Source organism: Camellia sinensis, unplaced genomic scaffold (assembly GCF_055761805.1).
Source record: "Camellia sinensis isolate YWXY unplaced genomic scaffold, ASM5576180v1 Unanchor4, whole genome shotgun sequence".
NCBI lineage: Eukaryota > Viridiplantae > Streptophyta > Magnoliopsida > Ericales > Theaceae > Camellia > Camellia sinensis.
The window spans coordinates 3724521-3796609 of record NW_028129277.1 but is presented as its reverse complement, the minus strand read 5'-3'; the positions used below and the strand labels follow the sequence as shown (position 1 = coordinate 3796609).

General features: G+C 37.0%; 3 protein-coding genes, 1 long non-coding RNA gene and 1 other non-coding gene across 5 annotated transcripts; 3 read left to right on the top strand and 2 right to left on the bottom strand.

Annotated features, from left to right (window-relative positions):
* Positions 1-16188: 16188 nt before the first annotated feature.
* Positions 16189-16767, bottom strand: LOC145816741 (uncharacterized). The gene has a single exon (XM_082912689.1). It carries the CDS (start codon positions 16765-16767, stop codon positions 16189-16191), a length of 579 nt encoding a protein of 192 aa, XP_082768815.1.
* A 2975-nt stretch (positions 16768-19742) lies between these two features.
* LOC114292520 (uncharacterized) lies at positions 19743-23475 on the bottom strand. The gene is made up of 4 exons (XR_014358809.1): positions 23265-23475; positions 22627-23160; positions 20390-20455; positions 19743-20294 (listed from the first exon to the last, which is right to left on the bottom strand). It is a non-coding gene; the product is annotated as an uncharacterized LOC114292520 (transcript).
* A 6735-nt stretch (positions 23476-30210) lies between these two features.
* On the top strand, positions 30211-30519 carry LOC145816740 (uncharacterized). Its single transcript, XM_082912688.1, has one exon. It carries the CDS (start codon positions 30211-30213, stop codon positions 30517-30519), a length of 309 nt encoding a protein of 102 aa, XP_082768814.1.
* Positions 30520-41209: 10690 nt separating this feature from the next.
* Positions 41210-57119, top strand: LOC114320732 (zinc finger CCCH domain-containing protein 31-like). Its single transcript, XM_082912566.1, has 3 exons — positions 41210-41530; positions 45365-45425; positions 56198-57119. The coding sequence occupies exons 1-3, from the start codon at positions 41458-41460 to the stop codon at positions 56943-56945; spliced, it is 882 nt and encodes a 293-aa protein (XP_082768692.1). The 5' UTR covers positions 41210-41457; the 3' UTR covers positions 56946-57119.
* LOC145816671 (uncharacterized) lies at positions 45435-55517 on the top strand. The gene is made up of 2 exons (XR_014358745.1): positions 45435-51407; positions 52543-55517. It is a non-coding gene; the product is annotated as an uncharacterized LOC145816671 (long non-coding RNA).
* Positions 57120-72089: the final 14970 nt, after the last annotated feature.

Genomic DNA, 72089 nt, shown 5'->3' with positions numbered 1-72089 from the left:
GGACTCTTTGCGATGGTTTGATTGGTGAGATAAGGTTGGGTTCAAATGGGACATTCAGGAGGATAAAAATTTTTTGGAAGGATAAAGTTGGATTTAGGGTGATAAAACCTTTTTCTTTTCGCCGTCCCTTTTGAGGCCCTGCGGTTGGTGCTACGTGATATATAACTATTGGTAGGCATCCAAGGTAAGTTCTGCAACAAAGCAGCAAAAAGGGAGTTCCGAATAGTCTGGTGTCCAATTCTTGCGATTGTCAGGATGAAATCTCTTTGGGGTGTTTCTAGAATACTAACATCTAACCTTGTAATCTTTGTTATTGACTTGAATATCATGCTTCATTACTTGCTTGTTATAAATATGATGGTGTATTGGATTGGGAAAAAGGAAAAGGGTGTGTGTGTGTTTACTGGGCATTCAAAGCTTATGGCGTTTCATGCCAGGTATTGAAGACTATTAGATCGGTCGAAGGCAAAGCTAAAGCATTAAGGACGTACGGCTACCCTAAGAGGATTAGAAACTAGTTTGTAAATGCGTTTTGAGATTGTAAGTGATAGATCTCATGTTGTATTTAAGACATGATTTTGTAATTATTATATATCTATACATATCTTTTATATTACATATTCCTTACTGTCTCATCGACTCATGTAGACCTTGTGTTAATATCTTGTTAAAATCTGTTAAAGGCAAAGATGAAGCATTGAGGACGTACGGCTACCCTAGAAGGATTAGAAACTAGTTTGTAAATGTGTTTTGAGATTGTAAGTGATAGATCCCATGTTGTATTTAAGACATGATTTTGTAATTATTATATATCTATGCATATCTTTTATATTACATATTCTTTACTTTCTCATCGACTCATGTAGACCTTGTGTTAATATCTTATTAAGATCTGTCAAAAGGGTAGTTTTGCTATCTAAGGTAAGGTGGTTAGTGTAGACACCCCATTTTTGACCGACCTTAAGACTCAGACGTTATCGATTGAGCGTTCGGTGATAACGCATGTTATGCTCGTTCTGAGGTTACAGAGTCTCGGCTGAGAGCCTTGCCTCCGGACCTCAGGACTCTTTTGTGCTTTGCCTCGGTTTGCAAACTAGGTTCTGTTTTCTCTTCCCGAAGGGAGAGAGAGGTCTTGTAGACCATCTCTCAGTGGCCGTAGGCTACTTTTCGTGGTTGTAGACCACTGTTCCCGTTTGGAGACCAGTTTCCGATTTTCGGAGCCGTCAGTCGTGCGCCTCAGTTCGGGACCGCTTAACTTTCTCCGTTTGGCACGATTTTTGGAGAGCTTGAACATTTTGAACCTTCGTTTTAGCTTCTTGAGGAAGCTTGAACCTTTTGAACCCTTGTTTTAGCTTCTTGAGGAAGCTTAAACATTTTGAACCTTCGTTTTAGCTTCTTAAGGAAGCTTGAACCTTTTGAACCCTTGTTTTAGCTTCTTGAGGAAGCTTGAACCTTTTGAACCTTCATTTTAGCTTCTTAAGAAAGCTTGAACCTTTTGAACCCTTGTTTTAGCTTCTTGAGGAAGCTTGAACCTTTTGAACCCTTGTTTTAGCTTCTTGAGGAAGCTTGAACCTTTTGAACCCTTGTTTTAGCTTCTTGAGGAAGTTTGAACCTCTTGAACCTTTGCTCTAGCTTCTCCAAGAAGCTTGAACCCTCTTGTTTCTCTATAAGAGAGGGCCTCCCTCTCCTTTAGAGAGGTTGAAAAAAAATTTGTCTAAGGAAAAGCACATATATTTCTCTATATCTCTGCATTCTAGGCTTGGAAATGGTGTTTGTTCTTGGCCTTTAACACCACACCTCATAGCCACACACCTCCACCATTGATCTAAGGTTCTTGGAGGGTCTTGAGAGGTCTCAAAGAGCTGGTTTTTGGTCCAAGAAGCTGCTGGTTTTGCTGAAGCTACAATGGTAACACATAATTCCCTCTTTTAAGCTTTATTTTGCTCCATCCTTTAGCCATACTTGCAGGCATATTTGAGCTTTGGTATAAACTGAAAAAAGTCTTATTTTGAGGCCCTTAACATGTTTGTTTAAGATTATTTTTCCATTGGGGGTCATCTACCCCCTTGTATGCTTCATTTTACCTTGTTTTGAGCCATGCCTTAGAGCATTTGTGTTGGCCTTTGTTTGGCCTTTTAGCCAATGAAATCCAGTAGATTTTTAGTGGCTAGCATGCTATTTTGAGTGCCAAAATCAGAGAGGGGTGACCCTCTCTCTCCTTGTTTTGTAATCTAACATTTTTGGCCTTACAAAGGAGCCCTTATTTGCATGCTTCCAAGCCATGTTTCAGGCCATTTTTGATGAGTTTTAGGACCTACATAGGCTCTGTCCAAAGCTTGTTTTTCCATATTGGATGTCCATCTTGCATGTGTAGAATAACCCGCTTCATAGCATATCAAAGGAGCATCTCATTTTTGCATGCATTAACCATGTTTCAGTGGGTTTTGGGGCTTTATTTGGCATTTCATACCTCTGAATTTTGCTGGTTTAGTGGCCTCTTGATTGCCTCACATGCTTGTAGTGCAAATCCTCTTTACTAGCTTACATTGCATGCTATTTTAGCCTTTGATTCTAGCACTTTTTGGCCATGCCTTAAACTGATTTTGTGCATGTTTTGGACTGCCTTAGCTCTATTTTTGGGCCTCATGGTCGAATGATGTTTGCTATGCATGGTTGTAGTTCAATACCCTTGCCTAGCTTTGAGTTTTGAAGCCTATTGCATGCGTATTTTGAGATGTTTCCATGTTTTGGCATCATTGTGAATCATATTTCAGAGCTTATATGTATGCCATATTCCCATGTTTTCCACTCTTTAAATGTGTTTGAGAGTTATGCATGAATACCTCATTTTTAGACCATTGCATGAACTTCATTTCCATGCTTTGCGAGCCATCATTTTAGTCTATATTTGCTACTGTTTTGGCCTGCATAGGGACTGTTTGGGGCTGGTTTGGCCATTTGAGTATTGCCTTGCATGCCTATAGTGTAATCCACTTCACTAGTTTCGGTATTTGGGCCATCTAGCATGCATTGTGTGAGGTGTTTGTATGATTCGGGACCATCTTGCATGTCATTTCAGAGCTGGAAAATATGTGATTGTATGCCATATTTCATGCTTACCATGCTTTGGTGGAGTTGCACTCTGTGCCTTAGGTTTGGTCCCTTGCCTTTGTGCATGTTTGCATGTGTGTTGTTGCTTCATTTTCATCATGTATGGCCACTGATTTGAGTGTGGCTGAGGCCCATTCATTTTAGTTTAAATCCATCTTGCATTATGTATGCCATATCCATGTTGTCGCATGCTTGATCGTCGCATTGTGTATGCCTTGTTCATGTTTTCGTGCATGTCCATCTTCATATGTGCATTGCGTATGCCATATAGTTCACGTGCATTGAGTATGCCATTCTTAGTTCATAGCATTGTATATGTTAGTTGCATGTTTGCATATCATCCCTCGCATGCTAGCATGATTAGGTTGCATAGCGTTTAGGGTTGCATGCTAGTCGTATTGTGTATGCCATGTATATTGCATTGTGTTTGGAATAGGGTTTAGTCCAAACATGAGAAACGAGGGACGTTTCGTACTCCAAGTGACGAAACATGCCTCGATTCTCAGTCGCCGACACTCCGGATTACCCATGATGGAGTTTAGGCCTTGTTGTGTTTATATGTGCATTCATTTTACATCGAGTCGTGCAATCTGACTCCTCGGCCATCATGCATTGAGATGCGTGATTGGTGGCACGAGGATCAAGGACTACACTCCCTGGAGCTTGTGCAATGATGGAGAGAGTGGTCATGCACACATATGTTGAAAATACTTTGCCATGCCCCTTTCTCGTTCTCTATTGTAGCAAACCGGAAACCAGCAGCAAAAACTGGTCAGCAGCCTTCTAGAACTTTGTACAGTGTTCTAGGACCAGTTGCAAACAAAGGCAAATCGGGGCATCGCGATGGATTTCCCGACAAGGCGACTTGAGCATGCATGCATCCCTATCATTCGGAACAGAGCTGAGGCAGTCCATTTTGTTTAATTTACATGCTAGTTTCCTTCCTTACTTTGTTAATTCGTTAATTAATTAATGTTGTGTAATAATTAGTTTAATTAGCTTAGATTAGCTAGTTTATTCTGTACTATTCATTTGGACCATCCGCGAGAGGACGAACTTTGTAATAAGTGTGCGTGTGTGTGATGCATGTCTTCCAACCCCACGTCTTTCTCCCTTTTATTTACCAACTTATGATGGTTAGTTTTAGGGCATGTTTCAATTAGCATTTATATGTTCGCATGTTTGCATTCATTCATCTGTATTGCATGCACCGGGCTCGGCGCATCATGCTAACTTCATTGTATTTCAATTCCAAGTTGAATACATGTATCGATTGTTGCATCTCATATGCCATCTTAGAATAGCCGAGCCTATCTTAGTTGTATTCTTGCATGTGTTGCATTAGGCATCTCAGCATAGTTAGGATTCATGCATGTTTTCTAATTAGCTTCTTTCTTTGGCTCAGAGTACTCGGTAAGTGTTTATGCTTTAACATCCTTGCATGCCTGTAAGTGACTGCCATGATAGCATGCTTACCATGAGGCTATGTGCTTATGTGATATAACTACCTGAATGCCTGTGGGTGAAGGTTGGGTTGCTCGAATTGGAATAATTCGTCGAAACCCGTGTTTTAACCTACTTGCGAGTAGCAAACTTCAATCCATTTTCAAAACAAACGAATATGCGATGCTTTGTTCCAACTCAGGAGATCTAGTCTATACTTGTATGTTGTGCGCATCACATAGTAATTCTAGGCTAATAAACCGGAATAAGAGCACATGTGTTTTCAAAAAAAATCGATATCATGCTTAGTAGTGGCCGATCTTCGATCGGGCGAGCGGGGGTGCTCATGAAATGACCTTCCCCAATCGTACCCAAGTTCCTGAGCCAAGGCAACTTTGGTGATGATGGACACGTGGCCTTAGGCACGAGTCAGGGTTTCCTAAATTCCCCCAAAGCAAAATATTTAGGTGGCAACTTTGTATCTGGCAAAGCAATCCATGTTTGGCACTTCTTTCTAAAAATTTGTTTTTCAAAACGATTTGCCGGATTTGGACTCTTTGATGATTCATCGGTCTTGCATTGCACTCTGCAAGATTAGATACAGGACCGTGACATTGAGTCCTGAACTGTAGTAAGCCCAAATGAACAAAACTGGATTTCTCCGGGGACGTCTACAGTTGGATTTTGAAGGGAGGCTATATTGATTCCTCCGACCTTCCTAGGATCTTACTTGATTATTAACCAAATGACTCATTAGTGATGTTTCCTATTTTGTAATCTTAGATAAACTCTGTATTTATTTGTTAATATATTCTCTGATGTTCCCAATTTTTGGGGCGCCACATAAATCGTCTGGTTAAGGCTTGGACCAACCAGTACTTCAGAAGATGTGCTAGGCTTGGTCGTTGGTTGTATAACTGCAAAAGAAACTTGGGATGCACTCTTGAATGCTTTTGCCCAGGATTCTCAAGCTAGAGAATATGATTTGATTCAACAACTCCAATATTTGAACAAAGACAACCGCTCATTGTCTGAGTATCTCTGAGTATTCAAAGGCATTTGTGATGAGCTAAGTGCTATTGGTAAGCCACTTTTAGACAACAATAAGGTCTTCAAACTTATTCATGGTCTTGGTAGGTATTCAAACTTATTCATGGTCTTGGTCACAAGTATGACAATTTCACCACTGCTATGTTAAAACCACCAATACCATGTTTCAGTGAAATTGTGTCATTATTGCAAAGCTATGAGCTTCGCAATAAGGACATCTCTAATTCAAATGTGTCTCAAATATGGCTTTTGTGGGAGAAAGAACACATGGTAGTAACTGAAAGTTCAACAAGAAAGGGAATCAAAATAATGGTTCAAGCTAAAAAAATTTCTCCAAAGGGAAAAGATTTGCTCCCACTAGTTCACAACGTTACAACAAAAACTATATCAATAATAGCGAGACTTGCAACCAATCTAATAGTTATTGTTTAACTTAGCAAGATCGTGGAACCCAAGGTTCGCGAACTAATAGTGGTGGAGTTCTTGTTTGCCAACTTTGCAAGAAAGAAAATCATGATGCTCTTCATTGTTATAATCACTTTAATCATTCATATCAGTCTAGCAATGCCCCTCAAGCCCTTGCTGGCGTGACTATTACAGATCCACAAGAAAATGAGTGGCTTCTTGATACTGGTGCTACAACCCATATGACTAGACATAAAGGAAAAATTCAAAATCTTGTTCGGTATGATGGTGATGACATTGTTATGGTAGGGAATGGTGAAAATTGCCCATTACTCATTGTGGTGATATTGTCTTATTTACTAAAGACTCAAACTTGAAATTGAATAATGTCATCTTTGTGCCTGAAATGACAGAGAGTTTGCTTTCTGTATCACAACACACATCAGACTTTTCATGTGTTTTTGAATTCTCATCCACCGGTTTTGTCATCAAGGATTAGAAGACAAGCAAGATCCTCGCACAAGGAATTAAAAAAGGTGGTCTATATGCGTTGGATGGGGCAACAGAGCAAGCCTTGTTTTCTATTCACTTCTGGAAGGCTTCTGAAGATATTTGGCATCAAAGGATTAGTCATTCTCAAATTCAGGCGTTGAATTTTCTTCATAAAAACAATGTGATTGATGTTAGTGACTTGAACAAAAGGTCTTTTGTTTTCTCTAATTGTGAAATGAGAAAAAGCACTAAGTTGCTTTTTCTTGCTTCTGATTCTGTATCCGTAAAATCGTTAAATAAAATCCATTATGACCTATGGGTTCCTGCACCTACTCGATCTGTGCAACATTTTAAGTATATTGTTCTTTTTGTGGATGATTATTCACTGTATACACGGATTTACCCGTTGAGATGTAAATCAGATTTCTTCCATTGCTTCAAAAATTTTCACAAGATGGTTGAACTTCAATTGTCCCATAATGTCAAAATTTTCCAATCTGAAGAAGGTGGAGAATTTTCCGAAAAGAAATTTTTAGACTATTTGAATGCTCATGGAATTGTTCATCAATCATCTTGTCCGGGTACTCTGGAGCAAAATGGTGTTGTGGAACATAAGCATAGAGAGCATGGTCTAGCTTTACTTTTTCATGCCAGTTTGCCAAAGAAATTTTGGGTGGATGCTTTTGCCACCTCTATCTTTCTTATCAATCAATCTTCATCTTAGAAATTGCATATGAAAAGTCCTTTTAGCTTGCTTTATGGTATTACACAAGCTTACGGGTTTTTGGAAGAAGATGTTTTCCATGTCTCTGTTAGTATGTAGCAAACAAATTTGAGAGTCGATCTTTACTATGCTTTTTCTTGGGTTACAAGTGAAAAATACAAAGGCTACCAATGTCTTTACCCACCAACAGGTCGTGTGTTCATCTCTCGACATGTAGTCTTTCATGAAAGTTTGCTTCCATTTAAGAAGCCTGCAGATTTATTTGTTAAGCAAAATGATGGTGAAATGACAACTTTCAATACCTTTGGGGAGAATTTCAATCCTAATGTTGTTGCTACTAATCAAATTTCTAGCCACGTAGATGTTGGTCCCTGTCAAGACTTTTGTCCAAATTCTACTCACTCCCATGTAAAATCTGTTCAAGACTCTATAACCCATGACACTAATGGTGGATCACCCTTAGTACAGATTGTGGATCGTAGTCTCATGGACAATAGAATGCCTTTTGTCCATGAACCTGTCTTTCCATCTCATATGCAACCTGTTCCTTCCGTTCCATCTCATATTCCACATGCTCCTTCTCAATCCACTTCTCTTGGTGATGTCAATTCTTCCACTGAATTAATTTCCAATTCTCATCCCATGGTCACTCACTCTAAGAGTGGTATTGTCAAACCAAATTCAAAATATGTTATTCTCATTCTTATTAGATTTATAGATCATAACAGAGCAAAACAACCTTGGATCCAGTACATCATATCCATACACAAAACGACCTCAAGTCCAACTTATATACAAAACGACCTCAGGTCCATTATATGCAAAACGACCTTGGGTCCATCTATACAAAAAGACTTCGGGTCCAATACTCATTCGTAGACCGACCTCAGGTCTAATGGATCCATGCGCAAATGACCATCTGGTCCTTCAAAACACATGTACAAAATGACCTCAAGTCCATCATTTTCAAATTCATATTCGAGCGCACGTTTATAGTCATGATCATGTTCACATTCGTATTTATACTCAAACAACCTTTGGTCCAATCAATTCAGTTGTCATTTGGATAATCATAATCATGTTCACATTCGTATTCATATTCAAAATGACATTTGGTCCAATCAATTCCTTATTCAAAATGACCTTTGGACCATTTATCAAACATACAAAACGACCTTCAGTCTAATTCAAATATAAGATGACCACAGGTCTATCTTGTCAAACATTCTAAACGGCCTTAGGCCCATTCCGTGTCCTTGTCAAATATACCAAACGGCCTTGGGCCCATTTCATATTCTCATCAAACATACCAAACAACCTTGGGCCCATTTTATATTCTCATTAAACATACTGTGTCCTTGTCAAATATATCAAATGACCTTGGGGCCATTTCATATTCTCATCAAACATACCAAACGACGTTAGGCCCATTTTATATTCTCATTAAACATACCATGTCCTTGTCAAATATACCAAATGGCCTTGGGCCCATTTCATATTCTTATCAAATATACCAAACGACCTTAGGCCCATTTTATATTCGTACTTATCAATCACTTTATAGATTCTTAACAAATCAGACAAGTAGAATACTCATCCATATTACAAATTCATGGGTTCAAAAAACTTACCACATAGGCAGTATTTAGAAAATAACATACATAAAAATATATTTACTAAGATATTACTCACAGTGTTCAGTTGGCTGATTTGTCTTCAGAGTTGACCTTACACAATTCATAACACATACTGAAATTGGGTCACAATACAATTCAATCGATTCTTTAATTCGTTTATCTTTCTAACTCTTTCGTTCATTTGGAATGCTCAATGTATGCCTAAGAATGCTCAGAAATGAAATAAAATGGAAGTTGAAACATAGAACAACTTTTCAAAGTTTCCTGAAACAGGGCACTTTGCCCGAGCGCAACATTGGTCGCTTGAGCGTAGCCCCTTGGTCTGCAAAAGTACTGGATGCATGGAAAGTGCGCTTGAGCGATAGATTGTTCGCTCAAGCGGTGAGGTAGAGTTCTAGAATTACGAGAACAGAGTTAAACTTCAAACACATTTTCAAATCATGAACTTACATGGCTTATCCACAACTTCAAAGTATACTAAGAAATTCTTTCAAAAACATGGATTACAAGGTTCATGCTCAAAGGATGAAACTCAATGTTCGAACCGAATGAATCTTTCCTCTCTTTCCTAATCATTTACTTATGTTGTTTCTTAGCTTATTAATCCTTAATAGGTCATAATTCACGCTTAAGAATGCCCAGAAAGAGATGTAAATGAAGATATGAATTCAAAATGCCGTTTGAAAACATGTTGAAATTAGCTGTTGGTTACGGCCATCTTTTGGTCGCTAAAGCCATCTTCGCTCGAGCCACCATTTGGTCGCTTGAGCCAACTTTTGCAAAGTGAAAAATAATGGGAGCTCGCAATGTTGGCTCGAGCCATCACTTGGTCGCTCGAGCCATCTGTGAAATTATGGGTTTTTAAAACAGAAAGTTTGAGCTCCAAACACAAATTCAAAGCCTTGGGTCATGCATGTCTCATTCAAAAACACAAAATTACGTTAGAAAACATATATACATGACCCAAAAAAATCATTTTCTTAATCTCGTCAATTTGGCAAAATTGAGCTTAAAACTCTCATATATGCAAGATTTTCAAACTCTTTTCTCAAAACTCAACTCCAAAGTGTATAGGCTTGCATGTTTGAACCAAACTCTTGAAATTACATGGTGTAGACACCCCATTTTTGACCGACCTTAAGACTTAGACGTCATCGATTGAGCGCTCGGTGATTGCGCATGTTGTGCTCGTTCGGAGGTTTCGGAGTTTCGGTTGAAGGCCTTACCCCCGGACCTCAGGACCCTTTTGTGTTTTGCCTCGGTTTACGAACCAGGTTCTATTTTCTCTTCCTGAAGGGAGGGAAAGGTCTAGTAGATCATCTCTCAGTGGATGTAGGCTACGTTTCGTGGTCGTAGGCCGTTGTTCCCGTTTGGAGACCAGTTTCTGGTTTTCGGAGCCGTCGGACGTGCGCCTCGATTCGGGACCGCTTAACTTTCTCTGTTTGCTCTGGTTTTTGGCACACACCTTGTTTCCTCTCCCTAGAGGGACATTGTGGCCCAAGAGACCACCTTTTTGGTCACATGCCACCTTTGATGCTTAACAGTCAGTTTTCGGGGCACCCGGCTGTGCGTTTTGGCCCCCAAACCCTCGTTTTGCATCCGTCTTGGTTCATTTTTGGCATAGACCCTAGTTTCATTGTTAGGAAGGTGGTAGTAGGATGGGAGACTACCTTTTCTTCTTGGAGACCACCTTTCCCCGGTCGGGCGGTTTTTCTTGACAAGTAAGTGGTCTCCCTCACTTTTGAGCCACAATTTCTGGTCACCCATACCACTATTGAGTTGCATTCACCTGGGAGACCACCAATATGGGTAGGTCGACCACCTTTTCAACTTGAACCTTTTGACCCCTGGCCGGCTAACCAGGGGGAGTGGTCAGCCGACCACCTGAACTGGTCGGCCAGCTCTCTCCTTTTTTGTCTTACTGAATGCAATCCAGCTGTGCCAGCTGGGAGGCATTTGCTCCATCCTCTGAGGTTTGACCCTCTTGTTTTGGCTTCTTAAAGAAGCTTGGTCCTTTACTCTTAGCTTCTAAGAGAAGCTTGACCTTTTGTTTAGCTTCTTGAGGAAGCTTGACCCCTTTGGTCTAGCTTCCTCAAAAAGCTTGACCGTTTTGGTTTAGCTTCCTTTAGAAGCTTGGCCTCTTTGCTCCAAGCTTCTTAGAGAAGCTATGGACCTCTTCTTCTATAAGAGGGAGCCTCTCCCTCTTGAGCCAAGGTTGAGATTTTTGTATCTAAAGCTTATACAACTCTCTCCCTATATCTCTACACCTGAGCTCCAAACTCCATAGCTCTTGCACCATTGCCCTACACCTCCAAGCACAACACCTCCACTATCACTCTAAGCACCTTAGAGCTGTTTTTCAGAGGTTGAAAGCTTGCTACATTGGTCCAGAAGCTGCTGGCCTTCTTCTCTACAAGGGTAAGTCTCTATTTCCCTCTTTGTAGCCTTATTTTGCTTCATAGTTTAGCTCTATTTGCAAGCATATTTAGGATTTTTCATAAACTGAAAAAAGTCTTGTTTTGAGCTTCTAAACATGTTTGTTTAAGGCCATTTTTATGTTGGGGGTCATCTACCCCCTTGCATGCTTCATTTCCTCTTGTTTCGAGCTATGCATTAGAGCATTTGTGCTGGCCTTGGTTTGGCCTTTTCAGTGGCTAACATGTGTTTTTGAGCCTCAAAATCAGAGAGGGGTGACCCTCTCACCCCTTGTTTTGTTCACTAGCTTTGTTGGCCTTACAAAGGAGCCCCTATTTGCACGTTTCAAAGCCATGTTTTAGGCCACTTTTTATGAGTTTTGTGACCTGAATAGGCTCTGTCCAGAGCCCTTTTTGCCATGTTGAATGTCTATTATGCATGTGTAGAGTAATCCTCTTCAAGCCCTTCCAAAGGGGCCTTTACTTGCATGCTTGCTAGACTCATTTCAAGCCCTTTTTAGTAAGTTTTAGGGCCCTCATAACCTCTGTCCACAGGTAGTTTTGCTATTTTGTGTGTCCATCATACATGTGTAGAACAACCCTCTCATTGGCCTTTCAAAGGAACACTTCATTCTAACATGTGTTGACTGAGTTTCAGTGGGTTTTTGGTCATATTTTGGCATGCCATGTTTCTGTTTTTAGGTGGTTTGGTGGTCCCTCATGTGCTTCATATACATATAGTGTAAACCATGCTTACTAGCCTATGTTGCATGTTGTTTTGGCCCTTCATGTTAGCACTTTTTGGCCATGCCTTAAACTGATTTTGTGCATATTTTGGACTGCCTTAGCTCTGTTTTTGGGTCTCATGGTCGAATGATGCTTATTTTGCATGCTTGTAGTTCAATATCCATGTTTAGCTTTGAGTTTCGAGGTCTATTACATGCATATGCTGAGGCGTTTTCATGTTTTGAGGCCATTGCACATCATATTTCAGAGCTTACATGCATGCCATATTGTCATGATTTTCACTCTTTAAATGCGTTTGAGAGTTGTGCATAAATGCCTCGTTTTCGGACCATTGAATGAGCTTCATTTCCATGCACTTTGAGCCATCATTTTAGGCCATTTTTCCACTGTCTTGGACCTACCTAGGGTCTGTTTGAGGGTGGTTTTGTCATTTGTGCATTGCTTTGTGTACCTCTAGTGTAATGCACTTCACTAGTTTCGGTATTCGGGCTATTTAGCATGCATCGTGTGAAGTGTTTGCATGATTCGGGACCATTGTGTATCATATTCCAGAGCTGGATCATGTGCCATTCTATGCCATATTTCATCATTTTCCATGCTTTGTTAGAGTTGCATGTTGTGCCTTAGGATCAGTCCTTTGCATCCGTGCATGTTTGCATGTATTTCGGTTGTCTCATTTTCATCATATGGCCACTGATTTGGGTGTGGCTGAGGTCCACTCATGTTGGTTTAAGTCCATCTTGCATTGTGTATGCCATTTAGTTCACGTTGTTGCATGATTTGATCATTGCATTGTGTATGCCTTGTTCGTTTCATTGTATTTGTTAGTCTTCATATGCATTGCGTATGCCATATAGAATCATCTTGCATTGAGTATGCCATTGATTATTTGATAGCATTGTGTATGCTAGTAGCATGTTTGCATGTCATCCCTTGCATGTTTGCGTCATTTAGTGGCATTGCATCTAGGATGCATGTTAGAGTTGCATTCATGCATGTCATGCATATTGCATCGTGTTTGGAATAGGGTTTAGTCCAAACACGGGAAACGAGGGACGTTTCGTACTCCAAGTGACGAATCATGCCTCGATTCTCGATCGCCGACACTCTTGACTATCCATGATAGAGTCGTTGGCTTTAGTTGTTTATATGTGCATTCATGTCCCACTGAGTCGTGCAATTCGACTCCTAGGCCATTATGCATGATTGATGGCACGAGGATCGAGGATTACACTCCCTAGAGCTTGTGCAATGATAGGGAGAGTGGTCATGCACACATTTGTTGAAAATACATTGCCTTTTCTCTCTCTTGCCTTTGTTGCAGAAAAACCAGAAACCAGAGGTGGAAATTGGTCGGCCGACCAGATTTTCTGGCAGACCGACCACCCTCTTTGGTCTCCACCACAAAGGGTGGTCGGCGGGTGGTCTTCCATGCTAATAACTGGTCGGTGGCCTTCCCAAGGTGGAGTTTCAGCCTTCTGGAGCTTTGTGCAAGTTTCTGAGATCAATTGCAAACAAGGGTGAGGCGAGGCATCGCGATGGAATTTACCGACAAGGCGACTCGAGCATGCATACACCTTTCATTATTCGGAACAGAGCTGAGGCAGTCCATTTAGCTTGCATGCTAATTTATTTGCTTTTCTAGCTAATTTGTTGATTAATTAGGGTTTTGTAATATTTAATTAGCTAAAGTAGTTAATTATTTATTCGAACTGTATTATTTATTCAGACCCTCCGAGCGAGGGCACAATTGTAATAAGTGTGCGTGTGTGTGATGTATGTCTTCCAACCCCACGTCTTTCTCCCTTTTATTTACCAACTTATGATGGTTAGATTAGGGCATGTTTCAATTAGCATACTCATGCTTGCATGTTTGCATCATTCATCTGTACTGCATGCACCAGGCTCGGCGCATCATACTAACTGCATTGTATTCCAATTCCAAATTGAATACGTGTTAGCTTTAGCATCTCATATGCCATTCTTAGGATAGCCGAGCCTATTTCTACTTGCATTTTGCTTGTGTTGCATCAGCCATCTTAATATGAACTAGGATCATGCATTGATTACTAACTAGTTTCTATTTTGGCTTGGAGTACTCGGTAAGTGTTTATGCTTTAGCATCCTTGCATGTGTGTGAGTGACTGCCATGATAGCATGCTTACCATGAGGCTATGTGCTTATGTGATATGCCTGCCTGAATGCCTGTGAGTGAAGGTTGGGTTGCTTGAGTTGGAATAATTCGTCGAAACCCATGTTTTAGCCTACTTGCGAGTAGCAAACTTCAATCCATTTTCAAAACAAACGGATGTGCGATGCTTTGTTCCAACTTAGGCAATCCAGTCTATACTTATATGCTGTGCGCATCACATAGTAAATCTAGGCTAATAACCGGAATAAGAGCACATAATGTTTTCAAAACTCGATATCATGGTTAGTAGAGACCAATCTTTGATCGGGCGAGCGGGGGTGCTCACGAAGTGACCTTCCCCAATCGTACCCAAGTTCCCGAGCCGAGGCAACTTTGGTGATGACAGACATGTGGCCTTCGGCACGAGTCAGGGTTTCCTAAATTTCCCCAAAATAAAATATTTAGGTGGCGACTCTGTATCTGGCAAAGTAATCCATGTTTGGCACTTCTTTCTAAAAATCTATTTTCCAAAACGATTTGCCAGATTTGGACTCTTTGATGATTCATCGGTCTTGCATTGCACTCTGCGAGATTAGATACAGGACCGTGACTTTTGAGTCTGAACTGTAGTGAGCCCCAAATGAACAAAACGGGATTCCCTCTCGGGACGTTCGGGGACGTCTACATATGGAAATACATATGCATGAGCTCAACTTGAAACCATGAGCTCAAAAGTGTTATGATTTTCCAAAACTGAGATCAAAACTTCTATACATGCATCAATTCAACTTCAATTCCCTTCCAAGACTTTCAAAACATGGAATTAGTGTTCATAACTTTATGATTCATGAATGCATGTAAGTGACAACTCCCAATTCAACATGGATTACAAAGTTCATGCCAGAAACAAATTCATGCATGCATGTATGATTTAGTACCAATTTCCTCATTCCAAGCTCAATTCTTGCATTTTGGTTCATTATCTTCTTGAATACACATTATTATTGACTTGAGCTCATAAATTAAGCAATTCTTGAGTTAATCTTCACTATCTTTCAATATACTAAGCAATCCTCCAAGTTGAGTTCCTTTGTCTCTCTAAATTGACTCAATCTCTTTGTAGAATGAATCTCAGCAAATTTTTGAGCTTCTAAAGATGAGTTAAGCTCATCACTCTTCATATTTATATAAGGTAATTAGCTTAGACTAAGCAAACAGGCTTTAAGGTTAATTAATTACACTTAGTTTAATCAATATAATCTAATTAATTTGATCCGAATTAGTTTTCAATTAAATTTCACCATAGGCTCTAAAAATTATACTAATCACAATGACCTATTCAATTTCGGTTTCTGATGCCTCTACGACCCTCAATTTTAGATTATAATGGAATTCAGAACAGATATTTCTACAATCAACAGATATGCATCCAAAAATCACATAGAACACATAATTAGCATTTAGATTCATATTAGGTATACAAACACATACATAATTAATGAATGAAAAGCTTAATACAAAATAGGGTTGTCACATGATATAGTGTTGTCTTCGTCTCATCTAGGGCATACATTGCTATCTGGCAGTATCCCTTGTATACATCTAGAAAGCTCATTCTTCCATGTCCCAATATGGTAACAACAAGGTGATCAATCTTGGGCAGGAGAAAACAGTCCTTCGGCATGCTTTGTTCAGACTAGTGAAGTCTACACAGACCCTCCACTTGTCATTCTTCTTCTTTACCACCATCGTATTAGACAACCAGGTGGGGTAGTTCACTTCTCAAATTGCTTGTACCTCTAGTAGCTTTTCCACTTCCTCTTCTACTGCCTGCACATGGATCAAAGTTGGTCTTCTTGCTCTTTGAATCACAACCTTGGCCAACCTGTCCACGTTAAGTCAATGACAGGTGATCTCGGAACTGATCCCCGACATCTTATTGGGTGTCCAAGCAAACACCTCTATGTTTTCTCTAAAAAAAGTCTCGAGTTTTCTTTCTTGATCCTTGGCTAAGCCAGAGTCAATGAGGAATAATCACTCTTCATCGCCTTCCTGTACAAGAACCTTTTTCAAGGGTTCTTCACTATTGTCGACTGGTTCTTTGTCGACATCATCCAAGACCTCCCAATCTTCACTTTCAATCTCTGATGTCTTTACTTCCCTCACATTGCAAGTATACCTTATTACTACCATGGAGCAATTTTTCTCATGTACTTGGTCTCCCCTTATTTCTTTAATCCCTTGCTCAGCTGGGAATCGCAATAGTTGGTGTAGCGTTGAAGGAATATCCCTCATTGCGTGCAGCCAAGGTCTTCCCAGAATGTTGTTGTATAGAAAGGGGGTATTTATTATAGTAAATTCTATAGTTACCTTCTTGGTCCCTGCTTGCACCTCTAGCCTTGTGGTCTCTAGCAGCCATGTCAGTGTGCCATTGAATCCGACCATAGGGCTATCAGATTGCTTTAGATCATCTTTATGGAGGCCGAGCTCCTTGTAACATCTAACGTACATGATGTCACAAGAGTTTCCTTGATCAATTAAGATATGCCTCGCTTGGCAATCTCTAACTTTCAATGTCACCACCAGAACATCGTTAGGTGGATGGTGTACCATATCTAGGTCCTCTTTAATGAAAGATATTATTGGCCCCCGACATCCTTCTGTCCTAGGCTTCTTCTGCTGAACCTGGTAGACATGTTGTAGATGCCTTACCCTTTGAATCTCTCCTCAAACTTCATTCTCATTGACCTTCGAATGAATCACGTTGATTATCCGTGGTCCTTTTGCCTGCGGTGGTGGCGGTGGCGGTGGCAGTAGCGATGGTGCTACTGGCGCCTGGGCCAGCTTCACATGCTCTTATCTTGTTTTTGTTTAGTCAATTAGGTCTCTCAAGTGTCCCTGTCTAACCAAATCTTCCAGGTGCGACTTCAGAGTTCGGCATCCTTGGGTCATGTATCCGTTTTTCTCATGGTAGACATAGCGCTTCTCAAGGCTCTTGCCCATGTATTCTCCTGGGACCTTCTGTAGTGCCTTGTAGTATGACTGATTCCTGATTTTCTCCAAGATCTTATAGATGGGGATCTTAAAAACTGTACTCACTACATGCATGGATCTCAATCCTAACTCTGGCTTGTTGACACCATTATTTCCTTGGCCTCACCTCAGCAAACCGTTTCTCTTCTCTTGCTTCGCTACTCATTTTTTTCGCTTTCTTATCTTCTTCTGCCCTGGCTTATTTTTCGATTCGCACCATTAATTCCTTCATGCTCTTCAGGAGTGTTTTCACAAGCGACTGCCGAAGTGGGCAATCATTATCTAAGCTGCTCTTAAAGCATACCACTGCAAGTTCCTGATTACAAGCCGTAATCCGATTGTAAACCTCATAGTATCTGTTGGTGTAGGCCCTAAGACCTTCGTCATCACTGATCTTCAAAGCTAAAAGGGAGTCTACCTTTAGTGGCTGCAATTTGTTTGTAACAAACTTGGCCACAAACATCTCGGTCAAGCCTTCTCAACTCTTCACACATCCTTTTGACAGTTTGTGGAACCAATCTGATATTATTTTCCTGAATGACGATAGGAACACCTTACATAATAGTTGTTCATTTCTACTCCACAAAGCCAATGAATTTAAGTATAAACTAACATGAAAGTTTGGATCAGACTTACCGTCATAGATCTGAAACCTTGGCATGTTGAGTTTTTTCAGCACTTCGAACGCATCCAACTCTAATGACAACGGTGTATTTGGCTGGATGTTGGATGTGATCTCAGCATCATGCCTCTTCTTTTGGAGGTAATCTCTCAGGTCCTCCTTCGTTCGTCAGGGAGCTCAGTTGTTCGTCAGGGAGCTCAGTTGTTAGTAGATCTCAGCCTTTTTGACACGCTACGACCGATGTTAGGGTGCATTCTCTTAGATCTCTCCACATCCACTGCATCATCAAAACAGAGGCCTTGCCCTTGGATCTATTGAGATCCTCTGACATAGGTCCCCTTGGTCCGTGGTGTCCTCTAACTCTGTCCACCCGACATTCCATGATTGCCGATGTGAATTTCCCTTTCCCTTGACATGTTGTGGAATAGCTGGTACTGCCTTCTGTCCTCCTTTTTGGACATCAGCCTTGGCTATTGGTGCCAGTGTGTCTTATAGGGAAAACGTTGATAGCATCACGTTGTTCTGCATCATGAAGTTGACCACTGTCTATAAGTCTGTCAACTTATTTGCCATGTCCTTCAGTTCCTTATCTCTTCTCAGGCACCTATCCTTTCATACCTGGAGATCGCCTTCATGGTAGTACTCATCTTGACTACCCTTCTTGCTCCCGTTTTGGCCCTTAGCAACATTGTTTCCCTTGGGGTCGACCTCTTGTACTTCTTCACTATTGTTCCCAATATTAGGACCCGTGTGTTCCTCTTCCTCACTGTAAATGTCAATCCCCGATCGTCACTTCCTGTCCGTTGTTTGGCATCTATTCTATACTAAGTTCCCATAGATGGTGCCAAATTGTGGGTGTTGATTTTCGACCACACAACCAAATAGGGAATTTAGCTAGAGAGCACGTGGCAGAATAAATTAAGCCAACCACCTGCCAACAAGAAGATGAGAATATCGCGGTAGTTCATCAACATGGGGGCACTCCGAGAATCAAGTCAGTTAAGTTATCTCTCAAATATATCAAACAAATACTGAATTCATCAAAAAATAAAGCGTATCTTAAACCCAAGGTGCCATACTTTTATAGATAGCAGTGTTCTAGTCCCCTAGAAGTCTCACTTCATAGGACTCAAGCACAATGTTCATCTCGGACTCTTAGCTAGATAGGGATAAACTCCTCAAGAGTTTTATCCTTATCTGAACTAAAAGCCTCCTCTTATCTAGGACTCTTGTCCCTTATCCAAGTATCTCGAATTCAGGCATTACCGCATCGAATATCGATAACGTTGCAATCATCTTGGCAAACATGACCAACCCACGTAGCACCTCGGCTGACATCTCAAAGGCACTATGGCCACATAGCGTCATTCTCAAAATACTTCCCCACATATATAATACAAATTAATTTTACATAATATTTTTCATATATATAACTACTAATTTGTAACAAAATTCACATTTTAAATTTCTCTCATTTTTATTTTGATATTTCATTAGAGGTTTAAATATATATATATATATATATATATATATTAACTATAGTGAAATAGAACAATTTCGAAAACGGATTATAAATTCAAAATTTAATCCATGATTAACGGATTGAATGGTACAAATTAATGTGATTTTAATAGATTAGACAATATTGTACACAATTCTACCTAAGACTAGGACTGACAAATGGCTCCCCAATCTTTGGGAATTTTTAAAACAAAAAAACAAAAAACAAAAACAAAACAAAACAAAATAAAAATGAAGGATCCCTTTATAGGAGAGACATAAGCCCACAACCAGGCTAGGTTACACGCCTTCTCCCACATGTCTACTTGCACCATCAATCTTTGATTTTAATAGTAATGACACAATAGTGAAAAAAAATGCTACAATCATTCCACACATTAATCTCCGCCATCCATTCCCACTGAGGAATTACAAAATTAACACTGCATATATTAATAGGGAATCTGCTAAACATTGTATAATACCAGTTCGTGAATTTCTAAGTTCTTTCAAGTCAAACACCAAGATAAGTCCACGTTTGCCAAAGTTTTAACACAAGGCACTGCCATTAAACATGCAAGGTCCTTTTGATGTACAAAAATTGCTCGTGTTGTGAGGAGAGCCCAGCAAACACTGTCCTCCCCTGTAAAGCTTGGTTTGAACCGAAAAATGCATATGCATGGTGTTTTTTTTCCTCCTTTATATCAACTGAACTGATGATCACTTTGATGTCTAAAAGTTTGGTTTAGTTGCCTTCCACTTTTGAGCACTCTCAGAAAGAGACTATCAGGCCAGTTAAAAATCACCCACTTGAAATAACAACCTTCCATCGAGGACAAATTGATCCACACCTAACTTAGGCAAAGTAGCATCTTCATCTGGAAGTTGTGTAGTGGAACAAATTTGTGTTATTAGGAACAATCTTTCAATGGTCATCTTCATTTGTTCCTGGGCAATTGGATAAGAGTGCTTCCATTAATTCATACTGAGAAATGGAAGAGAAACTATCATCAGTACAAGAAATATGGCGACCTTGGCAAAGATGATTATGTGGTAGAGAGCATTATTGTCACTACTTACTTGACATCCACAGAAGAGGCAATATTGATATTCCTCTCTCAGCTTTATCAATATATCTTGCAAATCCTGCATTAGTATATGGTTTGATCAACATCCACCAGCAATGTATAGGGAATGAGCTTCAGAATCAAAAGCAAACAATGACGAGAAAGATAAAGACACGGTGCACTGCTGTCATACTGTTAGCGCATAAATTTCCTACTTTTGCTCACCTCAATCAGTTTGTATAAGTAGGTCTGTCTTGGTTTGCACATAGATTAAGCCAGCTTTCACCCAGTTCAATATGCAGACTGGTGCATATAATGAATAGACAGCTAAAAAAAAGGAGTTACAAAAATGCAAATTACATAGAAAGGGAGGGGAGGATATCGCCCAAATTATTAAGTTCATTAAAGGGTGACCCAGCGCACGAAGCCCCCACTAAAGAAGGGTTTGGGGAGGACAAGGTGTATGCAGTCTAACCCCTATTTCTAGAGAGAGTGTTTTCGGGACTCGAACTTGCACCATAGGGCCGCTAACGGCAAGCCTTACCATTGGGCGCCAACCCGCCATTTAGTTTGCTATTAAGAAAATGCTACAACTTGAAGATGCCAGCTAGCTCATCAAGTCCTACTTTCAATTTGGTTAAAATTTGAAGGGTCTTCATAGTAAAGGGAGGCTAACATTAGTCATGTAGAGCCGCAATCGTTGGACCAAGGGAGAGAAAGGAGAAAAAAGAACCCCCAAAAAAAAAGACAAAAAGAGGCAGCCATCACAAAATATCCTTTTGCCTGCCTAAGAAAACACAAGACATTTGCAAAACGAAACCATATCTTTATAATGGTCTTATTGAAGAACAGGAATTAAAGTCAAGAATTATACCTCCAATTCCAATTGCATTGTATTTAAAACTGGGGTGTGATGCGATGCTATTAATTGGATGACACAAAAATTGGAATAAACAGTTGGAAAAAAAATCTTGTTTCGTCAAGAGATATACACTTTAACCCAAAAATAAAATAAAATATGTAAGAACCCTACTAGTTCAGAAACTGAACATGAGGAGGAAATATTTGTGTTATTGTAGAGAAGAGGGGAACCTGTAGGAGGAGGGCCACTTTAGAATCACACTTGAATATCCTCATCAACTAAACTGGAGGTTTTGTAAAAGAATCAAGCGTAGGCACTGGATCAAATTGATAGAACTAGGTTCTGGATTAAATATCTGGACAAAGCATTAAGTGCCAGGTCAAACCCTAAATCTGTTAACAATAACTTTCATAAAGCTCTCAAGCATTCATTCATTGAAGTGACATTCTGTTTTGCTTTGTCCCCAAGCACAAAAATAAAATAAAGAGAAATCAAAAGAGAGAGAGAGAGAGAGAGAGAGAGAGAGAGAGAGCCCTAGGAGAGGAAATGTTGTTGAGAACCCAGATTGCCTTGTGTGTTGAGGGCATGGAGAGAAGCAATGCAATACCAATGAAAACTGTAATTCCTGACCTTCATTCGAAATTTAAGGTTGCTTGTTGTAGCCTACCTAATTCTAGATTTCTAGTTCCATGGAGTTCCTGCACGATGAAAAGTAAAGAAGTACAAACACTTCTAAGATCGTGGTGTGTCCGGGTCAAACACCTCCACTGGTAGGACACATGTCCAAACACATCCTATCATTTTTAAATTTGTTTAGACCCGGACAAACATATTACAAGTTTAAACAAAATAACTGTAGCTCAAATGATAAAAATACTACGTAGAATTATATCTATTAATCCCTTTCCTTTAAATTTTAAACTTTAAAACTAGTGTTGTGTTTGTATTTTTCATTATCTTTGAATGAAATATTCATATATATGACATATAATAAAGGAAAAAATTAATCTATGTTAACCCATTGTGATTAGGCCTTAGGGCCTGTTTGATTGGTTAGAGTAATAGGGATAGGATTAATAATCCATGAGATTAACCATTGGATTGACTGTCCAACTCAATTAGTTGGATAAATGTGTAGATTATGAATGCCTACCTCATATGGTATTGAATATCTCACAATTTTGTGGGATTAAAAGTCTGACATATTACTAAGCCTGCCATCATTTACATTGAAGATTGGAACTTGATTACCAGTTCATGTTCAATATGCACAATTTAAATCAAAACATATTTATTTTGACTATATGTATAGGAGCAGCAAAATTAGCTAAAGTACACACAAATAAAACACAATCATGTACATATGTGAGAAACAAATATGGTTGTACCTCTTCGGTTGTTATCTCCTCTTCCTTCTCTTCATATTCAGCATCCTTTTCGTCCTTGTCAGCCTCTGCCACCACCTCCTTATTCTCCAACTGCTCCAATGTCGCCTTCACCTTGTGATAATTCACCACAATCCTCCGACTCTGCCATTGCTCTTTGTGACGGCACCCAAAATCCTCCATCAATGCCTCCTCCTTCTCCCTCTCCCATTCCATCCTCTCATCTTCCCTCTTCCTCTTCTTTTTTCTCGGGTCCTCCTGACCAATCCCAGCTCGAGTCCACCGAATCTCAAGCCCCACGGGCTCAGCAAGACCAGAACCCTCCTTCCCCAGCGTGGACCCTGGTGTGTAACCCATCTGTTTCAACAACTAGAAACCAATGTTGGATTGGGGAATCGCTGATTCTAAGCTTGCTAGGGTATTTCGCTCCTATTCTTTTTGCCTATTTTCTCTCTTGAGTTTTCGTTGTTCTTGCCAATTTTGAGTTTTGGGTTTCTTGTCTGAAGGTTGGGAAATTTGGGTATTGTTGGCAGAGACCTGAACATAATTATTGTTGTTGTTGTTCAAAACGTATGTATCTATATCTATTGTGAAGATATATCTATATCTATATACATATACATATGAAACTTGGAACTAACCTGTACCAAAGATTTTGAGGGGGCAGTGGTTTCGAGAGGAAGGAACTGAGAGAGGTCGCCCATATAATCTTCTTCTTCTTCTTCATTAGACGGTTCTTTGTTTGTTGTTTCTGCCATTGGTGAGAGAGCTTGGGAGAGAGACTCTAGTCTGTTCTTGTTTTTCTCCTCTTCGCCTCCTTTTTCTATTTTTATTTTTATTTTTTACTTTTTAAGGTTCAATTCACTATCAATCCACACAAAAAATAAAATAATAAAATAATTTCACTTTTTTTTTGTCCTTTAACTTTTTTATTTATTTATTTATTATTATTATTATTATTAATTTCACTTTTATCTCTTGTACTATTCTCATTTTTTCTATTTAACTCCTAGGCTTTCAATTTTATCTATTTATCCCTAAAATTTTAGCATAAATTACACTGACACCCTTGACGTTTTTATTTAAGGGGTTTTTTTTAAGGTCCCTAGTATTAAGATTTTATAATATAAAGGACATTCAATATTTTAATAATGTCTAAGGTCCCTCAAGTTGATCCAGAGAAAATTGGTCCAAAGAATTTCTCTGACCTTTCCTTAACTTCTCACTGTAAATTTCTCTACCCTTCCCTTCTCCAAATTTCTCTGCCTTCCATATACTTCCCACTCTCCTAGAGAAATTTCTCTGCCTTCTCTGCTCCTCATGGACTCAACACTCCAGAGAAATTTGAAAATTTCTCTGACTTCACCGATCTTCAATTGGTCAAAATAAATCTAGAGAAATTTGAAAACCCAGAAAAAATTGGTCAAAATGAATCCAGAGAAATTTGAATTTTCTCTGGGTTTGAGTGAAGAAGTTATAAAGATTTGATATTTGAAATAAAAAAATGAAACAGTTGTAGGGGAATTTGTCGCTCTGTCCTAAAACACCTCTTCCACTTGTGGAAACAACTTGTGATCAACCCAAAGAAAATTCCTTCTAACCCAGAGAAATAATATTGTGGATCAGAGAGAATTCCTACTACAGGTCCAGATATCAACTAAACACTGTAACTTTAACTTTGGATGTCCAATAACAAGCATTTTGTGGTAAACTCAAAACAACAAGACAACAATAGTCATAGAGGCACATTATATGTGCACAATGCTAATTTTGATACATTTAGGGATCCTTGTATTTATGTACGGTGCAACACAATACAATAATTAACTTACCATATCCTTCCATGGAGATGGTTTGCAGGTCCTTCCATGGAGATGGTTTCCAAGGAGTTCTTAACCAACTCAAAAACCATCATATGTAAATGTGTTGGAACATACCTACTATGACAGCAAATAAAGTTAATGTCGGATCCGACTATAGAGCTGTTGTAGAAGTCGGGTTGGGAGATTGAGAAAGGAGGCTCACAAGATCAAGGGGGATCTCGACGTCAAGCTCTCTTCTTACACCAAGCTCAGCTCTAGGTTCTCCCATGCAGGTTTCCTTCTCTCTCTCTCTCTCTCTCTCTCTCTCTCTACATATACATATGGCATCGTTTGGGTGTTGGAGCGTTCTAAATCTCTGCAGCATATCATCAGACCTCTCTGATCGGCCATGAAAGCATCTCTCTCTTTCTTCGTTCCAAACTCTGGTTTTGATCACTGCTAATCAAATACGGACTTGAACATGCAAATTATCATCATCACCGTGTGTTTTCAAGCCTCTTTCTCGTTAATCTGAGAGAAATCTCAGATTTGTAGCGTTACAGATCTTGCATTTCAAAGCAACTCTGTGAAGAAGACACTGGATATACTTATAATTCCAGTCTCTATCCATTTGAAATAACGGTGAACAGTAATCATAGAGGTCAGGTCAGTGAATCATAGAGAGAAGAAGAAATTGTTGCATACGAAAGAGGAAGAGGGAGTGAATTTTCTCTGTGATATATGGGTGTAGGGTTAAGGGACTTTAGACATCACAAAATAATATTGTGGATCTCTTCAATCACAAAAAATGGGAGGGGGACCTTAGATTAATTTTTTCTTTATTTAATACAAATTTTCCTTTACGTTTGAAAAATTACACTCACTCTCCTATCAAATTAAAATGACATATTTGTCCATTAACATTTATACAAATAAAATAATAAAATAATATAGATATTTTATTCATGTCATTTCAAAAAAAATAATAATTATCTTCTTTGGTTTAACTCACACAAAAAATTAAGTTTTTATTTTTTTTATTTTTTTAATATTTTAAGTAATTTTTTTTTAATACACATAATCTAGATATACTTAAGAAGTATAACACTTTATAATTTTTTTTTAAAATTCACCAAATACAAAAAAATATATATAGAAAAATACAAAAATTCAATACATTATCTTATTTTGTTGTAAAACTTTTTACCATGATATAGAAAAAAGAAACTTTAGAGATTAAATAGGAAAATCAATAATTTAGAATTGAAATACAAAATCAGTAATAGTTTAAGGAATAAAAATAAAATTAATTATTATTTTTAATTTTAATTATTAAATTCATCATTTCAGTCATTAATATATATATATATATATTTTTTATTTCAGCTTGGCTAAGCTTAATTTAAAATGATTGTCCAAATTAATGAGCAAGAAGTTGATTTAAGAATTTAAACCAAAAAAAAAAAATGCCCCACACTTTTAAAACCAACAGGATGACCCCGTATGATGTGGCTAATGCCACATCAATCAAACCAAACTCACTAAAAGACAAATAAAAATAAAATAAATAAAATAAAAACTCAGCCCTTACAGAGACTTTGTAAGTCTAGATCCTATGCGTGCCTCTTTCTAATGTTCCAAAACGATAACCAGAAAGAAAAAAAATAGTGTACAGTGAATACAACTAATAACGCATTGCTGGCAACCCCTACCATCACTCCCTGTCTAGCATCCGCTGCCATCCCAAACCAAGGTCCTAAATATCGGCCGGTACGGGCCGATTCATAACGGAAAATGAGAGTGCCGAGTCGGATACTCACCGATATACTGGTGAGAACGAATTTCACGTCCATAGCGGCCGATTCCCGACACGTATCGGCTTGTATCCGATACGTGAGCGTTCCAATTCCGATATAGTCCGATTCGGCTGAAAAACGAGCAAAGCATATGGAAAAATAATTGAGGAAAGCAAGTCACATGGAAAAACAAATCACCTGGAGAAGCATCAAATCGGACCAAACTTCAAACCCAAATCAAACCTAATCGGATCAAACTCAACTCAACTCCCCAAAGTTTTTCCTCAATCGGACCAAACTCAACTCCCCAATCAAACCCAAATCCATCTTCCAGGGGCATCGATCTTGTAAAGTGTTGCAAGGAGAAGCATCGAATCGAACCCAAACCATCACCGATTTCAAGTTCCTTCATTGAAGGTTTTTCTCTCATGCTCTGTTTACATTTGTTTCGTGCTCTGCTTTTTGCTTTGGCTGAACACTTCAAATGGTTTTGCTTTTGATAGGTTTGTTTATATTATATTATGTTATATTATATTATTTTATGGTTTTGCTTCTTCAAATGGGTTTGCTGCTGTCCGGTTTGCTTTGTTTGGTTTGTTTATGTTATATTATGTTATTTTTTTTCTTCTTCAAATGGTTTGTTTATATTATATTATGTTATTCTTTTCTTTTCTTTATGATTATTTTTTTATTTATATTATGGTATGGGATGGTTTTGCTTGGTAAGTTGCGTTTGGTTTGTTTATAATTTATTTTTTTTATTTTTTTTTTCTGGTTGTTGTTTATAATGGTTTATAATTTGTTTCCTTGGTAAGTTGTGTTTGGTTATTTTTTCATTTATATTATGGTATGGGATGGTTTTTTTCTTGATTTTTTTAAATAACCAAACTATATATAATAAAATATTAATAATACAAATAAAAAAATTTAACAGCTTTTGTTTGCTTGACGGGGGATGAGACTAGAGTCACCCTGATTATTGATTGAAACTGCATTAAAATTGATCAAAAAAATAAATAAATAAAATAAATTAGTTAATTAAGGTTAATATAAATACATATCATTTAGTTGAAAATGAGTCAAAAGTGCATTTACATATCAAAATTTTGATTAAAATATGATAAATTAAGGCTAAAAGAGTGAAAAAATACATAAAATTGAGTTTTAGAGGGATTGCTAATGATTTTTGAAATTTCACAGCCGCGACGCCCGATACCCGATACGTACCGGTCGATACTCCCGATACCGATACTCCGCGATCGATACCGTTACGTTACCCAATACCGCGATTTAGAACTATGTCCCAAACCCTTCTCCACCCCCACTCTCCATCCATTGGCACCACCATCACAACCCTAACTTTCACCGCCCTGTCCAACCAAGCCACGGCATCACCACCGCAACCCTCCTCCTCCCATCTCACCTCCTTCTTCTTCTTTTAGTGCCAAAATGTTGCTCTTGAATTGGAGCAAAGAAATAGGAACACAAAAGAAATTAAAGGAATCAAAATGGGTAAGTAGAAAAAAAGGTATCGAAGAGAGAGATTTCAATTGGCTCAACTGTAATTGTTGATTGTGACTGTGGATCTTAGAGTGAAGAGCTATGGTGGGTTTGGTAGTTTTTCAAGAGAAGAAGGAGGAAGATGTTTTTTTTAGGTGGGTTTGATAGTTTTTAGAGAGAAGAAGAAGAAAGAAAGAAAGAAAGAAGTTTTTAAGTGAGTTTGGCAATTTTTAGAGAGAGAAAGTAGGAAGAAGAAGAAGAAGAGTGTGTTCAGCAAACTAAGATTAGGGCTCGCAATCTGTCAATAGCTGGTCATCCTACTCCCTCGCCATCTATCAATAGCCAATCACTATTTGTAGTCATTGTGAAATCCCGTATTTTTTAGGTATCAATATTTTAATGAGAGGAATTGGTGTTTTGTTTTAGATAGTAGTTTGGTGGTGAGATATTTAGATATGAGCCGAACTTATTTTTTCTATTTGTTTTATCTCTACTTCATTATTATCATTATTCACCTATTTTATTTTTTTTTAGTTTGCTTGGGCTTTAATCAAAATCCATGTGGCGGGCAATTCTCTTCCATGCCATGCACCATTCCATGCTTTCTTTTCTCTTTCATTTTTTTTAATCCTTTCTCTCCAAGAAAATTTTCATTACCTCCAAGCAAATTTTCTTTTTTTTATTCTTTTATTTTTTCTTCCCTCCAAGTTTACTTGGAACCTATTTTTCTTCCTTTATTTCAATCACAAATTGAATAATTTTCTCACTTATTACTCTATTTTGCCTTAGCTTTTTTGCTTTGGCTCTCTTTTTCTCTTTTTCCATTTGTGATCAAAACTTTGCGGTCAAATTTGGAGTATTTAGAGTGAGAGTCATCAATTTTATTAAAGATGAGTTGTAGATTTTGTCAAATATTACATACCTTGTGCCTTAGAATTTTAGTCTACCATTCCTGAAGATTTGTGGAGAAATATCAGATGATTATTGTGAAGGGAAAAAATATGAGCCCAGGCCTAAGCCCAGTCATAGCAGCCCAAGCCAAGACGATAAGCCTAAATGCATCCCTTAAAGTCCACAAAAGACAGTTGGCAACAACTTGTCATCAAATCTAGATGCGTGGGAAAACAAAGCAATCATAAAAGATAGCCTTCTAAAAGACCAAATCTACTAAGTAAACAAGAGGCGTCAAATAAACCTTCATCCAATGGTGGGAAGCATAAAACAGATAAAAGTAGGATATAGGCTGGCCTAATGAGAAGCAGAATCGTCCGATCAAGTTTAATCGTATGGACGAGATGCTCAACAAGTTGGCCATTGACATCTAATATCATCTAAACCATCTATATATTAATGATCCAACGATTAAAGACAAAGCATACTTGGCAAATTGTTCGACCAAAGCCAGCTTTGGGTAGAACCCTTTAATCAAAGCAAGATCCAACGGATGAGTTAAGAACCAGAATAGGTATAAAAAGGGTAAGCAAACAAGGCATAAGGGACAAGTAAGTGGGTTCTACCTAACCTAACCAAAACTCAATCAAATTATATACCGGCAATATTTTTCCTTTATGTTATATACTATGGTCGATCATTATGCTGACTTGATCGTCGGAGGGTCCTCCAGGACAACCCTGGTCAGGAGTGATCATTGACGTTTGGTTTTTCTTTGTAGAATATAAAGGATTGAGTGCATCATCTTGCTTTTCATGTGGGGATAATTTCACCTTCCACAATTGGAGTCGTCTGTAGGAACGCTGAGAAGATGAGTGTCCATATTTCTCTATAAGGGATACCAAGTAAAGCAATACTGTAAGATCGAGGACAATCTAAAAAGGACTGAAGAATCATGACCAGTGTCGCCCCAACCCAGAAGTCAAAAAAACCCCACGCTTTTGGGTTGGGATATGAACCGACTAAAGAGGATTGAAAGAGGAAAGGAGATAAAGTGAAGAATCAAGGAAAAAAAAGCCGGAAGGCAGTTTGAATTGATCCACAAACCAATCAGGGGCACTCTAAATGAACGCTTTGTTTGTCAAGGAGAGACTTCCCATTCTGTGGGTTCCCCGAGCCGTGGATTAAACAAGAGACAAGGAAGAGATACTCAAGGTTCGAGATTTTCTTCAATCATCAGTTGTCAGATAGCGAGGAAGAATGGATTGATCCAAGCATTGATGTGGGAAAGAAAAGAAGTGCTAGTTCGAAGAGTAGTGAAGAAGAACTTCTAGAGACAACACTGGCTGACCTCCTAGCGGATTTCAGCACCGGGGGTGAGCTTACTAACTTGGAGGATAGGGTTACTATTTCTATGATCGGGGATGGACCAGCAGTAGATAGCACCAAGCTCATTCTGGACGCAACCGAGGTTCCATATTTGGTTTGGCAATTCAAAAAGGGTTCCATTGAAATTTCTGATTTGGATAATAAGTCCGAGTCTGAATCTGATTCCACTTAGTCTGTTGTGTCAGAGTCAGATCATTAGGGTAATTTCGATGAAGGGTCAATCAAAATTTGGCAAGAAAGACAAGTTATCACCTCGATATATTAGTCCATTTCAGATTTTAGAAAAGCTTGATCCAGTTGCATTCCAAATTGCTTTATCGCCGAGAATGGAACAAATGCACAATGTGTTTCATGTTTCAATGTTGAGGGGTTATATTCATGATTCGTTCCACGTCATTGATTATCACTGGATAGCTTTCGACGATACTATGGAATATGAAGAGAATCCGATCCAAATCATCAACCAGCAAGTAAAACAATTGAGGAATATAGAAATTCACATGGCTAAGGTAGAATAGAAGGAACATTACAGTAAAAAAGCCATGTGGAAAAGAGAAGATGAAATAAGGCAAAGGTATCCCAAGTTGTTTTCGATACAAGGTAACGCAAGTTTGGAGGACCAAACTTATTAAGGGGGGAAGACTGTGACAACCCCATCACGTAATATGTTTATATCTATTTAATTTTGAATCATAATTATGTGTTTGATGAGTATTTTTCTATATATCTATTCATTGATGAAGAATCTGTTGTGATTTTTCCTTTAAATCTGAAATTGAAAGCCTTTATGACTTTAAGAACCAAATTAGTGAGTTTGATTAGGATGGCATAATTTTCAGAACCTATTGAGAAGTTTAATTAAAATTTGATTCAGTATAATTAATTGAGTTTTAGTTAACCTTAAGCTCTAATTAATTAGCTTAATCCCTAATTAGTGTATTAAGTTAACTAACATGTATATATATATATATATATGCTAATAAAAGAATTTAGGCTCATCTTTCAACTCAAAATCTACTAGAGGGGAGCATTTAGAGAGAGAAAGAGAGAGTGTGTGACTTTATCTAGAGAGAGAAAGGTTTAAACTTGGAGATTTTGCTAAGGAATTGAAAAATTGTGTAGAGGAACTCAAGTTCTTGCTAAATTGATCTTAATTGAAGACTCTAGGTAAGTGTTTAACTCTTAATTCATGAATTAAAGTCACCAAGTATGTGAATTCAAGAAGATAATGAACTTAAACACAAGAATTGAGCTTAAATTGATAAATTGGGAGCTAGAGCATACATGCATATATAATTGTGTGAAAAATCATCAATTTGAGCATGATTTTGTTACCTATACTTGAATTGAGACTTGAATCATACATGCATCCATGAATTATATTGTTTTGAAGCTCAATTCCATGTTTTGAAGTTGTAGGAGAAGAATTTGAGCCAAGTTTATTCATGCATGAAGTTTTAAGCTTCAATTTTGCAAAAATGATGAAGCTTTTGAGCTATAAGTTTAGAATTGGCTTTATACTCATGTGTTTAGATGTGTTTTCATGGTTTGGTATGCATCATGCAAGATTTTACATTTGGAACTTAAAGTTGGAAACTCAAAACTCTGTTTTGAAAACCCAGAATTTGGCCTTATTGCTTAATCAATGAAGTCACCGCTCGAGCGCACAATGAGGGCTTCTAGTATTTTTTTGTAAAGCATTGCACATGGCTTGAGCGAGAAGTGACCACTCGAGCACCCTCAATTTATTTTCCGCATTGGCTCTAGTGATCATTGAGCCTATAATCTTAGCATCCAGTACTTTTGCAAACCATGTGGTCAGCTCGAGCGACAAGTGTACTCGGGCAAAGTGTCATGTTCGGCATGTTTTGAAAAGTAATATTTTGTTCATATCATCGTTCTCCTTTCCTTTGGAGCATTCATAGGGATGAATTAAGCCTCATGAATGAAATAATAAGTAAAACTTGACATAAGAGAATTGAATAAGTTAAGAATGATTTGATTAAGGAATGAGCTTCAATGTGTGTATATGTTTATGTGATATGTTGGTTGAGTAGCAGATGTAATTCTAGGAATAAAAATTACTAAAACATCTGAAGGATATGCTTTATCTCAGTCTCATTATGTTGAGAAAATACTGGATAAATTTGGAAAACGTGACTACTGTCCTGCTAAAACACCTGTTGACATTAGTCTTCATTTGTCAAAAAATACAGGTGCAGGCATATCACAATTAGAGTACTCTCAGATAATCGGAAGCTTGATGTACTTAATGAATTGCACTAGGCTGAATATAGCCTATGTTGTAAGCAAATTGAGTAGGTACACAAGTAATCCAAGGTCTGATCTTTAGAAAGCGATAATTAGGGTACTTAGGTATCTAAGACATACCCAGAATTATGGCTTACATTATACCAAATATCCAGCAGTACTCGAGGGATACAACGATACAAATTGGATATCGAATACTAAAAACTCAAAATCCACTAGTGGATACCTCTTTACCCTAGGAGGTGCTGTAGTCTCTTGGAAATCCTCCAAGCAAACATGCATAGCAAGGTCGACAATGGAATCTGAGTTTATCGCATTAGATAAAACAGGAGAAGAAGTAGAATGGCTTCGTAATTTCTTGGAAGACATTCTAATATGGCCTAAACCTGTGCCAGCTATATGCATTCACTGTGATAATGAAGCAGCAATAAGACGGGTACAGAATCATATATATAACGATAAGTCTCGACACATTCATCGACGACATAATACCGTTAGGCATTTGCTCTCACATGGAATAATTTCCATAGAATGCGTAAAGTCAAGAGAGAATATTTCAGATCCATTGACTAAAGGGTTAGCTAGAGAGCAAATGTACCATTTATCGAGGGGAATAAGATTAAAGCCTATTATTTAAAAGTCGCCATAATGGCAATCCAACCTAGTTAACTGGAGATCCCAAGATCTAGGTTCAAAGGAACAACCAAATTATGGATGACTTCACGTATCACTAAGGAGGTTTTCTCCTACCTATTTCTATGATAAAAAGAGTGATACCTGCAGCGTTAGTAGGATAAGCTTTGCTTTTAATGATTCTTATTGTAATGACCCAACCCGTAATATACTAAATTATGCATATGGTTATGTATTTGATATGAATTTCTATGTTTAATTATGTGATTTATGCGATTAGGAATTTATATCTGTTGACTGTAGAAAAATCTATTGCAATTGGGGCTGTGAACTGAGAATTTATAGCCTTAGAGGTGCCAGAAACCAAAACCAATTTTACATCTGTGTTTAGCATAATTTTTAGAGCCTACAGTGAAATTTGGCAAAATTTGATTCTTAATGAATAAATCGAGTTTAATTAGTATAAACCTTAGATTAAGCCAACCACATCATGTATAAGATTTTATATTTAATTGATTAAGGAAATTTGGATTCTAATTAGTTGTTACTCTAATGTAATTTGGGATTTATGAGAATTTTGAAGTCTGATTCGCATTTGATTTTAGTAATGATTTATTTTGGAATTTGAAATTAAGGGTCCAAATGGCTTAAGGAAGTGAAAGTAATAAGTTGAATCAATTTAATTTTAAATACGGACCCATTTAGGAGTTTAATTAATATTTGGTTCAGTTTAATAAAATCAAGATTTGATTAATTGGGTCTAAATTGGAGTTAATTATGTTAATGATATTATAAGGTTTGAGAAATTATGATTATTATAAATTAAATCTATTTATGAGGTATCCAACTTGAATATGAAATTTATTGACAAGGATTTTGGGTTTTATTAGAAATTGAAGGCCTTAAAGATCTAAGAAATCAAAATTGATGATGAAAATAAGTTTAATTCAATATTTGGAGCCTTTTGGGAGCTTGATTAAAAATTTGATTCAGACTGATAAATTTAAATATAATTAATTGGGCTCTAATGGAAATCAAATTAGATTAATTAATTATTTGAGATTGTGATTAGTCATGATTAATTTAATTATGTGTTAATCAAGAGTTATTAAGAATAAGTGTAATTTAATTAAATTATTCTTAACCATAAATTAAATTGTAAAATGATTTAGAGTTTGAATATATATATGGGTATGTGTGCTGAGAAGTATGTGTGTGTGCAGAGAAATCTATGTTGGTCAAGAGATGAAGGTGCGAGTATATATGTATTATGTTGAGGGAATGCCTTCGAAAAAAACTAAGAGAGGGGGAGTGAGAGTTGAAGTCAAAGACAAGGTTAATGCAAGTGTGCTGGAAATTTGGGAGTTAGAAAGGGATGAGAAATTGAGTTTAAGTTCAAGAAGAAAGGAAGAACAAAAGAGAGAAAGTTTTTGTGGGATACCAAAATTCAAGCTAAAAATTGTGGAAAAATCATCTTAAGGTAAGAAATTTCATCCTCTTTCTAGTATTGTTTAAATGATCTAGACATAAATTGATTCAAGATGGATTTTGAGAGGATTAAAAATGAAGATTTGAAGATTAATTATATAAATTGATAGAAATTGGGTTTTGCATGTAAAATCAAGTTAGGTTGAAGAATATGAGTTACGATTCTTTAAATTTGTTGAGTTTGAGTTTAATTTTGAGAATTATTCTTGAATTGTGTTATATAAATTACATGCAACAATGATGTATTGAAGATTTGATCCATGCAATAGAGTTAGGTTCAAATTTATGGAAATTAACTTAGAAATTAATCACTTTGGGTTTGAAATTGGGTTTGATATGGAGAAAATGAATTAAATCTAAATGTGGACAAATTTGGGAATAAATTATAATTTATATTTAAGAATCAAAAATTAATTTGATTTTGATTTAAATTTCTTACATGTAAATATTTTTGAAAAGGCTTTATAGCTTCAATCTATATTTTATTAATAAAGAAAGAAAAGTTTTGAAATTATTATACTCATGAAGCAATTCGTTTTAATCTTAACAATCAAAGATATTTTTGTATTAGAAATTGAAAAAATTAGCCATGGGTTCATGTTTGTTAATGAAATTACACATATAAATTGAGTCAAGCATGAGCCTAAGTTTTGAAAATGTGTTTGAAAATTATTTTGTTGATTTCAAAGGCACAGAAAATTTACCGACCGCTCGAGCGAACATTAAGGCCAACCAGTATTTTTACAGAGCTTTGCAGACCGCTCGAACGACCAAAGATACGCTCAAGTGAAGACCCCGTTTTCAGCAATTTTTGAATAATTCTTTTAAATGCCTATTTGCATCCTCGTGACAAGCTGAGTATTCGTAGGCACCAATTGGATCACATAGTCATGGAATGAGTTAGAAAAACATATAAAGAGAGTTGAATTGAAATGAAATGGATATTGAATGGTGTTTCTATTGTGTTTTTGTTATGTGATTTGTCTAGGTGGACGTTCGAGGCTTTATATCGACTTAACCTACTGTGAGTAGTAACTTTATAAAGATATGTCCAAGTAATATTTATTTTTGAAATTGTCATTGTTCTTGAAATCAATATGCGATCAATTGAATGGTTTATTAAAATATTATTTGCTATCGATGAATGAAGTTCACTTTCGAAACTGTATTGTGGCATCCATTGAACATAGGCCCTCGCCTGCGGGTAACAATACCATGGCCGTAGGCCCTTGCTTGGGGGTAACAATACCATGGCCATTGATTATAGGCCCTTGCTTGGGGGTAGACCATGGCTATTGGATTGATTGAAACACAGAGATCTCCATTGGTTTGACCCTTTATGGTCCATTGGCTCGACCTTTATGGTCCATTGTTATTGGAATATCATTGTTTCATGGATGTACCACATATATTGATACGAATGGCTTCTGTTATTGTAAAGAGATGACATGATTGCTAATCGAAATGTTCTTCCTATTAAAATGGATTGCTTTGAAAAATGAAAGATATGTTTTGATATGGGATTAGACATAGAAAGTGTATTGTTATAAATTTGATATAATGTGGCAAATGCCTCACTTTGAAAATGATTTAAGATTCATTTCGAATTTGTAAGACATGTTTTTGTACTATCGTCAAACTTCATTCATTTAACCTCTTCATTACTCATTATTTATATATATATATATATATATGTATAGGTGAGCAAAATGAGCAACAGGATAGAAAAAGTCTTACAGTCTACTGGTGTCAGCCTTTTGAAGAGCTTCCGGAATTGAGCAAGTTAGGCTTAAGTAGAGCCAAGAAAATCAGCCACTTAATTTTGTCAAAGTTTGGTATTTTGCTGAGTCTCAAATGTATATGTGTGTGAAATATATAGGATTTGTATATGTATATAAATTATTATTGTGTTTAAATGTTTTAATTATTTTAGTCATCATACATGCACAAGCTCAATGGAAATTATTATTTTTGTTTTGCTTCCGCTTTAGGCCCCGATATTCTTTAAATATTTTGAATTTTGTCATTGCTGTCTTTGAGGCCGAAGGTAATCTAGGATTATTGGTCGGTCATGACTCTTAGGGTTAGTTTGACATGTTTAAAAAAAGTTAAAAAGTTAAAAAGTTAAAAAGTCATTATTCTATTCATCATCTTATTTAAGTCATATCATCTCTCTAACACATTACTTCAAATCCAACCCATATTTCATGAAAAGTCAAAAAGTGCTATATTTAGATCATCCCAAACAACCCCTTAGGGGCGGGTTTGGGTCGTGACACTTATAGTTTGGGCATCCAAGTGAGGTATGTTAGGATACTCTTAATAAGAATTCACCTATATGAGTGTAAACTGGGCCGATTATGAGAGAATTGAAAAGGCTAAATTCTCTAGGGTCCTCATGAATTACTAAGTGTTGTTCAAGGCTAAAATGAACACAACTGTGAGAACCAAACTGTGTCTGCGGATACACTAAGTATAGTCTATTGTCTTGGTTTACACAAACAGCTGAACAGTTTAAGACATCACATCCACTGGTGAGCCAGTTAGTCCGATAGGCTTTCATTAGAGGAGGTTCAAAGCCAAAAGTTACTTATTTCGATGTGGTGTATGTTCTTTATATACTTTTTCTTTGTTTGCATTTTGTTGCATGTCCTTATCGTGAATTCCATTCATGTAAGGGATTGTTGGAAAATGACTTTATAAAAACTTATTTTTTGCTAACTGTGAGCATTAGTTAAGGTAAGACCCAAGCGTTAATTTTAATGTTTCTAATTGGGTTAATGTTTAATGTCGCGTAGTGTATAACATTGTGTATTTGGTTGCTTAAAACCATTTTCGAATGAATGAGAATTTAACATGCATTTTCGAGTTCATGGAAATAGGTTTAGGTGGGTTTCCTATACATTTGTGAAATGTGCTTATCCCACATAGGAAAGGCTTAAGGATTTATATGAGTATATATAATCTAGCTTGCCACACTCGGGATGGGTCCCAAGGGGCACCCCAAGTTTTGTAAGGATGGGAGTTATGGACAGAGTGGGCTTGGCCCAAAACCACTACATAGGAGCGAGTGCATAGTGTGGGTTGTGGGTTAGGTCGAGTCCTAACTTTAATTTTTTGGACAAAATTCGTTTGAATTTTTTCAAATTCGTGGTAGAATTTTTTTTTTCCTTATGAAAATAATTCAAATTTTGCGCTAAATTTTCAAATTTGAATTTTTGAATTTTCAGGTCGCCTCCTTTTCAAACCGGTACTGTTTCGCAACTTTCTGGCCATGTCTGAATAGCCACCAAGGCCTACTCAACAAGTGCATGGTTAGCTATAAACAGCCTACAATTCCAACATTTCATTACATCCAATTTTTTTCAACATTTCTTCATTCTTCTTCCTCTTATCGTCCTCCTATCTTCTGCATCTATTCTGCATTTAATCTTAGGAAGAGAAAGAGAGAGTTACAACATAGTTTTGGTTTGTCATACTTGAGTTTGTAGTACTGCAAATCAAGTATTAGTCATTATATCTTGGGAAGTAGACGCCATTAAATTTTGAAACATCAGAGCGAGGGCGAAACCTACTTTAAGGAGATTGTGTCTAACACAAGTCTTGACTTATAATTTATGTAAGCATTTAATTCAGAATTTAATTTATTTTTATTTTGTTGTTTATTTTATTTAGTCATTTAATTTACATACACATAACCATTGGAAATAATAGTTCGAATGAGCAAAAGATTCTATATTGTGATTAGCTCCATTCCTATTGACCATGAAGTTGAGGAAGAGCCTTAGGGTCCATTTGTTTTGGGTTATGTAGATGGACGGGGATTAGGATGGTGGATGTGTTATTTAGTGTTGTGTTTGTTTGTAGAGTTAGGGAGGGGATTAGGATGGTGGAGGTGATATAGATGGAGGTTGGGGAGATGGAGGTTGGGGAGATGGTATTAGAAAAATAGTGAGGGGATTAGAAATTTTTTTATTTATTTTTATTTTTTATATATTGGAAATTTTTTTTATAAATATTAATGTTTAATTTTTATATTTTTTTATTTGTTTTATTATTTTATATAAAAATAATTTAACAATTCCTATACTAATAACTATCATCAAAACAAACACAATTTTACTTAATCCCCTCACTAACAATCCCTTCACTATTAATTCCTTCACTATAAATCCCCTCCATTCTACCTCTGTAAACAAACGAGGCCTTAGGTGAAGACAAGGTTAGTTAACAATTAAACAATAGCTTGTATGGCTGCTTTGTGTCTCAGATTGCATGGTCTTTTTATTTTTTTGCTTTGTAGTGTTTTTATTGTGATTTATATATGAGTTATAGATTTATAGCAATTGAATATGCTTGTGTTCATTCATATGAGAAATTACGGACATGTTTGGTTTGTCTCTCAAATATGTTTTTGGAGAAAAATTCTAAAAACATGTTTGATTGAAAATTTTGGAGAAAAAAAATTTCAAAATCACTTTTTTTTCTACTATACATCAATCAATTACTTTTCTCTGTCCTCTCTCATTCTCAATCATTTTTTTCTCTCACACTCATCTATTTAACTACAAAAAAATATCAAATTATCCCAAACTCCAAAAATATTTTCAAAATATATAATCAAACAATTCAAAATTTCTAAACTCTCTCCAAAAAATCATTTTAAAAATATTATCTTTTTTGAAATTTAGCCACCCGTATTGAGTATACATGTTGGCTCAACCAACCAAAAGCCACCATATCTTTCTACCAAAGTTACTATTGTTCGGTACACGTTTGTCTAGATACTTGGTTTTTAATTGAGATATTTTGTAACAAACAAGGGGTGGTTTGGCTTATTTTCAGAAAAAAAAAAAAAATTTATTGAAAAAGTTGAAACTAATTTCATAAAAATAAATATATAAAAAATATTTTTAAAAAATTAATTTTGACTTCCCAAAAAATAAAATTATATAACAGTGATAAGTATTTTTGATATTTTATTTATTTTATCAAATTAATTTTTAGTTAAAAAAATTGAAACAAGCTTTTAAAAATCAAATCAAACATGGGCAAGCTGAATATATATTAGCTGGATTTATTATTTTAATATTTTTTAGGTGGTTAACACAATGAAGAAATTAACAATTGCTTTGATTATACCCATTGAACTTAATCACTCATGCAAGCAACCAATGAACAACAACGCTCAAACAAGGTACATATTTTTATGGTTAAGCCTTCTGTCAAACAAGACAATCTAACATGTGATTTTTTTGATTTGCAATTTTTTTTCTTACATAGAGATGATACCTAATTTGAATTGAACGCTCCCAAACTCAATTTTGTATCTAATCAAGTCTATTTATTAATTGATATTACAATCTTCAAACTATCTAAAGACAACTTAATAATATATATATTGTGGTGTATGTTATTCTCTGCCAACAACAACACGGTTGAGCTAGTTATGTAAAAAAAGATATGAACTTTTATCACGAATGAATAGTTAGGGCTAGTTTGGCATGTACTAAATAAGTCAAAAAGTCAAAAAGTCACTATCTTATTTAAGTCACATCATCTTATTTAAATCGCATCACCTCTCTAACACATCACATCAAACCCAACCCAAACCTACCAATAAGTCAAAAAGTGCACTTTTTTAGGACATCCCAAACCAACCCTAAAATTTTGAAACAACTATTAACTGGTAATTTTTCATTTAATATTTAAGTTTCATTTAGAAATAAGTTATTTTAATAATTTTTTAATTATTTATAAAAAATGTATAAAAAAATACAGAGAATATTATGATAATTAATAATGATTTTTTTATTCAAATTAAGGGATTGTTTACTTTTTAACTTTTTATGAAATATAAATTGTGTATAAGTAAGATTTGAAGTGATATGATATAGATGTAATGTGACTTAAATAAGATAATGTGACTTATATAAGATAATAACTTTTTAATCTTTTAACTTTTTTAGATTACGATAAACAAAACCTAATCAGTGTGTTTGGTTTGAGTTTTTTGAATTAAGTTTTTTGAAAATTGAGTTTTTTGGTTTTCATTTTTTTTGTTTTTAGTGAATATTTTTAAAATTTAAAACATTTTTTTTACTTTTTTAGATGCACTTTACTTAGATGTATCTGAAAAGTAAAAAATTTGTGAAAAAATATTTTTAAAAATTAATAAATACATAAAAATGTAAAAAATGTACTGAATTCTCGTATTTTTTTGTATTTTTGTTATTTAGTGAATTTTTAAAAAAAAATTTTCAATTTTTTTTTTACTTTTTAGGTATATTTATGTTAGGTATGTTTAAAAATTAAAAAAATTGCTCAAAATATTAAAAAAATTCAATAAAAACAAAAAAACACGCAAAAATAATAAAGTAAAATTTTTTAAAAAATATTTTTAAAAAATGATAACCAAACATGCTAAATAGTTGTGAAACCAGATGTGAAACCAGACCGTCATGATGGGTGAGTGGGGGTAGGGAGACATGTTGACCCTGCACCGCGTAATAATTTTTCCGTGGGGGTGGTGGTGACGTTGTATCCGCGGAATCCAATTCACGCTGTCAACTAGATTTCAACTCTGATTTGTGAGCCCTCTATATATCTATCTATCTATATTATTATAAAGTGAACACTTTTTATGGTGTCTTGAAACTTTACGCTCTCATATCATGTGTTAATATTTTTTATCTTAAAAAAAAAAAAAAAAGTTAAAAACTCATACCACTTAAGCTAAGTACATATTATAATATTAATTTCATTATTATTATTTTTTATTTCTACTTATTTAAATGGTGCCACCCACTAGTATATATATATACACACACAAAAAAAAAAAAAAAAAAAAAATTTTACTCCTCGTGTTTTGCTCTCTCCTGTCGAGGTCGTTCTGTGCAAAACCCTGCTAGGGTTTTTGCCTCCACCATAGATTTTTGTTGTAGCACACTAGGGCTTCTGGTTTTCTTTACTTTCAGGGCCAATTGTTTTGATTTCTCTCTCTCTCACTCTTCAAATCTTTGTTTGTTGATTGTTTCGGATCTCGATCTGTCTGTTAAGCTGCTATGGATACTCGCAAGAGAGCTAGGCCTGTTGCGCGCTTCAACTCCAATGGCGGTGTGAAGAAATCCAAGCAAGGTTCGTTTTTGTTTTTTTTTTCCCTTGAAATCTGGGTGTCTCTCTAAAAAACGCACACACAAAAATATACACATGTGTAGGCCTGTATGGATATTATGTAGATATGTGTGTGTAGGAGTTTTGGTGTGAGTTTAATTTTGCTCTATTATGGGTGATTTTGTTTTGGAGAGACTCTGTGCTCGTGTTTCTTTATACCGTCATGTTGTTCATAGTATTTGTGAGTTTATATCCAAGTCACTGGTTTGCATAAGGTGGCCCTGAGTTTATATCTCTTTGGATGGGTCCTTTTTATATATTTACAACTAAAAAAAAGGGGAAATCAAGAGCTCCCGCTTGAGATTTGGTTAATTTTACTACCTTTTGCTTTTTGCCTTTTGGTTGTTTGGTTGTTTGTTTGTTTGTTTGTTTGTTTGTTTTCCTCCCTTTCGTATCCAGAACTATACTAACCACAAACCACAAAAATTCAATGCCCACCACAAAAAATTCGATCCACAACCACAGATTATGTAATGAACCCATATATCTGCAATGATCGAAACCAAAATAGGTAGGGCAAAACAAAACAGCACACCAAGAATTCAATGGATTCAGAAAGAAAAAAAGAAAAAAAGAAAAAATAAGATTGAAACCTGGTGTTCAAAGAGCACCGCAAAAATAAATAAATATGTATATATATATATAGATATAGATATTCTGCAAATTGGAGGTTAAACAACCACCTATTCATTACCTATAAATAGGGGTGATAAATGAGCCGAATGAGCCAAAAAATTAACTGGTCAAGCTTGGTTTGATAAGTTAAACAAGTTTCAAAATATCTTCAAGTTTAGTTCATTAAACTTTTGAGCTGATCCCCAGCAAGCTTTTGTCGAGCTTGAGCTCGAGCTCGAGCTCGAGTAGTTTGGTATTTTTATATAGTTTTAGGCTTATTGAACTTAGCTGAACGAGCAATCGGCTATTCAAAGCTTGGTTTGAAAACTTTAACGAACTCCCAAATTGTTTATTTAATGAATTAAGCTTGAATGAACTTTTTAACAAGCTGAACACAAGTCGAGCTCAAGTTGTTTGGTTCGTTTATCTCCCCTACCTATAAACAATAAACAACTTCCCATCCAATGGAACTACTTTTATAACATCTGGTTTTCTTTAGGCGTCAGAAATGTTTTCATTTGTATATTTCCTTTACCCTGTACTCCTTTCATGATGAAATGTAGTAGTTTTCTTTGACCGATTTAATTGTAATGAAATGGAAAATGTAAAAGTTCTTCAATTAAAATGCGTAAAAGAAATAAAGATACGACTTCATCAGACACTGAAGAAATCGCTTGACGCCATCTTCTCGCTTACAGCCAGACGCAACAAGGATTAGGAAGAAGAAATATTGAAACTGGGAATATGTCAATGCTAATATATTCTATTTTCCTCCGAATTGTTTGGGGTTCTTTAGGGGTTGTTCGGGATGAACTATATAAGTGCACTTTTTGACTTTTTGGCTAAAAAAATAGAGAAAAAAAGATAGTTGTTTGGGATAACTTTTAGACTTTTTACAAAAAATGTGTATTAAAATATTGTATGAAATACCAAAATTACCTTCCTACTCTTCTGATAGTGCACTGAACACTTGTCACTTCCCCTCTCTCATAGTGCACTGAGCTACACTGGTGCATTGTTTGACCATTTCCCCCCCCCCCCCCCCTTTAAACAGCCGTGAGCTATGCATGTCAGTGAAGGGCGAAAATATCTTTTTGCCCTATGAGTACTCAACTCCATTTGCTGCCCAAACATTGTGAATAGTATAAATTTTTTTGGCTTTTTGACTTTTTTAGATGATGCCAAACAAGCACTTAATTTATACAAAATCAGAGGCAGAATTAATAGTTAGATTGGTCATGCTTTTGTTTATTTTGTTTTTTTAATTTTTCTGATACTACTATGAAGGCATATATGAATTGTGGCCCCCATTTTTATACAAAACTTGGGGACCCAATGCAGTTGCCTTGATGGCCTACCCCCAAGTTGGGCTTGGTGTTAGAATATGTTTATGTGTTCTCTTTTCTATATTATTTTCCGTTCTTTTGTCACTCATGGTCTTAAACAGTATTTCTTTGATTGTGCTTTTTCTAGGGGTTTATGTTTTTTTTTTGTCCCCGTTGAAACTTGAATTTTTTTCCCCTCTTGTCAATTGGGGTTTTCTACTGGATTGAAGTAAGCAACTTCCTTAATTTTCAATTACAAAAATAAACCTAACATGCCCCATTCACTGAAATGACTGAAGGGTTTGTTGTATCCCTTTGTATTTATATTAACTATTATAATAATAATCAGAAGAACAACAAAACCTAAGCAAATGGCGGACATGAATAAAGGGTTGTATTCGACGTTCTGGTTGATTTTGGGCAATAATTATTTTAAACTACAAACAAACTCTAAAATTTATAACACTCAAAGTGAGCCATAAATGCAAAGAAATATAGGGTATGTTTGGTTTGTGTTTTAAGATAAATTTTAAAAAAAAAATTTGGGGGGGAGTTAATTTTTTTTTGTTTTTGTTTTTGTTTTGTTTTGTTTTGTTTCTTTTGGTTGTATATTTTGAAAATAGTTGTGGAGTTTGGGAGTTAGGGATGATTTGATATTTTGTTGTAATGGAGTAGATGTGTGTGAGAGTAAAAGTGATTGAGAAGGAGAGAGGAGAGAGAAAAAGTGATTAATTGATGTGTAAAAGTAATTTTGAAATTTTTTTGAGAAAATTTGTAACCAAACATATTTTTGAAAATTTTCTTCCAAATAACATGTTTCAAAACACAAACCAAATACACCCATAATTTTTGTGACTATTTCATGTTGAAACTAGCTACTCTGAAAAAATAATTATCTGTGAAGACACAATGAACCGTGCACTTATTTCAATGGAAGCTAATTACTTGTTTTCTTTTATAATGAAAATTAGCATGGTTGATAAACTCACTCAATTATGCGTGTATAAGTGAAGTATTTTCTACCTTTCTTGAGTAATCAAATGGTGTCCTATGTTCTATTTTGTTTGAACATGAAATGTTTTCAACATTTTCTAGGGTTTGGTTGGCATTTAAGTTAAAAAAGTAGAAAATACACTTATCATTTTTATATAGTTTTATCATTTTGATATAAGCTTTCACAAGTGAGAAAGAGTTTCATCAACATGAAATGTTTTAAAAAAGTAGTTTTATCAACATGAAGTGTTTTATTTTTTCATGTTAAAAATGTTAACCAAGTCATTTCTTAGTGAATACTCTATTGTCATATGTTAAAAAAGTAAACATGTCTACATATTTGTGCATACACACTTTAGATGTATATATGTGCATATATATAAATTCATTTGTACTTGTATGTATATGTTTATTCACTTGTATAGTTATATATGTACCCATATATACTAACATATACATTTGGAGTTCAAAACATCTATTTTTGCAACTATATAAATTATTCCTCACCATTTTTTTCATAGCAATTGGGCCACTAAAACTGCCATTTATTGAAATATGAAACAATTTATTAAAAAAAAATAAAATTGAAATACGAAACAAATGTGTCTGTCGAAATCGGTGGACCCATGTGGAGAAAATAACTTAGCTTTAGCTTATCTTTTTCTTTTTCCATAACTATGAAGTTCAAAGATCTTAATTTTGCATTTTTTTTTATAGCTTCAAATATATTAAAGCAACTTTTTCTAATGAAGTTTTTACTGGTAAGATGTAATCATAACATCTGTTAGGTAATTCACTAGATTGTACAAATGAAGGAATCCACAGAAATTCTAACTGGGAAAAAGTAATTAATGTTTTGTAACAGAAATGGACTCCTTATCAAGTGGTATAGGAAGCAAATCGAAGCCTTGCATGAAGTTTTTCAGGTTCAAATCTTTACCTATCTAATATAAATTATAATATCATAACATGTATATAGTATTTTTTTTTTTTTTGGGTAAGTATATAGTATTTATTAATTGTATACTTTGTACTGAGAATCTTCTCTACTATTGTCACAAAGAAAAGCTATGTAATGGCATTAATGAACTGGGAATATCAAAGCCGTTACACAAGTTTATTTTTCCTTTTGCCTTTGCCATCTTTTCAATTTGTTTTCCAAAGTGATTGTTCTTTTTTAACAACCTACAGTGAAATAGCCTTTTCCCGACTTTAGTTGACTCAAAGATGGTGATGTTGAGAATGAAGGTGTCTTATAGATTTTTACCGTTATGTATTAGTATTGGAATGTGGTATGCATTCTAATAATTGGAACATTTTTCAGCTAGTTGGCCATTTGTTGGCTTATGGATTTGCCATCCTATTACGCTTTTGGGAGATTGGTATTGGTATAATTTACCTATATATATATATTGGATAAATGCTATAATTTAGCCATTATTGATTAGATTAAGAACATTGAAACTCCTATAATTGGCCAACATAGGACTTACTATGGTATTGTAGTTACTATTTAAAGAATTAATTAGGACTTCATGTTATACAGAACCACAGTCGCTGTCCTAGTATGTTTGTCACCTCCATTTCTGTCTAGTATAAAAATCATTGCTTAAAGAATAATATTGCGTTGATAGGCTAGAAATATCAATGCCTTCTAGCAAATATCTCTACCAGTGCAAATCTTCATGAAGTCATGTATCCTTCTTAAACATTGAAATGGTGTGACTATTATCCTGCATTGATATTCTTTGTTCATTAGCAACATTATATCATCTTACGTGTTGGGGTTTAATTTTTTCTTTCTTTCTTTATTATTATTGTTTTTAGAATTGTTATCTATCAAAAAAAAAAAAAAAAAAAAAAAAAAAACAAACAAACAAAAGAATTGTTTGAAACACAATTGCTACTTCTCCCTTGTTTTATTTTGGGGAGAGGGAGGGGGTGGATTAGCTTGTTCATGGTCCTTCAATTGTGAGTTCCATGCAAATTTACATGAAATATGTAGTTTTGTGGTGATGGGGAGGGGGGTGGATTGGGTTGTTCATGGTCATTCAATTATGAGTTCCATGCACAATTTGCATCAAATATGTAGTTCTGTGTTGTTGAAGTCTCGTTTGTGCTTTTTAATTATTAGGGAAAAATCTATATCACCCCCTTGGGGTTTGATTCATGAGCACTTTACCCCCTTGTCCAAAAATATCCAAAGAGGCCCCATATGCTTTTGGATTAAAATGCAACACTAACCCCATTAACAAAAGATGAAAAATGATCTTAATGCCCTTCTACTATCTTCTCTCTCTCTCTCCCCCCCCCCCTTTTTACATATAATTTTAAAATTTTTAAGTATTCACTAATTATATCACATATTAACAAAAATACCCGTAATTGTTATTTTTTAACCTAATTAATTTAACCTTATTTCAATACACTAATCCATTAAGTAATCATCACACTGCTGCACATATATTATCAACGCATTGAAGTTGATATCAACAACACAGATCAACTCATTGATGTTCCATGTATGATTGATTTGCTAATAAAAAAAATCACTCATTGATTTTCCATTGAGCAATCATGGATTTTCTATATTCATTCAGCAGTTTTCAACCAGTTTTGGTGGTGATTTTCATTAAGTAATCACTAATTTTTAATGGTGGCGGGGGAGATCTTTGGTGGTGGTAAGGGTAAGCAGGGGAGTTATCTAGTGGTGGTAGGGAATGGTTGGAATGGTGTCTAATGGTGGTTGGGAGTGACGAGGTGGTGAGGATGTGTCTAGTGGTGGTAGAGGTGGCTGGTGCTTGTAAGAGGTGGCTGGAAGTGGAAGAGCGTTAGGTTTTTGGAGGAAGAAAGGGTTAAAGTTTGAGTCATGTTTTTTTGGGGGAAGAAGATGTAGGGTATATTTGTCTTCTTATCATAGTGTATTTTGACTTTAACATTAAGGCTTTTAATTTCTACTCTCAATTGATGTGTGTGTAGTATATATTCTGTTAGTTTGGACCCAATTTATGGCGGTAAGGAAGTAGAATGCAAAATGACTAAAACCACATGGGGGTTCATTATCTATTTTTGAATGTAAGGGGTGGGGGGTGGGTGTTAAGTGCTATTGGGTTATACCATAGGGAGGTTAAATGGATTTTTCCCTAATTATTAATCATACTACTTTTTGGTGTATGAGATATATATATATATGTTGACCCTCTGAAAACATAATAATATTAGGAGATTTAAAAAGCCTTGTGATATGGGAGATCTAAAAAATATTAATTAACAAAATTATTTAGTAATAAATTTCTCTTTGATTTCATTGAGGTGAGAACTTGCTCACAAGTCCATGATTTTCAACACAACATGTGGATACGTACATACTTCCTAGGGTTAGGAACCTTTTTTTCACCCCCAAAAAGGCATTGTTCTAATTACCATTTGTTATTAGTTACAAAAAAGCATTGCTAATCATTTATAGATGACATACCTGTGTATTTTCTGGTAATAATATAATCAGACAAGTTTCTTAGAAATTTGTTAATTATTTATTGATAGAAGTATCAAGTCACTCAGCATGATAAATTTTAGTTCCTCAAAAAAAACTGTTAGTTAATAGAGGTTAACTCAGTTATAAAAATATAAACAGTTAAATTGTCGGAGGTTCAAGTTATATTAATTTTGCATAATTCAAGTTTTTGGAAATTGAACACCTTCACATGAATGGACCTTCTGACATTTACTAAGCTTATGATGTTGATTAAAGTACTTGTAATAGCTATTTAAAATTTGAAAAGATGTGATTCCTAGGTAATTTGTAGGTCGAATGTAAAATTTAATTTTTGTGTAATTTGTAGGTTCAACTTAAATGGAAAATTTATTTTGTTTTGGTAATTTTTAGTTTGAATATGAAATATATATTTGTTTAATTGGACTTCCATTAGCATAAACTCTTTTGGGAAACAAAAGCTGTCATTCAACATATTGGAGTACGTGTTTGTCACTGCTGCTCATTGCTTTTCCCACCATTTCCTCTGTTGAATGTGGGATACTATTGCTCTCTTAAAAGATTCTCTTTAGTCCTAAATAATGTAACAAATTGAACTTTATCTTTGCCTTAAAGAAGCTGAGATACCGTTGCCATTACTTTGTATATGATAAATCCTTGTCTAGCTTTATTATTATTGGGAATTAGTTTCTTCATGAAAAAGTTGGGGTAAGGCTGCCTATCTCCCTCTCCCAAAAGCAGGAGCCTCATGCATTGGGTACAACCTTCTGCACCTAATGTTAGCTTAATTTGGTGTTTTTAAAACCTAATAAGTGTTGGGATAATTACCTCACAATGAAACAAATTTTTTTTTTTTACACAAAGATAGAGGGGTGCAAGTCACCACAGAATAACTTGCACCCCACATGTTTTTATAATTTTTTTCTCTGTGCCATTGTGTTGTAATTCCTCCATAAATGTTTAAATGTTCAATGTGATTCTTTATCAGATTTGTACATATTGCTACTTTGGAGGAACTAATCTTGTATTGCTTGTCTTGTGGAGTAACACTTCAAAGACATTGCATAGGACTCTATAATTTTTTAGGCTATACTAAGAGACTGTGTTAGGATTGGCTTTGGAAGAAAGGACTGGATACTGTAGAAGAGTAGTTTTTTTCCCCCTTAGAAGTGTATGGCCTATGAAGCTCCGATACTCCAACATAGGTGCCATAGCCATGTCGAACACAGGGACATGTTGTAGTTTAATTAATTTGTTTTTAGGGGACATGGCAGGAACATGTCAGGGACACACCAACTAGTAGTTCCCCCCCCCCACCCCTTTTAGGGCTTTTGATAGATGTTGGACGTTGAATGCTTATTACCTTTCGCTTAGTTTTAAGTAATTAATAGATCATCCATAAAAAAGATATAAATGATAAGAGTTAACTTAAAGGAGTGTTTTTAATTTCTTAATATATTGAATTAGTGTTGGTTTTTGTTAATTTTGATTGTTTATTAATCCTCATAGGGAATAAAAATCTATAAAAAATATTTCATTCTCTACGAAGACATAAAATTGGATGTTCATCTGAGATACAATGGAATATCAAGGAATGGAAGGAATCCACTATGGTGATTGCAGGAGATCAAGCAAAGTTTTCTCCTTGGACTTGATTTTCTTTGGTGGGAATCAATGGCTATCCTTTCCAGAGCGATGTAAAATATTTTGGTGTGGTTCCCAGGTTAAAAGTTCCTGCAAGTTTGTTTGGATTTGATTCTCATCGTCAATTGTTCATTCTTGAGATAATTCTCTCATAATGTTCAAAACCTTCAAAGTTATCACCAGCAACCTGACTTTTTTACCTTGTTTTCGGGTGTCTTCGCATATGATATGGTTATACATACATAATTAATTATAGAGTTACTTATAGTTAGCACGCCTGCATTTTTATCGAAATGTCATTTTGATCCCTAAACTTTTATTGTTAGTTAAGCCCTTAGAGCATCCCAGCAGTTTACTTAAATTTTACCCTAAAATATTATTAAAAAATTCATTTCCTATTTTGAGAATCACTTTTTCATTTACCTCCCCCAACAAACTCCCTATTCTTTCTCTATTTTATTAAAATAATATTTTTAATTATTATGAAAGCAAAGCAGCAGCACATGGAAAGCAGACCGGTCGACCGGCAGGTCAACTGGCTGGTCTACCGGTCAAGCCAATTTTGTGTTTTTTTTCTTCAGCTACAGGGCAATCACAAGACATCCGGGCTTACGTCCCGGACGTTCGGAAAGACTTCCCTGCACGTCTTTTATTAGATATAAGGGAGCTACAATGACTCCCCACAAATAGGGAGTCACTGTAGCAACACTTATATTTAGCAACACTTATATTTAGGGGGTTGTTTAGGGGAGCTGATGGAGGTGTATTTTGGGATTTCAATCCCTTAAAATAGGTGAGGGGTGGGTTTAGGGAGACTGCTAGGGATGCTCTTACCTTTTAAGTTAAGTTACAATATTATCCTTGTGTCCATCTCATTGGCATCCCTACACTTTATCAAAACCTCACTTTAGTCGTCGTACTTTCATCAAAATTTCACTTTGGTCCTTTTTAAAAAAAAAGAAATTAATTTTTTTTTCTGCCACCCTCATTAATGGTAGATTGGTGGAATAGTGACACTGCAATTTGACTTGAAGTGTAAGTGGTTGAATGTCACAGTTGAAAGTGGGGGGTCAAAGTGAGATTTTGGTGAAAGTGTAGGGATGCTAACTGTAATTTACCGTCAATTATATTCAACCAACTCAGCTATGCTAGCTGTAGCCTATGATTAAGTTCCCAACCCCTAAACAAAAGTTAAAAAAGAAGAATGCTTTGGACTCTCAATTTCAGGCTGCCTTGTAGTTCGATGCACAAGCAAAATAGAATGAGGATCTGAACCAAGTAATTCATCTCTTTTTTTATTTTACTTATAGAAGCAACAAAAGATATTTTATTGAAAAGAGAAAAACAATAACGAAGGGAGGACAAGATGTCCTCATACAGCGAGGGATACAAAAACTAACTAAAAGATCGAATAAGTAAACATCCCTAAGACTAGGCCTGACAAATGGGCAACCCAATCAATGGAAATCGAAAAGAGGGGATCACTTTGATTGGGGGAGACACATAAGCCCAAAATGAAGTAAAAAACAGAAGACTGCGTTGGATTCTCAATTTCATGCCTGCTTGTAGGGGAGATGCACAAGTAAAAATAGAACAAGGATCTGAAACTAAGTAATTAGTCTTGTTTAAAGACGTGGCTGCAGTGTGAATTTAAGGCATATCAATTCTGCTGTGGAAAAAGAAAAAGCAAAACTGACAGCAATGTGCAATTTTTTTTGTTTCCCCTTGCATGCTTGCATGGCCAACTTGCTAGTTTTATCTATTTGCAGTGGCGGAGCCCTAGGAAGCACGGATACGGATACGGGATACGGATACGACATGATACGGACACGGCGATACGGCAAAATTCGAAAAAGTAGGATACGGATACGGCGGGGATACGTTCATAAAAAATATTTTTTTCCACAATTTTTAGTAATGTAGAATACACAAAAATAAAACTTCAACAATTTTTAGTAATAGAACATACATAAAATAAAACTTCAAGCATTTTTAGTAATGTAGCATACATAAAAATAAAACTTAAAACAAAAGACAACTTGATAAAAAAAGAGAGATTCCTATGAGTTTATTTATTTGTTTTATAAGTAATTCATAAGTTTATTTATTTATTTATTTCATTTATTTCATTTATTTTTTTTTAGAAGGATATATATTTATTTCATTTATTTGATTTTATTTACAGAGTAACTAACTACACATAAAAAAATTTAAAAAAAAAAAATAAATAAATATGTAAACACAGACACGACGAAACAGGGGTAAACAAAAAATGGTCTCTCTCTCTCGATTAAACACAGAGACGAGACGACGAGATACAGATCGACCAAAAAACAGATCGATCGAGAGGACGAAACAGATCGATCGAGAGAGAGGACGAAACAGATCGAGATTATGGTATACAGAGATCGACGAAACACAGATCGACAGAGATCGATGCAAGCAAACAAACAAAGGGAGCGAAAGGGAGAGAGAGATCGACAAACCTGATCGAGAGAGAGGGACGACCGTCGAGCTGCTGTTCGAGATCGACTGAGAGGCAGATCGGTGGACTCCTCCTCTCCTTCGCGGGTGCTGTTCAAATTCGACCTAGAAGGTAAGTTAGATTATAATTTTTTTTGTTTTTGTTTTTTATTTGATTTAATTTTCATATTTTACATTTTGGCCCCATTTTAAGTTTTTTAAATTATTTTTTTGCCCCCGCCGTATCCATACCGTATCACGCCCGTATCCTGACCGTATCCTCCCGTATCCGAGACGTATCCGAAATTCAAAAATTAAAAAAAAAAATCGGATACTCTATTTCCCGTATCCGATACGTATCCTCGCGTATCGGGCGCGTATCCGTATCCAATACGTATCCGATACGCATACGTGGCCTATTTTGGAGTATCCGTGCTTCATAGGCGGAGCCACATTAAGGCTAGGAATGGCAACGGGGCGGGGCGGGGCGGGGCGGGGCGGGGCCGGGGACCGCACTCCCCGGCCCCGATCCCCGATCGTGAGAAATTCCCCGTCCCCAGCCCCGATCCCCACCGGGGATCCCATCGCTCCCCCCTCCCAGCCCTACCCCCGATCGGGGATCGGGTATCCCCGACCTCGCAAATTCCCCAATTTACAGTTTTTTTTTTTTCAAACATTAGAGGAAGGAATCTGTACATATTTTAAACCTTCTCCTTTCCATGGTCTTTGCTTCAACTTGAATCAACTACAAATATGAGACCCATTGTCCAACAAAATTATCAAAAAAAATTTAAAACATCCTTTAATAGAATCTGTACATATTTTAAAATTAAAAGAATTTGTACATATTTCAAATAATCAATACTTATTTTAAAATTAAAAAATCTATACATATTTTCAAAAACATAGCATAATCTGTAATCTTGGCAATACAACCATTAAGAGATTCTATCAACATAATTTGTCAAGCTAATCTGTCAATATGAACTCGCTAGTAGATTGAAATTCCTAGAGAGAGAGAGAAAGAGATACCCTAAACAGCAGAGGTGAGGGAGGATGATTGGCGGTGAGGCAGCGGTGAGGGAGGATGATCGGTGGGGAGGTACGAGCAACGGCGAGGGAGGATCTACGGTGACGGAGGAGCGGCAACCGTCGTTAGTTGTGTGAAAGAGAGAGGGGAAGGCGAAACCCCAAAGTTCTTAGCAACGGCGGAGAGAGAGAGAGCAGCAGTGAGGGAGGATGATCGGCGGTGAGCAACAAGCAGCGGTGAGGGAGGATTGGCGGTGACATACGAGTGTTAGCCGTCGTTCGTTGTGTGAGAGAGAGAGAGGGGGAGGCGAAACCCTAAGCTCTTGGCAATGGCAATGGCAATGGCAACGGCGGAGAGAGAGAGAGAGAGCAACGTGTTTTGTGTGTGAGATGAGAGCAGAGTGTTTCAACCAAACCCTAATACGCGCACATATATATAAGGAGGGGCAAAATAGTAATTTCACATCGGGGTATATACGGGGTGGGGATCGGGGGCGGGGATCGGGGTCGGGCCGGGTCCGGGACTGAAACATATATCCCCGTCACTGGCCCGAACATCATCGGGGATACATTTTTAAAAACCATCCCCGGCTTGTCGGGGGTATTTTTCGGGGAATAATCGCTCAATTCTGGGTCAGGGGGTCGGGTTCCCGTCGGGCCGGGTTCCGATTGCCATCTCTAATTAAGGCTAGGAGGGGCCAAAGCCCCTCAATTATTTTTATTTTTTATTTTTTTAAATTTGTTCTTTTTAGGTTTCAAGAATAACCTGTAAATTTTTATACCTTTTTCTTTCTTTCTTTCTTTCTTTCTTTCTTTCTTTCTTCTTCTTCTTCTTCTTCTTCTTCTCTTCTTTTTATTTTTATTTTTTTAATTTTATAACAAAATCCATGTAATTAGTCACTTTAATTGTTTAATTTTACTAAAATCTTCTCTTATAAATTTTATTTTATGTCTCTCTCTTCTCTGTCATTTCTGTCCCTACCCTTTTTACCTTTCTTTCGTGTGTGTATCTTGGTATAATTTTGTCTTTAATTTTTTTATTTTTATTTTTATAGAGGCATAGTGATTGCATTTTAAATTATGGTGACCACCATGTTTAGAAACTAAAATTGAAAGTCGAATTAAAAATTAAAAAAAAAAGAAAAAAAGAAAGAAAGAAAATCAGTGAAAAAATTGATTGTTTAACTTCACCATATAAGTAACATGTAGCTTTGGCAAATAATAATCTGGTTCAGTTGATTGTAATAATCTCAATTGGGTTTCAACTCCTGAGCCAAAATCTTGGCTCCATTACTATCTATCTGGGGGAATGTCAGTTTTTGCTTGGTTCTGTACTCTGATCTGATTATGGTTTTGAATAGCCCATCAAGCGAGCAGCTGAAAGGTTTTCACCCATTATAATCAGATGTTTGAACGATGTATGCTTCTTTTTATTTTTTTATCAGGTTGCTTTTTGCCTCCATTTTCCTTATTTGCTTGGTTTTGTCTATGTTCTTCTACATCGTCTTGCAGCCAGCCAAAAGATGCTTAATTTATTTTCTTACATGTCTAAACCATACAAACTTGTGGAGCTCATCAATTTTGCTCATTTATGCTTTCATTGAATTTTGCATTTTGCAAAGCTTGATTGTGTTCCTATATATTTAAGGGCAAACTTCACTTTATCCCCCTGTGGTTTGGGCCGGGTGCGGATTACTCCCCGACATTCGAAAATTACCACATAACTCTCACGTGGTTTGTGCACTAAAACGCACAGTTAGCTTTTCCATCCAAATTAACGGGCTATGAGGTTCACATGCCCATGAAGAGAGTATAAGCTACGTTTTATGACCAAAACACCCCCCCTCCCCTCCCCCCCCACATCTTTAAATTTACAAAAGCTTGCCATTCTTCCTTTACAACAAAGAAAATGGTGATATCAAGCTGCTAAAGATGCTTTTTGATTCAAGATGCTCCATCTCCATCAATGGGCTCCAACTCTAGATCAAGAGTGTTCATGATCTTCGGCCAATCCAATATGGGTCTCTACTATGGAGAGAGATCTTTTTTGTTGTAAACAAATCCACAAATTCAAACCCATTTTTGTGATCATATACAAACCAAGTACACGTATACAAATCCAAACCCATACCCATCTTGGTTGCTATTGTTTGTCCTAATTGGATGGTTCATTTCAGTTTCTTTACCCAAATTTGTAGCAAAAGTTCTTAAGCGAGAGAGACAAGCAGTGAGTAAGCACCTATTTGTTTGATTGCTTTTCGAAAACATTTTGGCAGAGTAAACCAGAAATTTGTCTCTTGCTGTTTTGGTAGTTAATTGTTTATCTTTTTAATTGACAGTGTTCTAAATGGAGTTTGAGTTCTTCAAAAAAAGTCAATTTTGTGATTTTAGCTACTGAAAATAAGTTCCAATTTTTTTTTTCAATAAACCAAAACAAAATTACCAAACAACATTTGTGCATGACAATAAACATAACGCAGCACAACCAAGTCCTCTCTTTGATTTTTTGAAACTTCATATTTTCCTTGTAAAATAAAACCCTTTCCAATGGCTCTTCTCTTCATTGACATGACCAAACTCAGAGATGTAGATAAGTCACATAAGTAACAAAACATAAGGTTGAAAATGAGTGTTTTCCCTAGTTCTATGGCAGCATTTTTTAACATAACAAAAATTTCTCTTCTTCTTTTCTGTCTGTGTGTATATACATATATATATATATATACATATGTATATGTATATTTGTAGGTTTAAAAGAGAGAAGAAAAAGATGGGGGTATAAAGGTAAATTTACACGTTCGGTTAACAGAAGTTAGTGTACGTCTTAGTCTACAAACCACGTGAGGGTTATGTGGTGATTTCCGAATGTCAGGGGGGTAATCCGCACCCGGCCCAAACTACAAGGGAGTAAAGTGAAGTTTGCTCTATATTTAAATGTGCAAAATTGATCCTTGCCTACTTCTACTCATTCACTTAACCAGAGCAACTCATCCAACCCTTGGGGTTTGTCCATGGGATTCAATGTCTTGTTGTGTGTGATCTGATTTTGGTTCATGTTATGGATTGCAGCACTGCTGGCTGTCCATTTGGGGAGAACTGTCACTTCCTTCACTATGTGCCTGGTGGGTATAATGCTGTTGCACAGATGATGAACCTGGCTCCAGCTCCTGTTTCAAGAAACATGGCTGCACCTCCTCCCATCCCAGATGGTTCTTCCCCATCTGGTGTGAAAACCCGAATGTGCAACAAATATAATACTGCCGAAGGCTGCAAGTTTGGTGACAAATGCCATTTTGCCCATGGTGAGTGGGAACTTGGCAAGCCTGTTGCTCCATCACAGGATGATTCTCGTGCCATGGGAGCTATTCTAAGCCGTTTTCCAGGCCGGATAGAGCCACCTGCACCAGCTCCTGTCACTGGCTTTGGTGACTCAGCCACTGCCAAAATTAGTGTAGATGCTTCTCTTGCTGGAGCAATCATAGGAAAGGGTGGTGTGAACTCCAAGCAGATCTGTCGCCAAACAGGGGTGAAGCTATCTATTCGAGACCATGAATCAGACGCAAATCTTAGAAACATTGAACTTGAGGGTACATTTGATCAGATCAAGCAAGCAAGTTCCATGGTAAGAGAGTTAATTGTGAGTGTTGGTTCAATGGGTGGCCATGCAAAGACCCCTGGAGCCCCAGCCTCATCCCATCCAGCAGCAAGCAACTACAAGACGAAGATGTGTGAAAATTTTGCAAAGGGCTCCTGCACATTTGGTGAAAGATGCCACTTTGCACATGGAGCTGCCGAGTTGCGCAAATCAGGAGTATGAAGATGTTTTGGTTCTCTGGTTGTTATGCATAGTTTCGCTTGTGCTGCGAGCACTACCTTTGAGATCTAGCTGTGCTATGAAACCCATTGGCAATGTAACTGAGACTGACATTGTAGCATTTTCCAGTCACTGGTTTTGTTTCTTATATGAGCTATATAATATTTAACTGTACTATCTGCTACTCTTTTTTTTTTTTTTTGGCGTCTTGTTTCCCAAGTAACGAGAAAGAATTATGACCAAGAACAAGCTAGTTATATCGGGTCGTAAGTTCAATTTAATAGCTGCTTGTGTGTTCTATTGAGGAGATGGAGGGATACTCCAAGGAAGGAAGAAGCTATATTATGCCAGGCTTGTTTTAGCATGTCAGCTGGGTCACACTAAAAGTTCCATTTGGAAGGAAAGAGTTAGGCCTTGTTTGGTTTGTATTTGAGAAACATATTTTGAGATAAAAAGTACGAAAATTTGTTTGGTTTGGTTTTTTTTTCAAAAGATGCTTTGAAAAATTATTTTGAGAGAGTTTTGGAAAAAGTGATTGATTTGATGTGTATGAGAGAGATTTGTTTGGAAAATTTGTAAACTCAACAAGTTTTGAAAATTTTTTTTGAGAAAATTTGTTTGGTTTGATTACTTTTGAAAACTTATTTGTGGAGAATTTTTTTCAAATTTTTTTGAGAAACACAAACCAAACAAGGCCTTAATGTTTGGTTTATTGAAATAAAGTGAAATGGAATTATTATTTTATTAAATTTTTTGTTTTTATGTTTGGTTAGACTTGAAAAATAATAAATACATTACAAATTAAATCGTCTTTTAACTTCTTTTTTTTTTATAATAGAATGACTATTCTATAAGAAAACTTAAGAAATTATGATTTTATTTCATTTCATATCATTTCCATGAACGAAATAGGACATTACGCCCTGTTTGATTCTAGGATATAAAGAGTGGGATTTGATATTATATCCTGTGGGGTCCACATATCTTATGTTTGTAATTTTTTTTCAAAGGGGTTATAGGATTGTATATTCTCCAAAAGTGGAGGATATACAATACCACCACTCCCCCCACCCCATTATATCATATCCCCTTGTTGGGATATGATTTAAAAAGTCCAATTTACCTTTTTGTCTAACATAATATAATTTAATAAATTTTTTGAATTTAATATAATATAATTATTGAATTTAATTTAATATTATTGAATTTAATATAATATAATATAATATTATTTAATTTAATTTAATATAATTTAATACAAATTTTGAAAATATAATATAATATAATTGAATTGAATTTAATATAATATAATTTAATATAAATTTTGAATTTAATATAATATAATATTATTTAATATAAATTTTGAATATAATATAATATAATATTATGAGGGCAATCTTGAAAATTACTTATTTATATCCCACAATATATTTTGTAAAACAAACATGGATAATATATATCCAATCTTATATATCAAGTCAACAAATATGAATTGAGAATATATTATCCAATACCTATATCTTATTATCCTGACTAAATCTCATATCATAATATATCTTCTATATTATATCCAGTGAAACAAACAGCCGTTAATTTATTACTATGCCTTGTTACTTTGTAAGGAGTGAAGGGAAATAAATTGAGTGGTTGTGTAAGGAGTGGGTTGAGTTCTCACATTCCTTTCAAAATTGAGTCGAAATTTCAAGGAAAAGTAGGAAGAGTAAAATTTAAAGGAAAAGTAGGAAGAGAAAAATTTATCTCATGATATATATATTTTTATTTGTTATAAAAAATTAGTAGAAAAGTTTGAAAACATATTAAAATAATCAAAAATTTTAAAAATTACTATTAAAAAGTCAATTATTTTCTTCATTTTCCAGCATATCTTTATAAAAAGTTTGAAAAGTCAATTAGAATAACTAATTTTCAATAAGAAAGTATACCCATGAATTTTTTGGTCGATTGACGATGATATGACTTCTCTGCCTCTAAGAATATAATAAGGATATATAAAAGATTTAGTGGTTTATAAGTCATATATAGAGGATTTTTGGATAAAAATATCTTTTTTTATTGGATGATTTTTGTAATTTCAGTATAAAAATATAAATAGTTATACTAATGATTTAAAGATGTCAGTATTGTAATAAGCTTATTTGACTGTAAGTATAAAGTTTGATACTTGCAACCTTGATGTTATAATTTTAAGTGTGACTAATCACATTTATAATTTTAACACTTGTTATTTATATCTTTATTTATTTAAAGTGTTAATATTCACGTTTCTAACTTTTTATGTATATATATATATATATATTTATATGTACACGCATGCACGTAAAGAAAAGGGAGTTTAAAATGGATTTAGTCCATCTGAAAATTTTCTTTCCTAACTCTAGGCTTTTATTAGCAATGTTTTTCAAACAAATACTATTTTTTCTTATTTTAGGGCATACTTTGCGAAGAATCTCCCAATTTTATAAAAAAATATATGGGAAATAAAAAGAAAACCCATAAAGGTTTGAATTTTATAACAAACTAAATGTTAAATTTTTAATTTTATCAATTTAAACCCTAAACTTTTTGATTTATTTTCAATCTAAACTATTTCCCTATTTCTATTAAATAAAATCGACTAAAAAAAATATTTTAGTCATTAAATTCAATGAAAATGGTAATTTAGACACTTTATGTATACCTATTGTGGATGGATAAAATATTAGCTCGAGCCCAAATCAATGAAACACCAACACAAAAGGAAGGAAAGGCCCAAGCGAACTCTTTAGATGGAAGATTTGCATAATGAAAAAGGGGCATTGGATTAAGTTTCATCCAATGACTAGAAACACAGGACAATAAATGCAGCACAACCCAGGCCTAATAGACGGTAAGGTTGTCTGATCAACTTGATCCGACGAATACAATGATTGGCAAGTTAGCCACTAGCATCTGACATGATCTAAGCTGTCTGTAAGACAAAAATCCAACAATTGAGAATAAAAGCAACTTGATAACTAGCCCAACCAGAGACCATATAATAACCGATCCATTCACAAGTAAAAGATAAACCATAAAATAACCACTTAAAGTGGATAATAGTAATATAATGGCAGATTTAGTACAATTAAAGTTAGTAGACCACTACAATCCCCCAAGAGATTCATCCTCCCAACCGTAATGATTGAACTCGGATTATTCGGTACTCCCCCCATTGTTGCTTTGCAGACTTTACCCTGGATGCCTACCCCGATTATATACCGTGTAGCACCAATCGAGGACCTCAAAAGGGACGACAAAAACAATGGCCAACACCCTGCGAAATTAAACCGCCGTATAGAGTCCGAATACAACTAATTTGTTCTAGGGCTACGATACAATCACTTGTGCAAAACTTAGCATATTTTGATAACATTATCCATTTCAATCTATTCCATACATAATCATTTCAATAGCCATTCCGAAACATTAATGTGAACATCACCAATTACCAACTCGGCAATGTTTCTCGTTATGAGTGTTTTTAAAGTGTCACATTCAAGCATAAGTGTACAAGAGTTTACATATGGGGGAGTATATTTTGGTGAAAATTGGGCCGAGCTATAAGATGGTCATAGTGGCCCACAATACAAAGGGCTGAGTAAAAAAGGCCATAAAAGTTACTCCGGCCCAAGATGCGTGTAAAGTTACTTCGGTCCGGAAGCAACTTGAAGTTAGACCAGTCTTGGAGTTATACCGGTCGCGAATCGTTAGTTCGGTCTAAACCGTGCCATGTGCAGTGCATGAGAAGCCGACATAAGAGAAGTAAAAGGAAGAATTAGTTCGGCTTATTCTACGGCTATACATAGTCGGGTTTACTTCGGTCGTATTGGAATTCGGCCATAATAGAACCATCTCACTTGGTTTAAGCAGTGAGGGGGGTGTTGAAGGATAAGCATTATCTTTCAGGAGTATGAATCCTAGGAGGACTCTGCCTGGAGGAGTAGAAGTCCTACTAGGATTGTGCCACGCAAAAACCTATAAAAGCTCACAAACAGCACCTTTGAGGAGGTAACACACAACTTTGCTTTTCTGAATACACGGAGCTTTGTCTATTTGTCAAGTTTGCTGACTTAGGCATCGGAGAGGTTTCCGGCACACACCCACCGGCTAGCTCACGTTTGTGTTTTTAGGTGATAAGGCGACGTCATACGGAGGAGCGCAGACTTGGTCAACAGGATTATACAAGAAAGTGTATTTCTTTCCCGTACAATTGGCGCCATCTATGGGAAAAATAGACAGAACAAAACCTCTTGATTAAGCTTCTCCTCTTTACAAACAATGGCGCACATAGAAGAATTGCCACATTCCGCCATCGATGGACAAACTCCAGATGGGGGCACAAGGCGTGAAGGATTACCTTCTATCCCTCCCATGGCGGACTTGGAGTCCCAACGGCAAAATCCTAGGAGGGATACAAGGGGGAGGAGGCAGACTAACAGCCCCCATCACTCTCGTTCGCAAAGTCCTGATAGGCAAAGGAGGAGGATTGATCCTCAAGCTCTAGAAGACCGCGTGAAGGAGCAAGATGAATTGATAAAGAAGATGGCGGCGGACATGGAGGCCTTGAAGCGCCACATGAAGAAAAAAGAAGTGGCGACAGGAGAGGGGCGCAAAAACAAAACGACCCCTCGTCACTCAGAAAATTGTAGTAGGAATACCACACCCTCGCAAGGAGAGAGCAGAAGCCTTAGGACAGGCGATACTCAATCTTGGTCTTCTGGAACTCGTCACTCCAGGTCTGAGAGGACGAGATCTGAAAGATCATATACTGAAGGAAGCACGTATTGGCCCTCACATTCGCACCAAACCAGATCTAGACAGACGGAATTACCCAGATCATCCGACTTACGAACCGTGCTCGAAGAGAAAGCACGATGCAAGGAGGATGCCAGGGCACGGGATCCGCACAGAGTTTCTGCCTTATAGCGGTTGGCTCCTCGGACGCATGGAAGCGTCGAGGTTGGAATGCCAATACCGCACCCTGCCTACGAACCAACGGACAAAGCATTAGCAAGACTACAGACTTCGTCGTTTGTTTCGGCGATTGAAAATGCGCCCCTACCATCAGGCTTCCTTTAGCCCAAATTCACTACATATGTCACACCCCAAACCCGCCCCTAAAAGTTTAGGCATGACCACTTCAGAAACGGACACTTAACCTGTTATATATATAATATATGGGGCCTGAACGGAAGCATTAAATATCAAAATTTGACAACAGAAGCAAACTCCATTGAGCTACAACTATCATGCCAGGATCACAAACTTTAAACAGACAAATAAAATCTAAAACATACACCTGAATATCGGATATATACGCACATATATACAAGCCCAGCTCTATAATTGGGCATACACCAAAAACGTTTCGGAAGAAAGTATTATACACATTTCAACCTTGGACCAACAACTAAAGTGCAAAACCAAAGTTCGTCAAAACTTCATGAAAATAAGAGCCGCTTCTCTTAGGCTTGGACATGGAAAGGTTGACCAAAGAGGACAAGCGTCATGGTTTAGGACTGACCACTTGGTTGGTTACCTACAGAAACAGACATAACATAGGGTGAGCCAAGCTCAGTGAATAGCATGATACATAAATGCACAATTTAAACATAATACATAACAATGCATAAATAAATGCGAAGATCACGTAGTTAATCTGTTCCTGTTTTCATTTTAAATGGCCTTAGGCCCCAATCGTGAGTCATAATGGTTTTAAGCCCTTGAACACATTAACATTAAGCTTTTAAACATAATGGCATATAGCCCTTGAACATATGGCATGGAGCCCTTAAACATGGTGGCATATAGCCCTTGTACATATGGCATGAAGCCCTTGTCAGAATGGCATTACAGCCCTTGAACATATAGATATATGAACTCAAGAGGTGTCTCACACGGATTCTAGAGGTGACTCACATCGTAGCACTTAGTTCCGTGTAGCACTTTGCTTCATTTCATAACAACTTATACAGATGGCCATGAGCCTCATAATTTTCACATATGTATGGACTCAAGAGGTGTCTCACATGGATTCTAGCGGTGGCTCACAACGTAGCACTTAGTTCCAAGTAGCACTTTGTTCCATACCAATAATTAGCAGGTCTTACAGACCAAACCATACATAAATGTCATACCATAAACGGAAATAAATTCATACATATGCATTATGCTTGAATCATTAATAGAAATCAGAATTCATACTTACTTATACTTAGCCTTTTAATAGCGCTGGCAAATCAATAAAAAGCATTCTTGTTAGTTCCATAAAGAAATTCCTCAACATTGTGAACTTATAGTACACTTGAACTTGTACATATATAAGCATGTAACGTAGCTTGTAACATACTTACGCTTGTATCGTACTTAAACTTGTAACATACTTAAGCTTGTAACGCACTTAAACTTGTGACATACTTGAACTTATAACATGCGTATACTTGTAATATACTTGAATTTATAACATACATGGACTTATAACATACTTGGACTTGTAACATACATGAACTTATAACATACTTAAACTTGAAAACTTGTAACACATTTAAACTTGTATATACTTGTACTTGTAACCTCACTTAAACTTGTACATATTGGAACTTGTCACACATATATAAACTTGTAACATTCTTGACTTAGAGCATACGTAAACTTATAACAGACTTAAACTTAGAACATACGTAAACTTGTAACTTAATTATTTGAACCACAGTATTATTACCCCTAGGTAAGGGCCTTGTGCTAGAGATGATGTGAATACTTCTACATATATGAATAATCATTAAGTTAATAGAAAACAGAGTTTTTCTTGTTATATCATGTCATTATCATGCACTTAACAAAATAGAATGATTCATATCCTTATGTGGGTTGCATACTAATGGTAAACCTTTACATTCCTATCATAGATTCTAAACGTTCTTGGGTCCCTTCGTAACATAATCTTAAATTCACACAACATCATTCTTCAAGGACGAACATAAGTTCCACTTATTCTTTAAGAAATAACATACTATACTGATAAATAACAAAGGCTAATATTCGTCATTAACGGAATATAAGGATTCCAAAATCACACCGATGTACGCAAATCTTTCAGCGTTCATATAAGTTCACATTGCTTCCCAATTGTCATAAATGTTTGAATAATACTTCCAAAGAACAGAGCATTAGTGACAATAATTGTCAATAGTATATAAAATGTACATTCTTGTACTACTACTCACAGTGCTACAACGGAGTGCTTGCCCCTCCTGGAGTGTGCCCTGTACACACACATAACTTAGTCATTAGTTCTTTTGCTTTCTTAATTCCTTTCCTGCTTTAGTTTACTTCGAATGAATTTACAGGCATCTTAGGGACATCAAACACAAATTCTAAAAATACCAGAGGGTTAAGCACGTAAAACCGAGCAAACAAATTTTTGCAGCATGGGCCGCACGTGCGGCTGTGAGCCCCGCACGTGCGGCAGTGATCCCCGCACGTGCGGCGATTCCAGCAGTGTAGTCCGAAATTTTCCCAAACAAAACCCCATTTTTGTAAGCTTGCATAAGGCTCCAAATAGGCCTTTTAATTGATAAAGTGTGGTTCAAAAACATGTAAATAAAGACTATAAACATGTATTAATCCAAACATAAACTAAATCCTTAATCTAACATTACCAATACATGACTTCAAACTTGAGTATCACAAGATAACATGCTTAGAAGCTTAATCAAATCACAACCTTTCAAAATTCCATCCTTGGATTCAAATTCCTCACATAGCACACTTAAATTAGGTTGTAAAACAACCAAATGATGAGAACACCCTCTTCAATCAAACATAAATCATGAACAATTGTCCATTACAACCCTAGATCATCAAACATAAATCATAAACAACTCTTCTTCACAATTGAAAGGATAATTCTCATATATACTAAATTTAACATACCTTAAGCTTGATCTCCTAATTTAACCTCAATTTCCTTCCTTGTTGAACCTTGTCTTTGTTCTCCTTTCCCCTTCTTTTCAACCCTTATTCTCTCCAAAAGATGCCTCACGTTTTCTTTTTTTTTTAATCAAGGCTCAAGAGATTTGGGTGTATATATTTACAAATAATGACATATAAGACAAAACTTAATCGTTTAATCATTCCAAAATTGAAATTTCGTAAACATGCTTAATATTACTTAAAAATTATGCTGATCACAGATATATAATCAATTTCAGATAATTAAGCCGTTAAGGCTTCCAATTTCTGCTTCAAACATTCTACATGTAACAGATACTTTTCTTGTTCAACAGATAGACATCTTTAAACATGAGATTTACTTACTTAACCGTAATTCCACATGGAATTTCACAATAAGCATATAAATATACAGAATAAGGGAACTGAAAGTATACCAGAATCATAGACAAGGGTCGGGTTATTACAACATATGAAGGGAAGACGGACCCCTACTCACACTTGAGCCACTTTGGCCAAGTCATGGCTGTGTACAGGCGAAACGAGGCCTTAATGTGTATACTCTTCCCATCAAGCCTTGGCGACCTAGGCTTGACTTGGTTCGAAAAACTTCCAGAGGACAGCATAGCCTCCTGGGCACAATTGGCAGAGGCGTTCGTAACAAGGTTCCGAACAAACACTAAAACCCCGGTGGAGATCGACCAGCTACTCTCCATCGACATGGGCGATAAAGAGACCCTAAGATCCTACAACAGTCGCTACTGGGAGACATTCAATTAGATTGGGGACTGCCCTATCAATCTCGCCATTGCACAGTATAAAAGAGGCCTTCCAGTCGGGAACAGACTAAGGGACTTGATCACCATGACGCCACCCCTCACCATGGAAGCCCTGATGGAAAGAGTGCATTAGCACATCAGGGTAGAAGAGGATGGCGCATGTGCCAAAGCAAAATCTGGTGCGACCGTAGTACCAGAAAAGAAAACCTCAGCAAAGGTCAATGCAGTAGATCGTCAGAACAGAAACGGACGTGGCAGACGAGATAACGGAGAAGACCCGGATAAAAGATGGTTGAGGATCCGCACTGCCATAACCACGGTGTTCAAGAAACCGATATATCGGATTCTGAGCAAGATAAGAGATGAGCCTTTCGTCAAGTGGCCAGCCAAGCTAGGAGAAGCTCAGAAGGACTATGACGAAAGATCGTGGTGCACCTTCCATAAAGAAAAGGGGCACCGCACTGAAAATTGCACACTATTGAGACAGCACCTGGAGGAGTTGGTGGCGGCAGGTCACTTGGATAAATACATTGAAGGAGGGACGCAACCAGTCCCCCAGGACCATAATAACCCCAATGGGATGCCGATTGACGCCCCACCTCAAGGCGTTATCAATGTGATACATGGAGTCTTTGAACTTGAGCGTGTATGCGAGCTCAGGGGATCAATCAAAAAGGCTGAGCACTTTAGAGAGGTGCTAAGTGCCCAACCTGCCATCAAGAAGGGGAAGACAGAGGCAACAAACGTCATGTCTTTTTCGGATAAAGACTTGGATCGAATATACTGTCCCCACAATGATGCCCTAGTCGTCACTCTCCGAGTCAAGGATTTTGACATCAAACGGATTCTGATTGACCAGGGTAGTTCATGTGAAATCATGTACTACGAAACATTTAAACAATTAAAGCTGCAAGACAAAGACTTGGCGCCTGCCGTATATCCCCTAATTGGATTCAACTCCATGCCAGAATGGCCCGTCGGTAAGATAATTCTTCCAGTCAGAGCAGGAAGCGTGACGAAACAAGTGGAGTTCTGGGTATTGAAGGTCCCCTCCACTTACAACATTATTTTGGGCAGAACGTGGCTGCATGCCATGCGATCGGTGGCATCATCCTACCACCAAGTAATGCGGTTCCCTAACGACACCGGTATAATTGAAGAAGTCTATGGAGATCAGATCATGTCAAAGCAATGCTTCGTCACGGTGAACGGCAGCCGCGCTGCCAAAGGATACATTTATTCGGTGGAAAAACCTGAGAGCAATGAGCTATTCACAGATGTTGGCAAAGCGGCTGATCAGAAAGCAGTGGAGGACTTGGTAGAGGTAAGAATAGATGAAAAGAACCCGGATAAGTTCTTTTTGCTCGGTTCATCGTTGTCCAGCACTGAGAGATTAGAGGTCTTAGAATTCTTAACCTCTAACATTGAAGTGTTCGCCTGGACGCCCTACGACATGCCAGGCATTGATCCAAACTTCATCTGTCACCAACTCAATGTGCACCCATCTGCCAGACTAGTCATTCAGCGCACTCGCAAATCGGCACTTCACCATGCCGAAATCGTGGCGGAAGAAGTAGGTAACCTGCTGGAGGCAGGAGCAATTAGAGAAGTGCACTACCCAAGATGGATCTCCAACACAGTCGTAGTGCCAAAGAAGAATGGCAAGTGGCGCGTCTGCGTCGACTACAAAACAGTCAACAAGGCGTGCCCAAAAAACAGCTTTACTCTACCACGGATAAATCAACTGGTAGACCTAACAGCGGGGCACAACCGACTTAGCTTTCTGGATGCATACAGAGGCTACCACCAAATCGCCATGCATGAGCCAGACCAGGAGGTCACATCTTTTACAACTCCAAGAGGACTATACTATTACAAGGTTATGCCCTTTGGCCTGAAGAACGCAGGGGCAACATTCCAACGGATGGTCACCAAGATGTTTGAACCATTGTTAGGCAGAACAATGGAGGCTTACATCGACGACATGGTGGTCAAAAGCAAGGATAAGAATGACCATCTCAAGGACCTAGGAGAGATGTTTGAAATCCTGAAGGAACACAAGTTGCGCCTCAATGCATCCAAGTGCGCATTCGGAGTAGGATCTGGCAAATTCCTAGGCTTCCTTGTGACCAACCGAGGTATAGAAGCAGACCCCTCTCAGATCAAAGCAATCCAGGATTTGGTGAGACCAAACTCAGTAAAAGAAGTGCAGTATCTCACCGGCATGGCGGCTGCGCTCAACCGATTTATCAGCCGGTTGTCAGACAGATTACGACCATTTTTTCATGCCTTAAAGGCCAAGTTTGAGTGGGACGAAGAATGCGACCAAGCTCTATAAAGCTTGAAGGAATATATGTCTTCCCCACCACTGCTTGTTACCCCAGTACCAGGTGAAGAACTCTTCTTGTACCTGGCAGTCTCTCAGCACGCAATTAGTGCAGTGTTGGTTCGTGCAGAAGGAATCCAGCATCTGCCCATCTATTATGTCAGCAAGACATTGCTAGGGGCCAAAACAAGGTACTTACCCTTGGAAAAATTAGCATTGGCCTTAATGATGGCCTCCAGGAAATTGGCACACTAGTTTCATGCCCACACTATAGTTGTCCTCACAGCTTTTTCACTAAAAGCTTTGTTTGAGAGGGCGAACTTTTCTGGGCGAATCTTGAAGTGGGCGGTAGAGTTGGGACAATTCGACATCAAGTTCCAACCCAAGACCACAGTAAAGGCCCAATCTTTGGCAGACTTTGTCGCAGAGTTTACTCCTGGAAGTCATCATATCTGCCCAGTCGACCTAACTGATGCAACCGAATTAGGGATGGAAGTTGACGCCGGAATAGCGCAACCCCTAGTAAAAGGTACTCAGTCAGACTCCATGGCAGACCAGACTAAAGACAGCAAGGAAGAAGCAAACCAAGCTACACCAAACCAAGACTCACCAACAAATAAAGACTTGGTACAATCAGATAACGAGGGGCAGACAGCAAGCATGGACCTTGAAGAAAACACCAGCAACATTCTTGACCCTACGACATCATCTGACCCCTCCACTTGCTGGAAGTTGTTCGTTGGTGAGATGTGGAAACTCTTTGTGGATGGAGCATCCAACCGGCATGGTGCAGGACTCGGCATAGTCCTCATCTCACCAAACGGCCTGGTTGTAGAGCAAGCAATCAAACTTGGCTTCCCAGCATCAAACAATGAAGCAGAGTATGAAGCGCTTCTCGCAGGACTCAAATCAGTATACTACATGAAGGCCACCGAACTAATGGTCTACAGCGACTCATAGCTGGTGGTAAACCAAATTTCTGGCGACTATGAAGCAAAGGATGATAGGATGGCCAAGTACCAAGAATTGGTCAGAACGGAGATCAAGAAATTTGAAGTAGTAAGGACAGAACAAATTGGCAGGGAGGAAAACAGCAGAGCAGACGAACTAGCAGGCTTCGCCTCAATGGCAGATACCTCCATCCCTCATCCACTACTGATCGACTACCTACCTAGACCAAGTATTGAAGACCCTGAAGTAGAAGAGGTATGTTGCGCAGAACTAGGCCCTTCTTGGATGGATCCCATCATCCTGTTCTTAAAAGAAGGCATCTTACCAGAAGAGAAAAAAGAAGCCAACAGAATAAGAGCAAAGTCGCAGCGATTTTGGCTCTCCCCATCCTTGGCATTATACAAAAAGTCATTCTCAAGACCTTACCTAAAGTGTGTTCATCCCAGCAAAGTGGAAGCATTCTTGTTCGAAATACACGAAGGGGTGCGCGGAAGCCATCAAGGAGGAAGATCGCTAGCTTACAGGGCCATTTTGCAAGGATACTGGTGGCCATACATGTAGGCAGACTCAGAGAAATATGTAAAAAAGTGCGAGAAATGCCAGAAATTCGCACACCAAATACATCAACCAGCTAGAGAACTCCTACCATTAACTAGCCCACGGCCTTTCGCAATGTGGGGCTTGGACATAGTAGGACCACTTCCAACAGCACCCGGCAACAGGAAGTTCTTTCTCGCAGCAACAGACTACTTCACAAAGTGGGTGGAAGCAGAAGCATTGGCATCAATCAAAGAAAAAGATGTGAAGAAGTTCGTTTGGCAGAATATCATCACTCGGTTTGGCATACCAAAAGCCCTAATCTCAGACAATGGCACTCAGTTCGACGGCAGAATCTTCAGAGGCTTTTGTGAAGAGTACAAGATAGAGTTCTACAATTCTACACCGGCATATCCTCAAGCAAATGGCCAAGCAGAAGTATCAAATAAAGTCGTCTTGGATGGATTGAAGAAAAGGTTGGAGAACGCCAAAGGCAGATGGGCGGAAGAACTTCCTCATGTTTTATGGGCTTACCGCACCACACCTCGACGATCGACAGGAGAAACACCATTCTCCTTAGCCTACGGAATGGAAGCTGTAATCCCACTGGAAGTTGGCCTCCCCACAATTCGAAGCGAAAATTTTGATCCAGACCTGAATGGAGAAGCCATAGCATTAGAACTCGACCTTGCGGAAAAAAGAAGAGAAAGAGCACTGGTTCACATTGACTCATACCAACAAGAGTTATCCAGAAAATACAACAAAACGGTGCATCCAAGACAATTCAAGATTGGAGATTGGGTACTGCGCAAAGTAATGGGAAACACCTTGATACTAGGAGATGGCAGGTTAGGGCCAAACTGGGAAGGTCCTTACAAAGTGGTTGGGTTAGCAGGCAAAGGGGCATACCACCTAGAAGACAAGGACGGCAAAGCAATCCCTAGGCCATGGAACACGGCCAATCTCAAGTTATTTTACTTTTAGCTTTTCTCTTTCAAACATGTGTAATTTTTTCTTTCCTCAATAAAACAAGCGATTCTTTTCAGCATGAGTTGTTTTCTGTAAAAGTTAGCTTTAGTGAAGTTTAGGTACATTGCAAACACTCTATTCTAAGTTAGCCAAAAAAAAAAAAAAACTAACTTAGAGGTTGGCTGGATTAAACGAACACCCTTCCTAAGCCCAGGATAAGGATCCAGGCTGCAGGACGTTTGGTCGGAATAACCAAACATTCTATTCTAAGTTAGCGAAAAAAAAAAAAACTAACTTAGAGGTTGGCTGGATTAAACCAACACCCCTCTTAAGCCCAGGATAAGGATCCAGGCAGCAGGACGTTTGGTCGGAATAACCAAACATTTTATTCTAAGTTGGCTGGAAAAACTAACTTAGAGATTGGCTGGAATAAACTAACACCCCTCCTAAGCCCAGGATAAGGATCCAGGCTGCAGGACGTTTGGTCGGAATAACCAAACATTTTCTTCTAAGTTGACTGGAAAAACTAACTTAGAGGTTGGCTAGAATAAACCAACTCTTTATATTCTTCAGCCGAAGTAAGGGTATGGCTGAAGAGTGGTTGGCTGGATTAAACCAACTCTTTGTACTCTTCAGCCGACATAAGGGTATGGCTGAAGCTCTTTGTACTCTTCAGCCGAAGTAAGGGTATGACTGAAGAGTGGTTGGCTGGATTAAACCAACTTTGAGTACTCTTTAGCCGAAGTAAGTACATCGGCTAAAGAGTGGTTGGCTGGATTAAACCAACTCTGAGTACTCTTTAGCCGCAGTAAGTACATCGGCTAAAGAGTGGTTGGCTGGATTAAACCAACTCTTTATACTCTTCAGCCGAAGTAAGAACATGGTTGAAGAGTGGTTGGCTGGATTAAACCAACTTTGAGTACTCTTTAGCCGCAGTAAGTACATCGGCTAAAGAGTGGTTGGCTGGATTAAACCAACTCTTTATACTCTTCAGCCGAAGTAAGAACATGGCTAAAGAGTGGTTGGCTGGATTAAACCAACTCTCTGTACTCTTCAGCCGAAGTAAAGGTATGGCTGAAGAGTGGTTGGCTGGATTAAACCAACTCTTTATACTCTTCAGCCGAAGTAAGGGTATGGCTGAAGAGTGGATTCGCTGGCTTTTAACTCTTTGTACTCCTCAGCCGAACTACTTATGTCGGCTAAAGAGTGGTTGGCTAGTAAGCGTAGTTAGATTGAATAGCTAAAACTGAGATAATAGTTGAAAATAAAAAGATCATGGAAATATCATAAACAAGTACAAACGTACAGATCAACCGAAGTAAGAGTTCAAGCAAATTTTCATTCATCAAAAGGCAAATACAAAGGAGGGGCCATAGCCCGGTTACAAAAGCAAATAACAAAAAAAAAAAGAAGAAAAGCAAAAAGACAATCAGTTGAAAAGATCATCAATTTCGGCATCAAACGCAGCATCGGCATCAACACGAAGACCGGTTTCAGGCAGGAGCTCGCTCTCGGTCACAAGGATGGTTTCGGTCGGAACCACGGTTTCACCTGGTAGTTCAATAGTTAGGTCTTCCACCATGGGCTCCAGCC

Excerpts from the sequence above, each read along its gene's own strand:
- LOC145816741 (XM_082912689.1), bottom strand. The coding sequence starts at position 16,767 with ATGGTACACCATCCACCTAACGATGTTCTGGTGGTGACATTGAAAGTT.
- LOC145816740 (XM_082912688.1), top strand. The coding sequence starts at position 30,211 with ATGAAGGGTCAATCAAAATTTGGCAAGAAAGACAAGTTATCACCTCGA.
- LOC114320732 (XM_082912566.1), top strand. The coding sequence starts at position 41,458 with ATGGATACTCGCAAGAGAGCTAGGCCTGTTGCGCGCTTCAACTCCAAT. Across the intron at positions 41,531-45,364 it reads TGTGAAGAAATCCAAGCAAG|AAATGGACTCCTTATCAAGT; the intron begins GTTCGTTTTTGT and ends GTTTTGTAACAG. Across the intron at positions 45,426-56,197 it reads CCTTGCATGAAGTTTTTCAG|CACTGCTGGCTGTCCATTTG; the intron begins GTTCAAATCTTT and ends TATGGATTGCAG.